The sequence below is a fragment of the Lemur catta genome, chromosome X (assembly GCF_020740605.2).
Source record: "Lemur catta isolate mLemCat1 chromosome X, mLemCat1.pri, whole genome shotgun sequence".
NCBI lineage: Eukaryota > Metazoa > Chordata > Mammalia > Primates > Lemuridae > Lemur > Lemur catta.
Window position 1 is genome coordinate 47,081,212 of NC_059155.1, and position 68,992 is coordinate 47,150,203.

Here is a 68,992-nt window from a genome sequence, read left to right on the forward strand (position 1 = left end):
GGTAAGCCAGCTGGGCTCTCTTCAGAAGCAGGGACCAGCGTGTCACACTGGGAATGTAGACTGTGAGCCAGCTGAGGTCCCAGGGTACGGAGGAATAAAAATGCCACAGTTCTTACACGGAATTCTTAAATTGCCCTTTTCCTGGTTAAGCATTTACCTGGTTGCTGTAAAGCTTAGTTAGTTTCCAGAATTCTAATAAAGTTGATTTTCATAGTTTGTGCTTGCTTGTTTGATGTTTTCATAGAGGGACTGATCATTGGAGATATGTGCTTCCCTATGTTTACAGATGTTGTTCATGCAAACAAAGCGCTCTGGTCCCTATGGTTTGGGGCCAGAGAGGCGGCCAAACACGGGGCGCGCCGGATGGTGGGGGCTGAGGGAAGCAAACCCATGAGAAGGCCGCGGCCTGCAGAAACCGGGTGTGGAGCACACTAGGAAGCCGCGCATTGTTGCGGGCCGTCTGCTGTGGCTCCTTAGGCAACGGCGTCCCCGTTGGCCTCTCTGCTGGTGAGGCGGGCGTGTGCGGGGCTCTCCTGGCTTCACAAGGGCTACCTGGTGCTCGGAACCCGGGCTGATCGTACCCGCGACATGAGTTCCTCGGATGAGGTGTGTGTTTCGGGATCCATTTTCAGACTGGAGGGTAAGGAGCGGGCCAGCGACCGCCCAGCTGGCCCCGAAGCCCCGGGGGGCCCCTGCCTAGGCCTTGATCTGGTGGCCTCACGGAGCAGCCAGGGCCAGGGCTGCGCTTGCAGACCCCGAGGGCTTCCAGGCCAAGGGGGAAGAGATCGAGGCGGGAGGGGCTGTGCTTTGGGATCTGGAAGGCGGGCCAAGCTCTCCGACCAAGGAAATGCGGGATGATCTGGACTACAAGATCGCCAATGGCTGAAGAGTCTGTGGCCCAGGAGCAGCCTCCCGAGAAACTCCGCTACACCCGCATCCGCAGACAACCATGCTGAGAAGGCTGGGACAACCAAGTGTCCACCGTGTGGCTTGACCTAGAAGCAGGTCCCACTGGTAGAGGCGCGCTGGCCCCGTCTACCGCCCCTCTCCCCCTCATCGTGCCCCGGAAAATCCGGGCCCGCGGGTACCCGAAAAGAGGTGCTAAAAGTAGGCCGAACGTGGGCGGCAGGGATCCCCAGCGGCCCTCGTGGAAGGCCTGGTCGAGCTGCCTTCCGACCCCGAGTCACCAGATGAGTTCAGACAGGTACCGATGAGGGTGAGCATTTACCCCAAAGGAAGAGACCAAGGAGAGCCGGCAGCCGCGAGCAACCTGAGGACACAGCCAGACACTGGAGTTTGCTTGTCAGGGAGAATACCCTTCCCATGCCAGGCCCTTTCTTGACCTCTGCTCCCCAGGACTCACTTCAGGCACGGAAAGGCAGGCCGTGGGAGAGCTGCACAGCTCTTCCTCTAAGCAAATGCAGGGCGTGGTGTGGGGTACGGAGGGAGCAGGCCCGGCATCTGAGGAGCTGCTGCTGCTGCTGCTGCTGCTGCTGTGAGCAGCCTGCCCCGGGCTGTTCCTAGGAAGAAGGTGGCCCAGGAGAAGATGGGCCCAGGGGCTGCCTCAAACTTGGCCCTCGAGGGAGCCTTTCCTCCGCGGGTGAGAGACGCTCAGCAGTTCCCTGGAGCCGGCCTCCTTCTCCCCAGTCGCTGGTGTTCCGCTGCTCGGGAGGTCCAAGACATATTCCTTGCTCTCATCTGGACCCAAACAGTGCAAGTACAGCAGCGTGGGAAGAAATCTGTGGCCAGGAAGGGAAAAGATTCCCAGCCTGTGGCCCGAGACGATAATGGCCCAAAAAGAGATCCAGTCCCAAAAGCCCAAGTGAGTGGGCCATCCTCCTCCTGCCTCCCCACACTTCCCCTCCCCGGCACAGGGATCTTTACTCTGTCGTGGGCCCTGGGCGAGTCCTTCGGTGTCCTGGGTCATTAGGAGGCCCAATCGGGGTCATCTTAGTAGGGACACACATTAAGAGAGCACTTGGTATGTGCCACGCACTGTTCCTGACACTTTGCCTGTTTCCTGGATTCTCCCCAGGGAAGAGCTGGGCTGGCACCTGATTTGGATCGGAAGACCCTTTAAAGTTTTTCTGCAAAGCTTGGGTGTGTAGACTCTTGAGCCTCCTGACTCCTCCTTCCTAGCTGTTCCCCAAGCCTTCCTGGCAGGGGGCCTGGACTGTCCCAGCATCCCCTGTTTTCCCTGGCTCAGGGCTGCCTGCCTGCCCGGCACTGAGGGAGGGAGAAAGTGGTAACAAGATTATAGCCTCCAAAAGCCCCTCTTTACTGGCCACCTCACCCCAGCCCCTGCACATACAAGCTCCCACCCACACGCCCTAGCCCAGCTCTGAGAAATATTTCATTCAGCTTCCAATGCCAAGGCCAGGGCCACCTTGCCTGCCCATGTGTCACGGAGAATTCAGCAGGGGCGGCCCTAAACCAGGGCCCACCAAGTTTCAGAAAACTCACAGGCCACGGCCTTGAGTCAGGGAGTTGTCAGGCCCAGAGGCCCTGCACCCTCCAGTGAGCCTTGTGGTTTTGGTAGGAGTGGAGGGGAGAGGGGTGGAGGAGGGCAGCCTCTGGCTCTGTCACTTCTCGGGGCTCAGCCTTGCTCCCAGGATTCCCTGGCTACCCAGGAAGTTCTACCACAGGAAATGGGGTGTTCATAGTGCTGGGGTATGATTTGTGGGATGGGGGTGATTTGTAGCACCACTCCAAACTCTGAGTCCAGAAGCACCCTGTCAGCAGAGCAGAGCAGAGCAGAGCCTTTTAACTTAACGCCTGTTCAATCCAATTGCTCTTCCCAGAGCTGGCTTTGGCTACATCTCTGCTAGCATCCAACCCAGAGCCACAATCCCAGGGGCCACAGGCTCAGAAGGGCTGACACTGGGGAACAGGAACAGGGAAGGCAGGCCCAGAGAGAAGGTGGCAGCTGCTGGGCCGAGCAGGAGCCAGTGGCCGCCAGGAGAGGGAGATGCTGCCTCACTTTAGAGCCAGCTGGGCCCATTGCACCTCCAGGCTGTGAGGCTTGGAAGCTGGATTCCGTGTTCTCTTTCAGGTGATCAGGAGCCCACTGTCCATGCCCCAAGACCGGAAAGGCAGCAGCACCCACCGGGAGCACAGGACTGTCCTCGGGTAATGCCTGGTCTGGCTCCTGGAAACCCAGGTCCTGATTAGATGGTGGGAACCGTGTCTGGGTTAAGCTGACTTCTGTGTCGTCCACTGCTTCCTTGCATCCCTCATCCCTCGCATCCCACGTCCCACCCAGTGGGGGCGACTCGTTTCCACTGAGGATTCCTTGGTGGTCTGGCCACTGGGCTGTGGGCGGTGGCGGATGTAAGGGCCACAGGCGAGAAGGAGGAAAAGGAGGGAGGAGCCCAGAATGTAGTGATCGTTTCTCTTTCTCCAGTGTCCGCTGGGCTAGTGTGCCGTGCTGCAGAGAGAGATCGACCACGTCAAACAGCGACTAGGTATGATGAACCCCTGGCTGGGGCTGGGGACAGGGACTGGGACAGACCACAGTATCTTCCTGCAGATGCTGGGGACACGGGGCAGGGATGGGCTGTAGGTAGTGGCGACATCAGTGTGACCGACATTCCCGTGGGGAGGAGAACCAAGCAGGCCTGGCCCTGGAGCCTTCTGTGCATTGACAGCCAGGGGTGAGCACAGATAAAAATGTATCGGCTGAGCTCTGTGTACACTTTGCCAAGGAATCCCACAGAGCTCCTTCTCTTAGCACGTTTAGCGCTACCTCGTGTATTTCCACCTTTCCCTGCTCGGTATGGATTGTACGGGTTTTGATGTTGTTTGTTTCTTTGTTTGCCCTTGGAACACGTTCTGAACGGTTCCGGGGTGCCCCAGCATGGTCGAAACACTGGTTGGTATATTTTGCTCCCGTTTAGAAGACATTCCCACGTGTAATTGAGGTGGTGGGTGGGTGGGTCGGTCCCAGGGCTGACTGGACAGGGGCTGCTGAGATTTCAGGTTGCAGGGCTAGGCGGGTCCCCCTGAGGACAGGGGGTTGGTTTCTGTATCCCTGTGTCTGCTGCGCCCGGTTATGTCTCTCTATTCCAGCGGCCGTGCAGTGCCTCTCTGACAACTTCCAGGACCTTTGAAATGAGTGAGTGTTACACATACCATACCTGTTCCCGCAAAGGTGGTGGCTTTGGGGGGCTGTGGCCCGACAGTGACTCTGCTCTGTTTGACAGGTGGAACCCAGCATCTTCCTACCAGACCAGCAGCTGGTATCTCTGGAGCCGGCGAGCTGTGACCAACCTGGTTCCCTTTGTTTCTTCTTCAGCGAAGGCTTCCTCTCGCCCCCTGTCTTGCCTTCACCTCACCCAAGTTTATGGCAAATTATCAAAATAAAATACCTCTTATATTCGCATATTCTGTGGTCTGCCGTCTTTCTTTGGGGAGGGGGGGATCACTGCAGACGGAAGGGGTGAGTTTGCTCCTCGGTTTTGGAGCATTTGAAGCCAGGTTACCTGGGACCCTGTGCTCTGCCCTGTCCCTGTGGCGCGTCCCGACCAGGATCTGGGTGGCAGCCCTGCATTCAGGCTCACCATAGCGCCCTGGGTCTAGGCTCCGTAGGGTCCCTGCCCGGCCACATTAGGAGGCCCTGTTCATGGTCCCAACCAATGTCGTCTGATTCTGGGGTCTCATGGCTCCCATGCTGCACCACTACCGGCCCCTCCCCTTTAACAGGACCTAATCGACCTCCTCCCAGAGTTCCCAGCCCTCTTTCCCTACCTCACTTGGTTCGCTGTCCTCGTTGGCCACTCTCGCCCTTCTTTTCGGTCAGCAGCATCCCTGGTCTCCTCCGTGGTTGATGCCCGGGGCCTTTCCCACGGGGTTATTGCAACAGGTGTTAAAGAGCAGAGGCTTTCACTTTGGGATTCTGCTACCTACAGAGTCTAGACGGAGCGTGCTACAGTGAGTCTGAGCACCGGGCTGCCACCCAGATCCTGGCCCAGGCGCTGCATGGTAAGCTGGTGGAGCACTGGGTGCTAGGGTACCGGGCTTCAAATGCTGGAAAATGGAGCAGGACCCCTACCCATCGCCTCCCCCGATACGACCCCTCGCCCCAGAATCCAGGCAGACCATGGAATATGATAATACGAGACCTACTTTAATCTGATAATTTGCTGTAAGTTGGGCTGAGGTGAGGGCAAGAGCAGAGAGCAAGAGGAATCGGTGGCAGAAGAAGAAACGGAGGGAACCACCTTAGTCTCAGTACCCGGACTCCAAAGGTACCAGCTGCTGGTCTGGTAGGAAGATTCTTGGTAGAACATGTCAAACAGAGCAGAGTCAGGGTCGGGCCACAGCCCCCCGAAGCCACCAGCTTTGCGGGAACAAGTATGGTATGTGTAACACTCACTCTCTCACTTCCAAGGGCCTGGAACTTGTCAACAAGGCACTCCACATACAGCAGACATAGGGACACAGAAACCCACACCGCTGTCCCTGGAGGGAACCTGCCGAGCCCTGCAACCTGAAACCTCAGCAGCCCCTGTCCACTCAGCCCTGGGACCAACCCACCCACCCCCCACCTGAATTACACGTGGGAGTGTCTTCTAAGTTGGCACAGAATATAGCAGTGTTTCGTCAATACTGGGGCACCCCAGAACCGTTCAGAAGGCATTTAAAGGACAAACAAGAAAAGAAACAAGAAGAAAACCCGCACAAGCCATACCAAGCAGGGAAAGGGGGAAATACAAGAGGTAGCGCTAAACGTGCTAAGAGAAGGAGCTCTGTGGGATTCCTTGGCAAAGTGTACACAGAGCTCAGCCGATATGTTTGTATCCCTGCTCACCCCTTGCTGTCAATGCACAGAAGGCTCCAGGGCCAGGCCTGCTTGGTCCTCCTCCCCACGGGAACGTCAGTCACACTGATGTCGCCACTACCTACAGCCCATCCCAGCCCCGTGTCCCCAGCATCTGCAGGAAGGTACTGTGGTCTGTCCCAGCCCCTGCCCCAGCCCGAGCCAGGGGTTCATCATACCTAGTCGCTGTTTCAGGTTGTCGATCTCTCTCTGCAGCACGGCACACTAGCCCAGCAGACACCGGAGAAAGAGAAACGGTCACTACATTCTGGGCTCCTCCCTCCTTTTCCTCCTTCTCGCCTGTGGCCCTTACATCCGCCACCCCCCACAGCCCAGTGGCCAGACCACCAAGGAATCCTCAGTGGAAACGAGTCGCCCCCACTGCGTGGGACGCGGGATGTGAGGGATGAGGGATGCAAGGAAGCAGTGGACGACACAGAAGTCAGCTTAACCCAGACACGGTTCCTATCATCTAGTCAGGACCTGGGTTTCCAGGAGCCAGACCAGGCATTACCCGAAGACAGCCCTGTGCTCCCTGTGGTTGCTGCTGCCTTTCCGGTCTTGGGGCATGGACAGGTGGTTCCTGATCACCTGAAAGAGAACACGGAATCCAGCTTCCAAGCCTCACAGCCTGGAGGTGCAATGGGCCCAGCTGGCTCTAAAGTGAGGCAGCATCACCCTCTGCTGGCGGCCACTGGCTCCTGCTTGGCCCAGCAGCTGCCAACTTCTCTCTGGGCCTGCCTTCCCTGTTCCTGTTCCCCAGTGTCACCCTATTTGAGCCTGTGGCCCCCTAGGATTGTGGCTCTGGGTTGGATGCTAGCACAGATGTAGCCAAAGCCAGCTCTGAGAGGAGCAATTGGATTGAACAGGCCTTAAGTTAAAAGACTCTGCTCTGCTCTGCTCTGCTGACAGGGTGCTTCTGGACTCAGAGTTTGGAGTGGTGCTACAAATCACCCCCATCCCACAAACCGCACCCCAGCACTATGAGCACCCCACTTCCTGTGGTAGAACTTCCTGGGTAGCCAGGGAATCCTGGGAGCAAGGCTGAGCCCCGAGAGTGACAGAGCCAGAGGCTGCCCTCCTCTACCTCTCTCCCCTCCACTCCTACCAAACCCACAAGGCTCACTGGAGGGTGCAGGGCCTCTGGGCCTGACAACTCCCTGACTCAAGGCCACGGCCTGTGAGTTTTCTGAAACTTGGTGGGCCCTGATTTAGGGTCACCCCTGCTCAATTCTCCATGATACATGGGCAGGCAAGGTGGCCCTGGCCTTGGCATTGGAAGCTGAATGAAATATTTCTCAGAGCTGGGCTAGGGCGTGTGGGTGTGAGCTTGTATGTGCAGGGGCTGGGGTGAGGTGGCCAGTAAAGAGGGGCTTTTGGAGGCTACAATCTTGTAAACACTTTCTCCGTCACTCAGCGCCAGGCAGTCAGGCAGCCCTGAGCCAGGGAAAACCGGGGATGCTGGGACAGTCCAGTCCCCCTGCCAGGAAGGCTTGGGGAACAGCTAGGAAGGAGGAGTCAGGAGGCAAAGAGTCTACACACCCAAGCTTTGCAGCCCAAACTTTAAAGGGTCTTTAGATCCAAATCAGGTGCCAGCCCAGCTCTTCCCTGGGGAGGATGCAGGAAACAGGCAAAGTGTGAGGAACAGTGCGTGGCACATACCAAATGCTCTCTTAATGTGTGTCCCTACTAAGATGACCCCGATTGGGCCTCTAATGACCCACGACACCCAAGGAATGGATCTGGGCCTGGGAGAGAGTAAAGATGCCTGTGCCGGGGAGGGGAAGTGTGGGGTGACAGGAGGAGGATGGCCCACTCACTTGGGCTTTTGGGACTGGATCTCTTTTGGGGCCATTATCATCTCGGGCCACAGGCTGGGACTTCTTTGCCTTCCCGGCAACAGATTTCTTCCCACGCTGCTGTACTTGCACTGTTTGGGTCCGGACCAGAGCAAGGAATATGTCTTGGACCTCCCGACCAGTGGAACACCAGCGACTGGGGAGAAGGAGGCCGGCTCCAGGGAACTGCTGAGCGTCTCTGACCCATGGAGGAAAGGCTCCCCCGAGGGCCAAGTTTCAGGCAGCCCCTGGGCACTTCTTCTCCTGGGCCACCTTCTTCCTAGGAACAGCCCGGGGCAGGCTGCTCACAGCAGGGGCAGCAGCAGCTCCTGAGATGCCGGGCCTGCTCCCTCCCTACCCCCACACCACGCCCTGCATTTGCTTGGAGGAAGAGCTGTGCAGCTCTCCCACGGCCTGCCTTTCCGTGCCTGAAGTGAGTCCTTCGGGAGCAGAGGTCACGAAAGGGCCTGGCATGGGAAGGGTATTCTCCCTGACAAGCAAAGTCCAGTGTCTGGCTGTGTCCATAGGGACCAGAGCACGTTGTTTGCATGAACAACATCTGTAAACATAGGGAAGCACATATCTCCAATGATCAGTCCCTCTATGAAAACATCTAAAAAAGCAAGCAAAAACTATGAAAATCAACTTTATTAGAATTCTGGAAACTAATTAAGCTTTACAGCAACCAGGTAAATGCTTAATCAGGAAAAGGACAATTTAAGAACTCTATATAAGAATTGTGGCATTTTTATTCCTCCATACCCTGGGACCCCAGCTGGCTCACAGTCTACATTCCCAGTGTGACACTCTGGTCCCTGCTTCTGAAGAGAGCCCAGCTGGCTTACCTGAAAGAATTTTGTCTGTCCCAATCTGTCCGGGGCTAGCCAAAGGGCTGATGCACCTTATTCAGAACTCACTCAGGAAGAAAAACAGGCACATATTCCTTTAAAACATTGTAAGGCAAACAGTCTGAAGCTTCTAGCAGCAAAACATTATAGTTAATTCATTCAGAAGAGTGCTCAAAGCTTAGGAGGAAAAGCTGGGGAGAGGGGGAAATTAGATCATTCAAAATTGTCCATGTTCACTGGGGAATTCAGAAAGCCATGTGCGTGTCCAGGGCTGGATGCATGCTTAGAGAGGTCCTGAAAAGGACCTAAACTTTCAAGTCTGGCTGCTCTCTCCTCTCAGCGCAAGCAAGAAGTGAAGGCTAACTCGGAGTTTTAAATGGCCTGGCTGAGCACTCACCAAATCTCTAAGTATAGAACAAATGTGCAAAGACTGCAAGAGGTTTTTGTTGTCCTTTTTGTTTCTGCTGGCTTCTCCTCCTTCTCTTGTTTCTCCTCCGCTTGCACCTCCCGTCCCCTCTGGCCCCCAGCATTCAAGGATGTTTGTCCAGAACACTAGCTTAACACGAACTAAAGGAACAAAGACTCAGAGATCAAACCTGACAATGAATACAAACTACAAAAATAGTTTAGAACACAAGAAATAAACAGCTACATCCCACACCAAGAAAGAAAAAAAACAACCCTGGAATATGATGCCCAGAGTTACCATATTACAATACCCAAAATGTCGTTTTTAACAACAAACTTAGCATGCAAAAAATAAAAAATAACCCCCCCCACGAGTATGCCTGATTCACGGAAGATATTAAGAGAAACTGTGCTTGAGGAAGCACAGACGTTGGACGTAGTAGACAAAGAGGTTAACTCGATTGTCTCAAATATGCTCAAAGAGCTAAATCAAACCAGAAGAATAATACATGATCACATAGACAATATCGATAAAAAGACACTAACTACACAAAGGAACCGAACCACAATTTTGGAGCTGAACGTGCAATAACTGAAATGAAAAACCGACCAAGGGGGCCAACTGTAGTTTTGAGTAGGCAAAGAATCAGTGAACTTCAAGAAGGGTCAACTGAAATTATCCAATCTGAGAAGCAGCAAGGGAATGTTTCAAAGACGTGGAAAAGAAAACCATAAAAGCTCCGATTACTGACTGTGGGCTTCCTCACGGGTGGCAAGTGTTGGGGAATAAAGCCCTGCAAATCCTCTCTGCGCTGGCTGCTTCACATCCACCAGTGACCCTCACAAACCCCTGAGCTAGGTGCTGTTATTTAGCCCACTTTACAGATGGGAAACTGAGGCTGAGACACGTGGCTCTCAGTGTGAAAGCAGATGCCCGACAGAGGGACAGCAAGAAAGAGCTGGGACGAGAGCCCGAGGCCAAGACCCTGTGAGCCAGCGGGCTTCCAAGGAGCCAAAGGACTGGCCTCGGGGCAAACCAAACGCCGCCGTCCCCTATTGGTTGGGACCCGAGAGACGGCCAAACAAGGGCTGCGCTGGTTAGCGGGGGCTGGGAGATGCGAACCAATGAGAAGGCAGCGGCGTTGAGCGGGCGCAGAAGCCAACCAATGAGAAGGCCGTGGGGTTGAGAAGGCGGGCGTTGAGCAAGGGCCGCGCTGTTGGAGGCCATCTCATGTGGCTCCTGAGGGGCAGGCACCTTCTTTGTCTTGGCTGCTCCCGAGGTGGGTGTGTCCGGGGCTCTCCTGCTGTGACAAGGGCAGCCCTCTGCCCACAAACTGGACTGATCGAAGCGGCGACATGAGTTCCTCCGATGAGGTGTCTGTTTCGGGGGCCGCTTTCGGCCTGGAGGGCGGGGAGCGGGCCAGCGTCTGCCCGGCCAGCCCCGGAGCGCGGGGCCCCGGCCTAGACCTCGATCTGGGGGCGCCGCGGGGCGGCGAGGGCCAGGGCGAGGGCGAGGGCGAGGGCGCCCTTGCAGACCCCGAGGGCTTCGAGGCTGAACGGGAAGTGATAGAGGGGGGAGGGGCCGAGCTCTGGGGCCGGGAAGGCCGGCCCGGCACCACGACTGACCAGATGTGGGAAGAACCGGACTACGAGTCCCTCCTGGCTGACGAGTCTGTGGCCATCGTGCAGCCGCTGAGCGACTGGGCTGTCCGGGGCGTCGGCACACACCCGTCCTCAGAAGGATGGGACGCCCAAGTGTCCACAGTGTGGCCGGACCTACAAGCAGGTCCCACTGGTAGAGGCGCGCTGGCCCCGTCTGCCGCCCCTCTCCCCCTCCTCGTGCCCCGGAAAGTCCGGGCCCGCGGGTACCCGAAAAGAGGCGCTAAAAGTAGGCCGACCGTGGGCGGCAGGGATCCCCAGCGGCCCTCCGAGCAAGGCCTGGTCGAGCTGCCTTCCGACCCCGAGTCACCAGATGAGTTCAGCGAGGTACCGATGAGGGTGAGCATTTACCCCAAAGGAGGAGACCATGGAGTGCCCGGCAGCCCCGAGCAACCTGGGGACACACTCAGACACTCGATTTTGCTTGTCAGGGAGGATTTCCTTCCCATGCCAGGCCCTTTCGTGACCTCTGCTCCCCAAGGACTCACTTCAGGCACGGAAAGGCAGGCCGTGGGAGAGCTGCACAGCTCTTCCTCTAAGCAAATGCAGGGCGTGGTGTGGGGGAAGGCAGGGAGCAGGCCCGGCATCCCAGGAGCTGCTGCTGCTGCTGCTGTGGGCAGCCTGCCCCGGGCTGTTCCTAGGAAGAAGGTGGCGCAGGAGAAGATGGGCCCAGGGGCTGCCTCAGACTTGGCCCTGGGGGGAGCCTTTCCTCCATGGGGGCGGAGACTCTCTGCAGTTGCCCTGGAACCGGCCACCTTTCCCCCAGTCGTGGGTGTTCCACTGCTTGGAACGGCCCAAAGATGTTCGTTGCTCTCATCTGGACCAAAACAGTCCAAGCCCAGCAGCACTGGGAAGAAATCTGTGCCTAGGAAGGCAAAGGAACCCCAGCCGGTGGCCAGAGATGCTGATGACCCAAATAGCGATCCAGTCCCAAAGGCCCAAGTGAGTAGGCCATCCTCCTCCTGTCTCCCCACACTTCCCCTCCCCGGCACACGCATCTTTACTCTGTCCCTTGCTCAAGGCCTGTCCTTGGGTGTCGTCGGTCATTAGGACACCCAATCGGGGTCATCTTAGTAGGGGCACACATTAAGAGAGCACTTGGTACATGCCACGCACTGTTCTTGACAGTTTGCACGTTTCCTGCCTCTTCCCCAGAGAGGAAGTGAGCTAGCAGCTGATTTCGATTGGACGACCCTTTAAAGTTTGGGCTGTGTAGACTCCTCAGCCTCCTGACTCCTCCTTCCTAGCTTTTCCCCAAGCCTGCCTGGCAGGGGACTTGGACTGTCACAGCCTCCCCCTGTTTTCCCTGACTCAGGGCTGCCTGCCGGCCTGGGGCTGACTGAGGGAGAAAGTGCTAATAAGACTGTAGCCTCCGAATTCCCCTCCTTACTGCCCACCCCACCCAAGCCCCTGCACATACATGCTCACACCCACACACTCTAGCTCAGCTCTGGGAAATTTTTCTTTCAGCTTCCAAGGCCCAGGTCAGGGCAGACTTCCCTGCACATGCATCGTGGAGAATTCAGCAGTGACGACCCCAACACCAGAGCCCCTCAAGCTCCAGGAAACTCACAGGCCACTGCCCTGAGCCAGGGAGGCGTCACGCCCAGAGGCCCTGCACCCTCCAGTGAGTCTTGTGGGTTTGGTGGAGTGGAGGGGAGAGGGGCGGAGGAGGGCAACTTCTAGCTCTGTCACTTCTGGGGGCTCAGCCTTGCTCCCAGGCTTCCCGGCCTAGCCAGGCAGCTCTTCCACGGGAAACGGGGTGTTGACAGTGCTGGGGTGGGATTTGTAGGTGGGGGTGATTTGTACCTCCACCCCAAACTCTGCCTCCAGAAGTACACTCTCAGCAGAGCAGAGCCTTTTATGTTAAGTCCTCTTCAACCACACTGTTCCTTCCAGGGGCTGGCTGTGTCTGCAGCCGGGCTAGCATCCAACCCAGAGCCACAATCCCAGGGGCCACAGGCTCAAGAGGGCTGACACTGGGGAACAGGAACAGGGAAGGCAGGCCCAGAGAGAAGGTGGCAGCTGCTGGGCCGAGCAGGAGCCAGTTGGCGCCAGCAGAGGGTGATGCTGCCTCACTTTAGAGCCAGCTGGGCCCTTTGCACCTCCAGGCTGTGAGGCTTGGAAGCTGGATCCCGTGTTCTCTTTCAGGTGATCAGGAGCCACCTGTCCATGCCCCAAGACCGGAAAGGCAGCAGGAACCACCGGGAGCACAGGACTGTCCTGAGGTAATGCCTGGTCTGGCTCCTGGAAACCCAGGTCCTGACTAGATGGTGGGAATTGTGTCCAGGTTAAACTGACTTGTGTCTTGTCCCCTCCTTTACCCGCATCCCACACCCCAGGGAGAGAGGGCACCTCCTTTCCACTGAGGATTCCTTGATGATCTGGCCACTGGATGTGGGCGGTGGGGGATGTAAGGGCCACGGGTGAGTGGGAGGACGAGGAGAGAGGAGGCCAGAATATGCTGATCATTTCTCTTCCTGTGGTGTCTGCTGCGCTAGTGTGCCGAGCTGGAGAGAGAGATAGACGACCTTAAAGAGCGACTAGGTATGATGAACCCCTGGCTCGGGCTGGGGCAGGGGCTGGGACAGACCTAGGTGTCTGCCTGTGGCTGCTGGAGACACGGGGCGGGGAAGGGCTCCAGGTGCCGCCGGCATCAGTGGGACTGATGTTCCCGAGGGGAGGAGAACCAAGCAGGCCTGGTCCTGGAGCCTCCTGTGCATTGACAGCTAGGGGTGAGCACGGATAGAAATATATCCGATGAGCTCTGTGTACACTTTGCCAAGGAATCCCACAGAGCTCCTTCTCTTAGCACGATTAGCGCTACCTCGTGTATTTCCCCCTTTCCCTGCCTGGTATGGATTTTACGGGTTTTGTTGTTGTTTTCTTGCTTCTTTGTCCTTTGAACACGTTCTGAACGGTTCTGGGGTGCCCCAGTGTTGGTGAAAGACTGGTGTATTTTGTTCCCCTTTAGAGGACATTCCCAAGTGTAATTCAGGTGGTGGGTGGGTGGGTGGGTCGGTCCCAGGGCTGACTGGACAGGGGCTGCTGAGGTTTCAGGTTGCAGGGCTAGGCAGGCTCCCCCTGGGACTGGGGGTGGGTTTCTGTATCCCTATGTCTGCTGTGCCCGGTTATGCCTCTCTGTTCCAGCGGCCATGGAGAGCATCCTTGAAAAGTTCCAGGCCATCTGAAGTGAGAGAGTGAGTGTTACACATACCATACCTCTTCCTGCAAAACTGGTGGCTTCGCGGCACTGTGGCCGACCCTGACTCTGCTCTATTTGACAGGCTGAACCCAGCATCTTTCTACCAGAGAAGCAGCTGGTACCTCTGGAGCCCCGGAGCTGCGGCCAAGCTGGATCCCTCCGTTCCTTCTTCACCCGCGGCTTCCTCTGTCCCCCTGCTCTTGCCCTCACCTCACCCGAGTTTACGGCAAATTATCAAATTAAATTAGCTCTCATATTCGCATATTCTGTGGTCTGCCCTCTTTCCTGGGAGAAGGGGCGTCACTGCAGAGGGAAGGGGTGAGATTGCTCCTCGATTTTGCAGGATTTGAAGCCAGGTTACCTGACACCCTGTGCTCTGCGCTGTCCCTGTGGGGCGTCCCGACCAGGATCTGGGTGGCAGCCCTGCGCTCAGGCTCACCGTAGCGCCCTGAGTCTAGGCTCCTCCCCGGCCACATTAGGAGGCCCTGTTCATGGTCCCAACTAATGTCGTCTGATTTTGGGGTCCCAAGGTTCCCATGCTGCACCACTACCGGACCCTTCCCTTTAGCAGGAGCTAATCGACCTCCTCCCAGAGTTCCCAGCCCTCTTTCCCTTCCTCACTTGGTTCGCTGTCCTCGTTGGCCACTCTCGCCCTTCTTTTCGGTCAGCAGCATCCCTGGTCTCCGCCGTGGTTGATGCCCGGGGCCTTTCCCACGGGGTTATTGCAACAGGTGTTAAAGAGCAGGGATGCGCTGAGCCTCCCCCTCCGGAGCACCCGCCTCCTTCTGGAGTCATTCTCTCCTTCTGGAGCCGCCACTCACACACACAGCTCGCCCGGAAACTGGCGCATCATCCTCACTTCCTCTTTAGCCCTCACCTTGGAAACTCAGTTACCAAATCCTGTCAGTTCTCCCCCGTTAGTTTCATTGGAGGGGTGGAGGGAGGAGCCACATCTTGGGGCATGGTGGAGCGAAAGGGGGGCTGCAGGGGACATGGAAGAAGAGAGCAGGTTGGTCTCTGGGCTGCAGGTGGGGGAACTGAGTCCCTTCTGGTGCCTCGGGGCCAAGCTGGGGGAGTCTGCCCGCTGGCAGCTTGGACAGATGGCCTAGGGATCAGACCTTCCACGTCCGTCCCTCACGTCCTAGATGGACAATCGCCCCTTCTCCAGCCCGATGGGCTCCGCGGGCTCGACTTGGGCAAGACCAGTTAGTTTCCAGGGCACCTGTGCATGCTAGGTCTGAATGTCCTTGGGCAGTCCCTGTCACATACCATCCGGGCACCCACATGCCACAGACTCTGCTGGACGTGATGTTTCCGTGTCCCAGCTAAATCTTCCAGACTGCCTCCCGAGGCCATATGAGGTCTGTCTGAGCTCCCTGTTCTGATGTCACCCTCACTGACAGCTGGGATCGCCTCCTTCCTTCAGCGAGGATCCCGGGCTGGGCGGGCCTGACATTCAGAGGGACAGACTCCTGTGTGGGTGAGGTGAGTGCAGGTTCCGCCAGCTCCCATCGCCCAGAGACTGGGTGGTCACCAGACAAAGAGGGCACAAGTGCAGAAACCATCCGGGGTTAGCGTGTGCAGGGAGGGATGGTCTGTCTGTGTGTCTGTCTGCGTGCCTGTGGATCTAATCGGGGATGATCTCCCTGGAGGGAGAAAGACCTGGTTCAGGGAGCGGGGGCAGTGTGGTCAAGGATCCGTAAGGGATGAAAACAGCCAAAGCAAGGGTGGGATGTCCCTTTCACAAGAGGTGTCCTTCAAGTCCGAAAAACACACAGGAGCGCACAGAGTGGGATGAGGTGGAAGGGGCCAAGCCCAGTGACGGGCACCAGGGCTCTGAGAGTGCTGCAGTCCCTGCAGCAGGCTCTTGATCCTGTGTGCGATGAATATGATGTCTCGAAAGTCCTGTGCGTGCGGGTGGCATGACAACATGAAGGCTGGCTACCTGGGAGTCGGTGGGACGTGCCTCCCCTGTGAAGCAAAGGGCTCCCGTGGGAGACTGCCACGTTGTGAGCTGACGGAGACACGGGTAGCATGGGCACGGTGAGGATGGAAACTAGGGAAGAGGGACTGCCCTGGGAAATCTACTCAGCCGTGGTACCAGCCCTCCCCCTATTCCCACTCTGCCTCCCTTCTGTGCCGGCTGGTACGAGCTCAGGGAGACGGCCCATCACAGGTGTGGTGGGACCATCACAGACCTCAGAGGCCGAAAGGAACATGAGTGGGGACTTAAACCATCCGCTTCAAACCCTCACTTGAGAGGGTGGGCTTGATTCCGCAGGCTGAACCTTTGACCCTGACCCCAGTGGTTCTTTCGTAGAAGGAGAACAGAGCGGGTTGGCGTCTGGGTGCAGACTCTGACATAGATTTTAACCTTGGGATCCTGACACCTAAAGAGTCTAGACGGAGCGTGCTACAGTGAGTCTCAGCACTGGGCTGCCACCCAGATCCTGGCCCAGGCGCTGCATGGTAAGCTGGTGGAGCACAGGGTGCTAGGGTACCGGGCTTCAAATGCTGGAAAGTGGAGCAGGACCCCTACCCATCACGTCCCCCGCAATGACCCCTCGCCCCAGAAACCAGGCAGACCACGGAATGTGATAATACAAGACCTACATTAATCTGTTAATTTGCTGTAAGTTGGGCTGAGGTGAGGGCAAGAGCAGACAGCAAGAGGAATTGGTGGCAGAAGAAGAAACAGAGGGAACCAGTTTGGTCGCAGCTCCTGGGCTCCAAAAGTACCAGCTGCTGGTCTGGTAGGAAGATGCTGGGTTCAACCCGTCAAACAGAGCAGAGTCAGGGTCAGGCCACAGCCCCCCAAAGCCACCACCTTTGCGGGAACAGGTATGGTATGTGTAACACTCACTCATTTCAAAGGTCCTGGAAGTTGTCAGAGAGGCACTGCACGGCCGCTGGAATAGAGAGACATAACCAGGCACAGCAGACATAGGGATACAGAAACCAACCCCCTGTCCTCAGGGGGACCCGCCTAGCCCTGCAACCTGAAGCCTCAGCAGCCCCTGTCCAGTCAGCCCTGGGACCGACCCACCCACCACCTCAACTACACGTGGGAATGTCTTCTAAACGGGAGCAAAATATACCTACCAGTGTTTCAACAATGGTGGGGCACCCCAGAACTGTTCAGAACGTGTTCCAAGGGCAAACAAGCAAAGAAATAAGAACAAAACCCGTACAATCCATACGAAGCAGGGAAAGGGGGAAATACACGAGGTAGCACTAAACGTGCTAAGAGAAGGAGCTCTGTGGGATTCCTTGCCAAAGTGTACAGGGAGCTCAGCCGATACATTTATATCCGTGCTCACCCCTGGCTGTCAATGCACAGAAGGCTCCAGGGCCAGGCCTGCTTGCTTCTTCTCCCCACGGGAACATCTGTCCCACTGGTGCCCCCGGCACCTGCAGCCCATACCTGCCCCGTGTGCCCAGCATCTGCAGGAAGACACGTAGGTCTGTCCCAGCCCCTGCCCCAGCCCGAGCCTGGGATTCATCTTACCTAATTGCTCTTTCAGGTCGTCTGTCTCTCTCTCCAGCTCGGCACACTAGCACAGCAGACACGAAAGGAAGAGAAATGATCACCATATTCTGGGCTCCAATCTCATCGTCCTCCCTTTTGCCTGTGGCCCTTACATCCCCAACCGCCCACAGCTCAGTGGCCAGATCATCAAGGAATCCACAGTGGAAAGCAGGTGCCCTCTCTCCGTGGGGTGCGGGATGCGGGTGAGGAGGGGCCAAAACACGTCAGTTTAACCTGGACACAGTTCCCACCATCTAGTCAGGACCTCCGTTTCCAGGAGCCAGACCAGGCATTACCCGAAGACAGCCCTGTGCTCCCAGTGGTTCCTGCTGCCTTTCCGGTCTTGGGGCATGGACAGGTGGCTCCTGGTCACCTGAAAGAGAACACGGAATCCAGCTTCCAAGCCTCACAGCCTGGAGGTGCAAAGGGCCCAGCTGGCTCTAAAGTGAGGCAGCATCACCATCTGCTGGTGGCCACTGGCTCCTGCTCAGTCCGGCGGCTCCCACCTTCTCTCTGGGCCTGCCTTCCCTGTTCCTGTTCCTCAGTATCAGCCCACCTGAACCTGTGGCTGCTGGCATTGTGGCTCTCGGTGGGATGCTAGCACAGCTGCAGCCACAGCCAGCCCCTGGGAGGAACAGTGCGGTTGAACAGGACTTAACATAAAAGGCTCGAGTGTACTTTTGGAGGCAGAGTTTGGGGTGGTGCTACAAATCACCCCCACCCCACAAATCGCACCCCAGCACTATGTGTAACCCGTTTCCTGTGGTAGAGCTTCCTGGGTAGCCAGGGAATCCTGGGAGCAAGGCTGAGCCCCGAGAAGTGACAGAGCCAGAGGCTGCCCTCCTCCACCCCTCTCCCCTCCACTCCTACCAAACCCACAAGGCTCACTGGAGGGTGCAAGGCCTCTGGGCCTGACACCTCCCTGACTCAAGGCCGTGGCCTCTGAGTTTTCTCAAACTTCGTGGGCCCTGGTTTCGGGTCGCCACTGCTGAATTCTCCATGATACATGGCATTGGCATTGGAAGCTGAAACAAATATTTCTCAGAGCTGAGTTAGGGTGTGTGGGTGTGAGCATTTATGTGTAGGGGCTGGGGTGAGGTGGGCAGGAAAGAGGGGAATTTGGCGGCTATAATCTTGTTAACACTTTCTCCCTCACTCAGCGCCAGGCAGGCAGGCAGCCCTGAGCCAGGGAAAACAGGGGATGCTGGGACAGTCCAGGCCCCCTGCCAGGAAGGCTTGGGGAACAGCTAGGAAGGAGGAGTCAGGACGCTCAAGAGTCTACACTCCCAAGCTTTGCAGACAAACTTTAAAGGGTCTTCCGATCCAAATCAGGTGCCAGCCCAGCTCTTCCCTGGGGAGTATGCAGGAAACCGGCAACGTGTCAGGAACAGTGCCTGGCATGTTCCAAGTGCTCTCTTAATGTGTGCCCTAACTAAGATGACGCCGATTCGGTGTCGTAATGACCGACGACTCCCCAGTACAGGCCTTGAGCAAGGCACAGAGTAAAGATGCCTGAGCCGGGGAGGGGAAGTGTGGGGAGACAGGAGGAGGATGGCCCACTCACTTGGGACTTTCGGACTGGATGGCTATTTGGGTCATTATCGTCTCTGCCCACAGGCTGGGACTGCTTTACCTTCCTGGCCACAGATTTCTTCCCCCGCTGCTGTGCTTGGACTGTTTGGAATGGCATGTGGTTGGAATCATATAGTGTTTAGCCTTCCCACATTGGCTTCTTTCACTTAATGATATGCATTTAAGTTTCCTCCATGTCTTTTCATAGCTTGATAGCTCACTTGTTTTTAGCACCAGATAACATTCCACTGTCTGGGGGTACTATAGTTCATTTATCCATTCACCTACCAAAGGACGTTGCCGTTCCTTCCCAGTGTCGGCAATTGTGAATAAAACTACCATAAACTTCCATATGCATATTTTTGGTGCATAGGTTTTCAGTTCACTTGGGTAAATTCTGAGGAACATACTTGCTGGATTGCATTGTAGGAGTATGTTTAGTGTCGTGAGAAACTGCCAAACTGTCTTCTAAAGCGGATTTTGCCTCGCCACCGGCAGTGAGTGCTGCTCTACATCCTCACCAGCGTTTAGCGTTGTCAGTGTTTTGGAATTTGGCCATTCTAATACGTGTGTTGTGATATCTCACTGTTGTTTTAACGTGCAATTCCCTGATGATATAGGATGTTGAACATATTTCCATATGCTTACTTGCCATGTATCTCTCTGAATAGGTGTCTCTTCAGGACTTTTGCCTATTTTTAAATCAGGTTGTTTGTTTCTTATTACTGAATTTTAAGTACTCTTTGTATATTTTGTATAGCAGTCCTTTATCAGATGTGTCTTTTGCAAATAGCTTCTCCTAGTCTGTGCCTTGTCTTCTCATTCTTTGACATTGTCTTTCACAGAGCAGAAGTTTTAATTTCAATGAAGTCCCATTCTTTCTTTCATGGATCATGCCTTTGGTGTTGTAATAAAAAGTCATCACCATACCCGAGGTCATAGAGGTTTTCTCCTATGATGTCCTCTAGAAGTTTTATAGTTTTGCAGTTTGCATTTGGCCTGTGGTCAGTTTTAAGTCAATTTTTGTGAATGGTGTAATGTCTATGGCTAGAACCACTTCTTTTGCATGTGGATGTCTAGATGTTCCATCACCATTTGTTGAAAAGACTATCTTTGCTCCATTGTGTTGCTTTTGCTCCTTTGTCAAAGCTATATTCACGTGAGCCTACTTCTCCCATCCAAGTACTAACTAGGCCCGACCCTGCTTAGCTCCCGAGATCAGATGAGATCCGGCGTGTTCAGTGTGGTGTGGCCGTAGACACATGTAAGCCTATTTCTGGGCTCTGTATTCTGTCCCATTGATCTATTCAACTACTCTTGCACCAGTACCACACTGTCTGAATTACTGTGGCTTTATAGTAATCACGGAGAAAAAACATTTAGTCTTTCACGAACAGTATGTCAGCTGTAGTCTTCACAGATATCCTAAATTAAAGAGGTTCTCCTTAATTCCCAGTTTTCTGAGAAGTGTTTATTTTTTAATCATAAATCATTGGTGAATTTCCTCAAAAGCTTTTTCTATATCTATTGAGGTGATCTTACAGCAGTTCTTCTTTAGTTTGTTAATAGGGTAAATTACATTCACTGAGACAAAGAGGTGATAAGAAAGAAGACAAATAGCAAAATGGTAGTTTTGAATCTACTTCAATAACTACTGTTAAAACCGGTTTCCCTCGGCCCCGGGAACAGAATGACAGAGTCACTGAGGCTACAATAAGGCAAAGGAGTTTTATTGACTAGCTCGAGCTAGGGTCCAAGCCCCGAGTACCAACGCAGTGGTCTCTTTCCATGGGCAGGGACCCCGTGCAGCGGGAGTACATGTCTTTTATATTCTTTCCTGGAATTCTTTACAGCCAGTTACTTTCGATAAGGGGACATACGCCCCTCACAAGCTTGTTCACGTATTGATCAGGCCTTGGCCCCCTTATCAGGAAGCTACTCGTGGTTGTTTTTTTTTTTCTTTTTTTTTTTTTAACTACATTGGAGCATGTTTTTAGCTCTCTGTCGCAACCAAGCGTTAAGCAAGCAAGCCTTGTATACAAAAGCGGACTTTGGCTGTTAGCTATAAGTTAAGCAAGGAAGCCTTGTATACAAAAGCGGACTTTGGCTGTTAGCTATAAGCAAAACAAGAATTAACTAAAATATTGTTTCAGTCCTGTTCTACACTGCATTCAATGCAAATTGTCTAAACACATCAATGAAAAGCCAGAATGTCAGATTACATAAAAAAAGAAACCAAACTCTCATCTGTCTATAGGAAATCTACTTGAAATATAATACCATATGTAGGCTACATGTTAAAGGATAGGAAAAGATACCCCATGCAAACACTAATCCAAAGAAAACCAAAGTGGCTACGGTGACAACTGAGAAAGTAGACTTCAGGAATATTGCCTGGCATAAAAAAGGATGTTACAAAAGACTAAAGGGGGCAAAATTCACCAACAAATTTTAAAATTCTAAATTAATATTCACCTAACAACAAAGCTTCAAAACGCTTGAAGCCAAAGTGGTACAACTCAAAGGAGTAATTATTCAATTTCACAAGTATACTTGGAGACTTGGACATTCTTCTATCAGTGATCAATAAGATGAGTACATGGAAAACCAGTACGGATATAGCAGATCCGAACGACACTATCAACCAACTTTACCTATTTGACAAGTATACAACTCTCAGATGAACAGCAGCAGAATAAGCATTCTTTTCAAGTACAGACGGGGCATTTACCAAGAGGGATCATGTCTGCACCACAAAACAAACCTCCAAAATTTAAAATAATTATAATCATGCAATCATATAATCTTTGACCAAAATAGTACCAAACTAGGAGTCAATAACAGAACAATATCTCGGACATCCCCAAATGTTTGTAAATTAAACAGCACACTTCTTTTTTAATGTCTATATTTGTTTTCTAATTTCAAAATATCAATGGGGTACAAAGGTATTTGTTACATGGATAGCTTTTGTACCGCTTGAGTCAGGGCTACAAGTGTGCCCATCACCCAAATAGTGTTCATTGTACCCATTAGGTAGGTTTTTGCCCCGCCCCTCCTCCCCCCTCCCCCCTGCCTGTTTTCCAATGACTTTTACTTTCCTCTCTGCACATGTGTGCCTGTCGGTTACTTCCAATTTATTACAGAGTACGTGTGGTGTTTGTTTTTCCATTCTTGAGGTACTTCACTCAGGATAATGAAACACCACCCTTCTAAATAAATAATGGGTAAAAGCAGATACAACAAGAAAAAATAGAAATTGTTTTTAATGAATGAAAATGCAAACACAAGGTATCAAAATTTGTGTGGTGCAGCTAAAGCAGTACTTAGGGGGAAATTTATAAAATTAAATGCTTATATTAAAAAAGAAGAAAAGTCTCCGATCAGTGATCTAAGTTTCTGCCTTCAGAAACTAGAAAAGGGAGAGCAAGTGAATCCAGGGTAAGCAGAAGGAAGTAAAAACTAAAGATAAAACCAGACACCAGTGAGAAATCAATAAAACAACAGTACAAAATCACTAATTATGGACGTTTATTTGAAAGAAAAAGATCAATAAAATTGCTGAATCTCCAGGCAGATGGATAAGGAAACAGAGAAAAGAAATGAAATAGCAACATCAGAATGAAAAGGGGAAGATCATGGCAGATTCTAAAGGCACTAAGAGTATAATAAGGAAACGTTCATGACTTTGTTTGATGTTAAGAAACCAGTAATAGAAAGGAATTTCCTTAAGCTGATAAAGGTATCTACAAAGAACTTACAGGAAACGTCGTATTTACTGGAGAAATGTTGAGAGGATTTAAGATCAGGAATAAACCAGGATGTGTCCTCTTACCACTTCTATTCATCATTGTACTAGAACACTTAGGCAGCATAGTATGGCAAGAAAAATAGATGGAAAGCAAAGAGTTTGAAAATAAGGGACTATAATCTCTGATTATTTGTGGGTGACTTGATTGTGTCCATAGAAAAGTCAAATGAATCAACAGATAATTCATGGGAATCAGTGAAAGTATTTAGCCAAGTTGCTGGACAGAGTCAATATACAGAAACCAAGTGTATGTCTAAATAGCATGAACACAGAGAAGATGAATTTTTAAAGTCCAGTTGATGATAATACCTAAAGTACTTAAAGTACATAAGAATAAATCTGATGAAAGATGTACATGACCTCTATGTGGAAAATAGTAAAACTTTATTGAAAGACCTAACTAAAAGGAGGGATATTCCATGTGCTCGCATTGGAAGAGTCAATTTTATAAAGATGTCAGAACTCACCAAACTGAGCTATGGATTCAGTGCAATCCCGATCAAAACACCAACAGGATATTTGTGGAACATGACAAACGGATTCTAAAATGTACATAGAAGTGCAAAGAGCCGAGCTCTAACACCCAAATGTCAAGAAGAGACGATAGAAGAATATCTTCATGACCTTGGGGTAGGGAAGGATTCCATAAACAAGACAGGAAAAGAACCCAACTATATGTTCAAAATTTTTTTTTAATTCTAGCACATTAAAATTAAGCACTAGGATGTCCTACATATACTTTGACATGCATGAAAAACGAGATGAATGGATGAATGAAGGATGGATGCACGGACGTGTGATAAACAAGTGTAATAAAATGTCACCAGTGGAACCCAGATGATGGGTACACAAAATGCTTACAACTTTTCTGTGTGTTTGGAGCTTTTCATTAAAAAATGCTGTGCAAGGCCGGGCGCGGTGGCTCACGCTTGTAATCCTAGCTCTGGGAGGCCGAGGCGGGTGGATCGCTCGAGGTCAGGAGTTCGAGACCAGCCTGAGCAAGAGTGAGACCCCGTCTCTACTAAAAATAGAAAGAAATTATCTGGCCAACTAAAAATATATATACAAAAAAATTAGCCGGGCATGGTGGCTCATGCCTGTAGTCCCAGCTACTCGGGAGGCTGAGGCAGTAGGATCGCTTAAGCCCAGGAGTCTGAGGTTGCTGTGAGCTAGGCTGACGCCACGGCACTCACTCTAGCCCGGGCAACAAAGTGAGACTCTGTCTCAAAAAAAAAAAAAAATGCTGTGCAAAACCTTTTAAAAGTGTATCTTCTCATTAAAACGTACAGTAACGGGAGCACAGGCAAGCTACCAACTAGAAAAAGATAATTCTCTATCACGAGAAAGCATCAAAGAATTAAAATATAGACTACAAGGAGAACTCCCACAAATGAGCAGGCAACTACCCCAAGGGGGAAATGAGCGAAACATAGTCAACAAACACCTCATAGAAAAGAAAACCGTAAAGGCCAATACATGTGAAGACATGCTCCGTCTCATTACTAATCAAGGGAATTACACATTAAAACCACAGTGAGATACCATTTCACATTCATCAGATAGACAAAAACTTTGTAGTTTCCTAACATCAAATGATGAGGAGGATGTAGAGAAACAATTAAACATCCTTCATACGAGTGTAACTTAGCACAGTCACTTTGTAAGAAATCTGGCACCATCTGGCAAGCTTGGAAATCTGCCTCCCCTGTGAGCCACCAAGTCCACTCCGAGGTATAAACACTGAAACAGGAGTCTGAGGTTGCAGTGAGCTATGATGATGCCACTGCACTCCAGTCTGGGTGACAGAGTGAAGGAAACAAAAAAGAAAAAAAAAAAAAGAAGAAGAAGAAGAGGATAAAGAAAGAAAAAGAGAGAGAGAGAGAGAAAAAAGAAGTGATGAAGACCAGTTCGGGGATAGAGGTTACCTCTGTGAAGGGTGAAGGCAATAGGATCAGGAGGGAGAACGCAGGGACCTGTAAGGTGATGCTACTGTGTGAAAACGCACTTCTGTAAATGCTCGCTGAGGGAATGAATGACGCCAAAATCTGTAACTCTAGCTCTGATCCCTCTCTGGAGCCACAGAAGCACATGACTGAGAGAATTCTGCATATCCTTCGCGAGCACCTCAAACTCGACGGGTGCAAACACCAGCCCCATCATTTCCCATCTAAACTTGCTCAACTTCCTATGTCCCTGTGAATCTTAGTTGTCCTTGACTCCCGCCTCCCTGTGCTGGCCAAGGAAACCCGCCCCTCAGATCTCCTGCTGCAGAGAGCACAGTTGATTGACAAGCCCCAACTGCCACTTCTCTGGGTCCCCCCCACTGACTCTGCACCAAGAGGACCCCTCTTCTGGGCAGCTGCCAGCCAGTGACCGAGCGTGGCAGGGGTACGTGGCTGTGGGAAGCTGAGCCTGGGGACTTGGCATCAGCCCGGCTGAAACTGTGTCAGAACTGAAGTGCATCTGAGATTCCTAGCTGACCCTCCTTCCCCGGTGTCTCTCTTCCAGGCATGAGATCTGCATCGCGCACTCGCAGGACTCTCCCCGCCTGCTCCTGCTCCTTCCCCCTTTATCCCTCAGGTGCAGGTTCCCCACAGTGATCTCCCACATCCAGTCACGTCTTGGCCTCTATACTTCTGGAGGACGCAGACTCACAAAAGTGGTCCCAGGAGTGTCTGGGGGCTGGCTCACCACCACCAGAACGACAAAGAGGATCCCATCCTGAGTGTTACGTGGGGCATGGATAATCTCTGGTCACAAAGTGACCTCCCGATGGCTTGAGGCTTCACACTTAGTTACCTGGGAAACACCCCAGTGCGGGGTCTCACCCTCGTCCATCCGTGAGATGATTCGGGCCTTTGAACAGTAGGGAGGGAAGAACGTCTACACGGATGGTGGGAGCAGCTGGTGACGGCTAAGTGGTGCCGACACCCTGCAGAGGGATAATGAGAAACTGAGGGACGTTACCACACGGTTAAGGGCTCAGTGTAAGAGCCAGAAGGCCTCCTGGCTGGCTTAGAGGGAGGCCCTTACCTCCTGCAGAAGAGGAGCAGACACAACTGAGGAGAGGAGCCCTGTATCGGCATGATTTGACAGCAAGAGATGCAGGACTCCAGAGACGTTTAGGTCTTCAACAGATGCAGGCCCTGGTCTGTGAAGGTCGGGGCCCTGTTTGGAAAAACCCAGGCTCCTGAACTATGCGACGGGGAAGGCTGGATGGAGAGTGCAGCCTTCCTCCCCTAGGGAGCGCCAGCGCGTGCGCTGCACTGGCAGACGCTACAGAGCCCTAGCCCCTACAGGGCCCCAGGCGCCGCCCTCAGGGGCTGCCCCATCTCCTCTCCATAACCTGGCTGGGGAATGCGCGCCTGAGGCTGAGGGAGAGAAGAGATTACACACCCAGGAAGCTGCGGGGAAGAGCTAGCCTGTGCTGGCGGGAGCCAGGGGAACTGCCCTGGGGCTGGGGCTGGGGGTTGAGGGCGCTGGATCAGGGGCCTGGAATGTAAGGCTGGATAAGCAAGTTTTACCCAGGGGGGTACTTGCTCCTGTCATAGGAGTTAGCACCCTGGCAAGGACTCCAGGAAAGGGAGGAAATCCACTGCCAGGCTGACCCCTAGAATCTTGGGGAAACTCATGGCCCCCGTGAACAGAAATGGAAATGCCTGCCTGGGAGTGGCAGACGGCAGAGGGAGGAATAAAAAGGTTGAAAGATGCAGCCGCCCGGGAGCGGATGGAAAATGGGAGGCCAGCGAGCCAGCCTGAGGGTTACGTTCCACGGTAGCGCCCAGGGGACACACCACTGGCCAAAGCCACAGGGAGTGTTCTGGTGAGAGGGCCCGGAGCACGACTAAGGAGGTCGGTGGTGGCCCTCCTCTGCAGGCCAGTGGGGACGGGGCAAGGAATGTGGTCCCAGGTCTGGGCTCATTACCACCATTCACGCAAGGTTGGGGCCCCGGCAGGATAGAAGGCAGGGCACGGCTCTTACCCAACCGACGCCAGGAGACTAGTCTGCAGTAACAACCGGCAGAGTCGGTGGGGGCAGTCACGAGTGCTTGACCCACAAGAAGCCAGCAAGATTGTTCACACACACGGCCCCCTAGGTGCAACTACAGCCAGAAAAAGGCAAGAATGCAGGAGCAGGAGGGTGGTCATCCGGGTAAGGAGCCACGAACCCCTGCTCAGTTCCTGGTCCTGGACAACTTTCAGACCAGCCCCATTGACTGAAGAGGCGGATGAGTCCCGAGGAGGAAGGACCTGGAAACAAGGCGGTGAGGATCTACTGTCACTGTGCCATGGTCCTTCCCTAAAGAGACAAGACTGCCGTCTCCTCGAGGTGACTGTACACTGGGGAAAAGGGGATAGCCAAGATTTCTAGGACTATTGGAAACAGGGCCTGAGATGACATAGATCCTGGTGGTCCAAGGTGTCACCATGGGGCCCTGGTAATAAAAGCAGTTCGGGATAGAGATGGGTTCACAGAGAGTCAACTGGCTCCCAGGACCTACACCGTGGTTCTTTCTCCTGTCCCCACATCAATGCTGGTAAGTGATACATTTGGCAATTGGAGCAATAACTCCCAGCCTGGGGCCCTGGCCAGCAAGGTGGGGAACGCCATAGGGAACCCCTGAAACCGGCCCCCGCCTCAGATCAAGAAATTAAGTCAAAACCAGTATCAGATCCTGGTGCAAGTCTGGGGGCCGACAGAGATTAGTGCCCCCACCAAAGATCTATAGGACTCAGGGCAAGAGGAAGTAACAGGGTCGCGGGGATGAAGAGAGTGGAGAAGAGTGAAAACGTTTTAGGATTCTCGGTACGGGAGAGGGAAGGAGCAAGGGAATGAAAACGAGGAGAGGTACACCAGAGGCTTCAACTGGTGTGATCGTGACGTTTCTTAAGACCGGTGGTGGGTACGGGAGATTTTGCTTTGGTTTTCGTTATCCTTTTTGACATGGCTGAAACAGTGCACCGTGTCTTCAAAAGTCATGGCAAGGAGTGTGAGAAGGAGTTGTGCAGACACAGGCAGGGATCGTGGAGGACCTGTCAGACGTGGACGTGGACGATGGCAGCTTTCTGGAAGACCCAATCGACCCTGCTCTGTAACCCCCAGCAGAGTAGGCTTCTCAGGTGTCGACTCAGAGAAACCAGGGACCTGACTTCCCACGGGCAAGAGTTCAGACACCCCAGGCCTCTACTGGAGACCAGTCAGAGTAGGACGTACAAGGCAGAGGTAACGGAAAAGACAGGTGAACGTGAGTGGGAAAGCGAGGAAGGAAGGCGTGAAAGGAATGAGTCTGAAGGAAAGGTATGAGAGGCTGCTGGAGTAGGCTTGGCTGGCGAGGAAAGGAAATTCTAACGCTCCAGGGCCTCAAGGAAACCAAGGAAGGGAGCACTCCCCACATATCAGGACTGCTCAGCTCAGGGAAGCTGGGGACCGGTAGCTCCAGGGGCAACATGACAGAAAATTGGCATGCCACCACCACCACCACCGTGAGGCCTTTGTCATGTGTCCTTTCAAGGCTTAAAAAGAAAACAAAAAAGACACGTCATTTTACCTACACCTGTATGTATTTCCAAATGACACACAGGATCGGTTTGGGTTTTTCAGTTTACAAATGTCCATGCAAATCTATGCATTCTTGTGCAACTTGCTGCATGCGACCATGAGAGTTTTTGAAGTCTGTTAACACAGCCTCATGTGTTGCTTTGGACCGCTGAGATTTAACCTACTGGACGCACATGCCCACGTTGCATCCGTCCACTCCTTTACTGATGGGAATTTAGAGCAATACCCGATTTTCCCTTCACCGACATCCTTCTGCATGTGTCCTTGTACACTACACCTACCAGCGTTTCTCCAGAAGGTGTACCCGGCAGGTCTGCCAGGTCATTGACGGAGTGGGTGTTTCGCAGTTTAAAGAGTCTCGGCTCACAGCACGGACTATGGAGCCTGACTGCCTGGTTTCCGTCCTGCCGCTGATACCGAATGACCTTGAGCAAGTCGCTGAACCTCTCTGTGCCTGTTTCCTTGCCTGTGCGAAGGTGGTAATAGTAGGTACTTTGACCTAGGACTGTCATGAGCATGAGTTAGTATTTATCTACAGTGCTTAGAAGAGAGCCGGGCACATAGTAAATGTTATATAACTTGCATTTCACAGACTCTGCCAAATTACCCTCCCAAATGGCTGCTCTCCCTCTTCCCCCCTGCCCCAGCAGTGAGCAAAAGCACTGGTTTGCTCATAACCTCTCCCTCCCTTGGAATGGCTAAGCTCTTTAATTGTTGCAAACCTGGCATGTGAAAATTGATCTGTGGCTTTAGTTTGCACCTTCAGGATCAGTGACGGTGAGCATCTTTTGGGGGGTCCTTGAGCCTTGGGATTCCCGCTTCCTTGAATAAACTCAGAGTGAGGGTGTGGGGGCCTGGGAGAGGTGGGAAAGCTCTGGCCTGCCAAACTGCCACGCCAGTAAAGTGTCATGGGCACACAGCCACGCGCCGATTTGATTACCTATTGTAAGAAAAAGAAGTGAAAGATAACCCAGATCAGAAAGTAAGAAGTTAAATGACCTCTGCTTGCAGATGACATGATCTCACATATAGAAAACCCCAAACAGTGCACCAAAAAGCTATTAAAACTAATAAAGAAATTCGGTAAAGTTGCAGGATAGAAAAGCAACATTCAGAAGTCACTTGTGTTTCTATACACTAACAACAAACTATTCACGTTTACCATAGCATGCAAGGAAAAAATACTTAGGAATAAATTTATCCAAGGAGGTGAAAGCTCTGCACACCAAAACTATAAAACACTGATGGGAGAAAAAACACGAATAAATGGAAAGATACCCCGTGCTCATTCAAGGATTGGAAGATTATTAAAATATCTACACTACGCAAAGTTATATACAGATTCAACGCAAGCCCTATCAAAACAACACAAGGGTACTTTTCATATTTTTCCACATGTAGACAAGACAACCCTAAAAGCTCTGATTACTGACCGTGGGCTTCCTTGCGCATCTTCCTATCGGGTGGGAGGTGTTGTGGAATAAAGCCCTGCAAATCCTCCCTGCGCTGGGCGCTTCGCATCCCTCATTCACCCTCAAGAGCCCCCGAGCTAGGTGCCGTCACTTAGTCCACTTTACAGATGGGAAACTGAGGCTCAGAGACGTGTCTCTCAGTGGAAAGCAGATGCCCGGCAGAGGGACGGCGAGAAAGAGGTGGGACGAGAGCACGAGGCCGGGAACCTGCGACCCAATGGGCTTCCCACCAGCCAAATGACTGGCTTCGGGCAAACCAACCGCCCTCGTCCCTATTGGTTGGGGCCGGAGAGGCTGCCAAACAAGGGGCACGCTGGTTGGTGGGAGCTGGAGAAGCGAACCAATTAGAAGGCCGCGGCGCGGGACTGCAGGGGAAGGGAAGCCGCGCGTTGTTTCAGGCCCTGTCATCTCGTGCTGCGTCCCAGGCAACCGCCCCCGTGCCGAGGGCGACCGTCTGCCATCACACCGGGCAGATCGAACCGGCGACATGAGTTCCTCCGATGAGGTGTCTGTTTCGGGGGCCGCTTTCGGCCTGGAGGGCGGGGAGCGGGCCAGCGACTGCCCGACCAGCCCCGGAGCGCGGGGCCCCGGCCTAGACCTCGATCTGGGGGCGCCACGGAGCAGCCAGGGCGAGGGCGCGCTTGCAGACCCCGAGGGCTTCCAGGCCCGGCAGGAAGTGATAGAGGCGGGAGGGGCCGTGCTTTGGGGCCCGAAAGGTGGGCCCCGCACCCTGAGTGAGGAGAAGGGAGACGATCTGGACTACCAGTACCACGTGCCTGAGGAGCCTGTGGCCATCGTGCAGCCGCCGAGTGACTGGGATGTCCGGGGCGTCCACAGACACCCATGCTCAGAAGGCCCCGACGCCCAAGTGTCCACCGTGTGGCCGGACCTAGAAGCAGGTCCCACCGGTAGAGGCGCGCTGACCACCTTTGGAAGCCCTCCCCCCGTCATCATGCCCCGGAAAGCCCGGGCCCGCGGGTACCCGAAAAGAGGCCCTAAAAGTAGGCTGAGCGTCGGCGGCAGGGATCCCCAGCGGCCCTCCGAGGAAGGCCTGGTCGAGCTGCCTTCCGACCCCGAGTCACCAGATGAGTTCGGGGAGGTACGAATGAGGGTGAGCATTTACCCCAAAGGAGGAGACCAAGGCCAACCCAGCAGCCCCGAGGAACCTGGGGACACACCTAGACACTCGAGTTTGCTTGTCAGGGAGAATACCCTTCCCATGCCCGGCCCTTTCGTGACCTCTGCTCCCAGAGGACTCACTTGATGCATGGAAAGGCAGGACGAGGGAGAGCTGCACAGCTCTTCCTCTAAGCAAATGCAGGGCGTGGTGTGGGGGAAGGCAGGGAGCAGGCCCGGCATCCCAGGAGCTGCTGCTGCTGCTGCTGTGGGCAGCCTGCCCCGGGCTGTTCCTAGGAAGAAGGTGGCCCAGGAGAAGAAGTGCCCAGGGGCTGCCTCAGACTTAGCCCTAGGGGGAGCCTTTTCTCCATGGGGGCAGAGACTCTCGGCAGTTCCCCTGGAACGAGCCACCTTCCCCCAAATCCTTGGGGTTCCACTGCTTGGGAGGTCCAAAAGATATTCCTTGCTCTCATCGGGACCCAAACAGTCCAAGCCCAGCAGGACTGGGAAGAAATCTGTGGCCAGGAAGGCAAAGCAGTCCCAGCCTGCGGGCAGAGACAATAATGACCCAAATAGAGATCCAGTCCCAAAGGCTCAAGTGGGTAGGCCATCCTCCTCCTGTCTCCCCACACTTCCCCTCCCCATCAGAGGCATCTTTACTCTGTCCCTTGCTCAGGGCCTGTCTTTGGCAGTCCTCAGTCCCTAGGACACCCAATCGGGGTCATCTTAGTAGGGGCACACATTAAGAGAGCACTTGGTACATGCCACGCACTGTTCTTGACAGTTTGCACGTTTCCTGCCTCTTCCCCAGAGAGGAAGTGGGCTAGCAGCTGATTTCGATCGGACGACCCTTTAAAGTTTGGGCTGCAAAGCTTGGGTGCGTAGACTCCTCAGCCTCCTGACTCCTCCTTCCTAGCTGTTCCCCAAGCCTGCCTGGCAGGGGGCCTGGACTCTCTCAGCATCCCCCTGTTTTCCCTGACTCAGGGCTGCCTGCTGGCCTGAGGCCCTGAGAGAGAAAGTGCTAATAAGATTATAGCCGCTAAATTTCCCCCCTTACTGCCCAAGTCACCCCAGCCCCTGCACATACATGCTCACACCCACACGTCCTAGACAAGCTCTGAGAAATTCTTGTTTCAGATTCCAATGCCAATGCCAGGGCCACCTTGCCTGCACATGCATCGTGGAGAATTCAGCAGTGGCGACCCCAACACCAGAGCCCCCCAAGCTCCAGGAATCTCACAGGCCTCGACCTTGACCGAGAGAGTCCTCAAGCCTAGAGGCCCTGCACCCTCCAGTGAGTCTTGTGGGATTGGTAAGAGTGAAGGGGTGAGGGGTGGAGGAGGGCAGCCTCTGGCTCTGTCAATTCTGAGGGCTCAGCCTTGCTCCCAGGCTTCCCGGCCTAACCAGGCACCCCTTGCACAGGAAACGGGGTGTACACAGGGCAGGGGTGGGATTTGTGGGGTGGGGGTGATTTGTACCACCACCCCAAACTCTGCCTCCAAAAGTACACTCGCAGCAGAGCAGAGCCTTTTATGTTAAGTCCTGTTCAACTGCACTGTTCCTCCCAGGGGCTGGCTGTGGCTGCAGCTGTGCTAGCATCCAACCGAGAGCCACAATCCCAGGGGCCACAGGCTCAGGGGGGCTGACACTGGGGAACAGGAACAGGGAAGGCAGGCCCAGAGAGAAGGTGGGAGCCGCCGGACTGAGCAGGAGCCAGTGGCTGCCAGCAGAGGGTGATGCTGCCTCACTTTAGAGCCAGCTGGGCCCTTTGCACCTCCAGGCTGTGAGGCTTGGAAGCTGGATTCCGTGTTCTCTTTTAGGTGACCAGGAGCCACCTGTCCATGCCCCAAGACCAGAAAGGCAACAGGAACCACTGGGAGCACAGGGCTGTCTTCGGGTAATGCCTGGTCTGGCTCCTGGAAACGGAGGTCCTGACTAGATGGTGGGAACTGTGTCCAGGTTAAACTGACGTGTTTTGTCCCCTCCTCACCCGCATCCCGCACCCCACGGAGAGAGGGCACCTGCTTTCCACTGTGGATTCCTTGATGATCTGGCCACTGGGGTGTGGGCGGTGGGGGATGTAAGGGCCACAGGCAAAAGGGAGGACGATGAGATTGGAGCCCAGAATATGGTGATCATTTCTCTTCCTTTGGTGTCTGCTGCGCTAGTGTGCCGAGCTGGAGAGAGAGATAGACGACCTGAAAGAGCGATTAGGTAAGATGAACCCCAGGCTCGGGCTGGGGCAGGGGCTGGGACAGACCTAGGTGTCTTCCTGCAGATGCTGGGCACACGGGGCAGGTATGGGCTGCAGGTGCCGGGGGCACCAGTGGGACAGATGTTCCCGTGGGGAGAAGAAGCAAGCAGGCCTGGCCCTGGAGCCTTCTATGCATTGACAGCCAGGGGTGAGCACGGATATAAATGTATCGGCTGAGCTCCCTGTACACTTTGGCAAGGAATCCCACAGAGCTCCTTCTCTTAGCACGTTTAGGGCTACCTCGTGTATTTCCCCCTTTCCCTGCTTGGTATGCCTTCTGTGCATTTTCTTATTGTTTCTTTGCCGGTTTGTCCTTTGAACACGTTCTGAACGGTTCTGGGGTGCCCCAGTGTTTAAGAAACACTGGTATATTTTGTTCCCGTTTAGAAGACATTCCCACGTGTAATTCAGGTGGTGGGTGGGTGAGTCGGTCCCAGGGCTGACTGGACAGGGGCTGCTGAGGTTTCAGGTTGCAGGGCTAGGCGGGTCCCCCGGACACAGGGGGTGGGTTTCTGTGTCCCTATGTCTGCTGTGCCCGGTTATGTCTCTCTATTCCAGCGGCCATGAAGTGCCTCCTCGACAAGTTCCAGGCGCAGTGAAGTGAGAGAGTGAGTGTTACACATACCATACCTGTTCCCGCAAGGTGGTGGCTTCGGGGCCCTGTGGCCCGACACTGACTCTTCCGCTTCACAGGTTGAACCCAGCATCTTCCTTCCAGACCGGCAGCTGGTACCTCTGGAGCCCAGGAGCTGCGACCAAGCTGGTTCCCTACGTTTCTTCTTCACCCGCAGCTTCCTCTTGCCCCCTGCTCTTGCCCTCACCTCACCCGAGTTTATGGGAAATTATCAAATTAAATTAGCTCTCATATTCGCATATTCTGTGCTCTGCCCTCTTTCCTGGGAGACGGGGCGTCACTGCAGAGGGAAGGGGTGGGGGTGCTCCTTGATTTTGGAGCATTTGAAGCCAGGTTACCTGGCACCCTGTGCTCTGCCCTGTCCCTGTGGGACGTCTCAACCAGGATCTGGGTGGCAGCCCTGCGCTCAGGCTCACCGTAGCGCCCTGGGTCTAGGCTCCGTAGGGTCCCTGCCCGGCCACATTAGGAGGCCCTGTTCATGGTCGCAACCAATGTCGTCTGATTTTGGGGTCCCAAGGTTCCCATGCTGCACCACTACCGGACCCTTCCCTTTAGCAGGAGCTAATCGACCTCCTCCCAGAGTTCCCAGCCCTCTTTCCCTTCCTCACTTGGTTCGCTGTCCTCGTTGGCCACTCTCGCCCTTCTTTTTTGTCAGCAGCATCCCTGGTCTCCTCCGTGGTTGATGCCCGGGGCCTTTCCCGCGGGGTTATTGCAACAGGTGTTAAAGAGCAGGATTGAGCTGAGCCTCCCCCTCCGGAGCCCCGGCCTCCTTCTGGAGTCATTCTCTCCCTCTGGAGCCGCCACTCACACGCACAGCTTGCCCGGAAACTGGCGCATCATCCTCACTTCCTCTTTAGCCCTCACCTTGGAAACTCAGTTACCAAATCCTGTCAGTTCTCCCCCGTTAGTTTCATTGGAGGGGTGGAGGCAGGAGCCACATCCTGCGGTATGGTGAAGCGAAAGGGGGGCTGCAGGGGACACAGAAGAATGGAGCAGTTTGGTCTGTGTGCTGCAGGTGGGGGAACTGAGTCCCTTCTGGCGCCTCGGGGCCAAGCCGGGGACACTGCCCACTGGCAGCTAGGACAGATGGCCTATGGATCAGACCTTCCACGTCCCTCAAGTCCTAGATGGACAATCGCCCCGTCTCCAGCCCGACGGGCTCCGCAGGCTCGACTTGAGCAAGACCAGTTAGTTTCCAGGGCACCTGTGCATGCTAGGTCTGAATGTCCTTGGACAGTCCCCGTCACATACCATCCGGCCACCCCCATGCCACAGACTCTGCTGGACGTGATGTTTCCGTGTCGCAGCTCAATCTTCCAGACTGCCTCCCGAGGCCTCATGAGGTCTGTTTGAGCTCCCTGTTCTGATGTCACCCTCACTGACAGCTGGGATCGCCTCCTTCCTTCAGCGAGGGTCCCGGGCTGGGCGGGCCTGACACTCAGAGGGACAGACTCCTGTGTGGGTGAGGTGAGTGCATGTTCCGCCAGCTCCCATCGCCCAGAGACTGGGTGTTCAGCAGACAAAGAGGGCACAAGTGCAGAAACCATCCGGGGTTAGCGTGTGCAGGGAGGGATGGTCTGTCTGTGTGTCTGCCTGCGTGCCTGTGGATCTAATCGGGGACGATCTCCCTGGAGGGAGAAAGAGCTGATTGAGGGAGCGGGGGCAGTGTGGTCAAGGATCCGTAAGGGATGAAAACAGCCAAAGCAAGGGTGGGATGTACCTTTCACAAGAGGTGTCCTTCAAGTCCGAAAAACACACAGGAGCGCACAGAGTGGGATGAGGTGGAAGGGGCCAAGCCCAGTGATGGGCGTCAGGGCTCTGAGAGTGCCGCAGTCCCCGCAGCAGGCTCCTGATCCTGTGTGTGATGAATATGATGTCTCGAAAGTCCTGTGTGTGTGGGTGGCATGACAACCTGAAGGCTGGCTACCTGGGAGTCGGTGGGACGTGCCTTCCCTGTGAAGCAAAGGGCTCCCGTGGGAGACTGCCACGTTGTGAGCTGACGGAGACACGGGTAGCATGGGCGCGGTGAGGATGGAAACTAGGGAAGAGGGACTGCCCTGGGAAATCTACTCAGCCGTGGTACCAGCCCTCCCCCTATTCCCACTCTGCCTCCCTTCTGTGCCGGCTGGTACGAGCTCAGGGAGACGGCCCATCACACGTGTGGTGGGACCATCACAGACCTCAGAGGCAGAAAAGAACATGAGTGGGGACTTAAACCATCTGCTTCAAACCCTCACTTGAGAGGGTGGGCTTGATTCCGCAGGCTGAACCTTTGACCCTGACCCCAGTGGTTCTTTCGTAGAAGGAGAACAGAGCGGGTTGGCGTCTGGGTGCAGACTCTGGCATAGATTTTCAACTTGGGATTTTGACACCCACAGAGTCTAGACGGAGCGTGCTACAGTGAGTCTGAGCACTGGGCTGCCACCCAGATCCTGGCCCAGGCGCTGCATGGTAAGCTGGTGGAGCACTGGGTGCTAGGGTACCGAGCTTCAAATGCTGAAAATGGAGCAGGACCCCTACCCATCGCCTCTCCGGAAACGACCCTGCCCCGAGAAACCAGGCCAACCACAGAATATAACAATATGAGACCTGCTTTTATTTGATAATTTGCTGTAAGCTGGGCTGAGGTGAGGGCAAGAGCAGACAGCAAGAGGAATCGGTGGCAGAAGAAACGGAGGGAACCACCTTGGTCGTAGCTCCGGGGCTCCAAAGGTACCAGCTGCTGCTCTGGTAGGAAGATTCTGGGTAGAACCAATCAAACAGAGCAGAGTCAGGGTCCAGCCACAGCCCCCCGAAGCCACCAGCTTTGCGGGAACAGGTATGTTATGTGTAACACTCACTCACTCATTTCCAAGGGCCTGGAACTTGTCAACGAGGCACTGCATGGTCGCTGGAATAGAGAGGCATAACCGGGCACAGCAGACATAGGGACACAGAAACCCACCCCCTGACCAAGGGGACCCGCCTAGCCCTGCAACCTGAAACGTCAGCAGCCCCTGTCCAGTCACCCAGACCCTGGGACCGACCGACCCACCCACCACCTCAATTACACGTGGGAGTGTCTTCAAAGTTTGAACAGAATATAGCAGTGTTTCGTCAATGCTGGGGCACCCCAGAACCATCCAGAAGGTTTTAAAAGGACAAATAAGGAAAGAAACAACAACAAAACCCGTACAAGCCATACCCAGCAGGGAAAGGGGGAAATACACGAGGTAGCGCTAAACGTGCTAAGAGAAGGAGCTCTGTGGGATTCCTTGGCAAAGTGTACACAGAGCGCAGCCGATACATTTGCATCCCTGCTCACCCCTGGCTGTCAATGCACAGAAGGCTCCAGGCCCAGGACTGCTTGGTTCTCCTCCCCACGGGAACGTCGGTCACACTGATGTTGCCAGTACCTACAAAACATCCCTGCCCCGTGTCCCCAGCATCTGCAGGAAGATACTGTGGTCTGTCCCAGCCCCTGCCCCAGCCCGAGCCAGGGGTTCATCATACCTAGTCGCTGTTTGAGGTTGTCGATCTCTCTCTGCAGCACGGCACACTAGCCCAGCAGACACCAGAGAAAGAGAAACGATCACTACATTCTGGGCTCCTCCCTCCTTTTCCTCCTTCTCGCCTGTGGCCCTTACATCCGCCACCGCCCACAGCCCAGTGGCCAGACCACCAAGGAATCCTCAGTGGAAACGAGTCGCCCCCACTGCGTGGGACGTGGGATGCGAGGGATGAGGGATGCAAGGAAGCAGTGGACGACACAGAAGTCAGCTTAACCCAGACACGGTTCCCACCATCTAATCAGGACCTGGGTTTCCAGGAGCCAGACCAGGCATTACCCGAGGACAGTCCTGTGCTCCCGGTGGGTGCTGCTGCCTTTCCGGTCTTGGGGCATGGACAGGTGGCTCCTGATCACCTGAAAGAGAACACGGAATCCAGCTTCCAAGCCTCACAGCCTGGAGGTGCCAAGGGCCCAGCTGGCCCTAAAGTGAGGCAGCATCACCCTCTGCTGGCGGCCACTGGCTCCTGCTCGGCCCAGCAGCTGCCACCTTCTCTCTGGGCCTGCCTTCCCTGTTCCTGTTCCCCAGTGTCAGCCCTTCTGAGCCTGTGGCCCCTGGGATTGTGGCTCTGGGTTGGATGCTAGCACAGCTGCAGCCACAGCCAGCCCTTGGGAGGATCACTGTGGTTGAAGAGGACTTAACATAAAAGGCTCTGCCCTGCTGAGAGTCTACTTCTAGAGTCAGAGTTTGGGGTGGTGGTATGAATCATCCCCATCCACAAGTCCCACCCCAGCCTTGTCTACACCCCGTTTCCTGTCGAACAGCTGCCTGGGTAGGCAGGGAATCCCTGGAGTAAGGCTGAGCCCCCAGAAGTGACAGAGGTAGAGGCTGCCCTCCTCCACCCCTCTCCCCTACACTCCTTCCAAACCCACAAGACTCACTGGAGGGTGCAGGGCCTCTGGGCATGACGCCTCCCTGGCTCAGGGCAGTGGTCTGTCAGTTTCCTGGAGCTTGAGGGGCAACGGTGTTGGGGTCATCACTGCTGAATTCTCCATGATGCATGTGCAGGCAGGTCTGCCCTGGACTGGGCCTTGGAAGCGGAAAGAAAATTTTCCCAGCGCTGGGCTAGGGCATGTGGGTGTGAGTATGTATGTACAGGGGCAAGGAGAGAGGAGGCCAGAATATGGTGATCATTTCTCTTCCTCCGGCGTCCACTGCGCTAGTGTGCCATGCTGCAGAGAGAGATAGACGATCTTAAAGAGCGACTAGGTATGATGAATCCCTGGCTCGGTCTGGAGCCGGGGCTGGGACAGACCACAGTGTCTTCCTGCAGATGCTGGGGACATGGAGCAGGGATGGGCTGTACGTACTGGTAACATCAGTGGGAGCAAGGTTCCCCTGGGGAGGAGAACCAAGAAGTCCTGTCCCTGGAGCCTTCTATGCATTGACAGCCAGGGGTGAGCACAGATAAAAATGTATCGGCTGAGCTCTGTGTGCACTTTGCCAAGGAATCCCACAGAGCTCCTTCTCTTAGCATGTTTAGCTCTACCTCATTTATTTCCCCCTTTCTCTGGTTGGTAGGGCTTGTACTGGTTTTGTTGTTCCCTTTCCTTGTTTGTCCTTTTAAGACCTTCTGAAGGGCTCTGGGGTGCCCCATCGTTGACGTAAAACTGGTATATTTTGTTCCCTTTTAGAAGACACTCCCACGTGTAATTCAGGTGGTGGGTGGGTGGGTCAGTCCCAGGGCTGACTGGACAGGGGCTGCTGAGGTTTCAGGTTGCAGGGCTAGGCGGGTCCCCTTGGTCAGGGGGTGGGTTTCTGTATCCCTATGTCTGCTGTGCCCGGTTATGCCTCTCTATTCCAGGGAACATGGAGTGCCTTGTTGACAAGTTCCAGGACCTTTGAAGTGAGGGTTACACATACCATACCTGTTCCCGCAAAGGTAGTCGCTTTGGGGGGCTGTGGCCCGACCCTGACTCTGCTCTGTTGGACAGGTTGAACCCAGCATCTTCCTACCAGACCAGCAGCTGGTACCTTTGGAGCCCAGGAGCTGCGACCAAGCTGGGTCCCTCTGTTTCTTCTTCTGCCACCGATTCCTCTTGCTCTCTGCTCTCGCCCTCACCTCAGCCCAGCTTACAGCAAATTATCACATTAAAGTAGGTCTGGTATTATCATATTCCGTGGTCTGCCTGGTTTCTGGGGGGAGGGGTCGTTGCGGGGGAGGCGATGTGTAGGGGTCCTGCTCCATTTTCGAGCAGTTGAAGCCCGGTTCCCTAGCACCCTGTGCTCCACCACCTTACCATGCAGCGCCTGGGCCGGGATCTGGGTGGCAGCCCTGGTGCTCAGACTCACTGCAGCACGCTCCGTCTAGGCTCTGTAGGTGTCAGAATCCCAAGTTGAAAGCCTCTGCTCTTTAACACCTGTTGCAATAACCCCGCGGGAAAGGCCCCGGGCTTCAACCACGGAGGAGACCAGGGATGCTGCTGACCGAAAAGAAGGGCGAGAGTGGCCAACGAGGACAGCGAACCAAGTGAGGAAGGGAAAGAGGGCTGGGAACTCTGGGAGGAGGTCGATTAGCTCCTGCTAAAGGGAAGGGGCCAGTAGCGGTGCAGCATGGGAAACTTGGGACCCCAGAATCAGACGACATTGGTTGGGACCATGAACAGGGCCTCCTAATGTGGCCGGGCAGGGACCCTACGGAGCCTAGACCCAGGGCGCTACGGTGAGCCTGAGCGCAGGGCTGCCACCCAGATCCTGGTCGAGACAACCCACAGGGACAGGGCATAGCACAGGGTGCCAGGTAACCTGGCTTCAAATGCTCCAAAATCGAGGAGCACCCCCACCCCTTCCCTCTGCAGTGACACTACCTCCCGCAAGAAAGAGGGCAGACCACAGGATATGCGAATATGAGAGGTATTTTATTTTGATAATTTCCTGTAAACTCGGGTGAGGTGAGGGCAAGAGCAGGGGGCTAGAAGAAGCCGTGGCTGAAGAAGAAACAAAGGGAACCAGGCTGGTCACAGCTCGCCGGCTCCAGAGGTACCAGCTGTCGGTCTCGTAGGAAGATGCTGGGTTCAACCTGTCAAACAGAGCAGAGTCAGGGTCGGGCCACAGCCCCCCAAACCCACCAGCTTTGCGGGAACAGGCATGGTATGTGTAACACTCACTCTCTCACTTCAAAGGGCGTGCAACTTTTTAAGGACGCTCTCCACGACCGCTGGAAAAGAGAGGCATAACCGGGCACAACACACATAGGGATACAGAAACCACCCCCTGTCCCCGGGAGGACCCTCCTAGCCCTGCAACCGGAAACCTCCGCAACCCCTGTCCTGTCAGCCCTGGGACCGACCCACCCACCCACCACCTGAATTACACGTGGGAGTGTCTTGTAAACGGGAACAAAATATACCAGTGTTTCTCAAATACTGGGGTCCACGAGAACTGTTCAGAATGTGTTCAAAGGACAAACAAGCAAAGAAACAACAACAAAACCCGTACAAGCCATACTAAGCAGAGAAATGGGGAAATAAATGAGGTAGCGCTAAATGTGCCATGTGAAGGAGCTCTGTAGTATGCCTAGGCAAAGTGTACACAGAGCTCAGCCGATACAAATCTATCCGTGCCCACCCTGGCTGTAAATGCACAGAAGGCTCCAGGGCCAGCACTGCTTGGTCCTCCTCCCCATGGGGACGTCGGTCCCACTGATGTCGCCAGTACCTACAGCACATCCGTGCCCCGTGTCCCCAGCATCTGCAGGAAGATACTGTGGTCTGTCCCAGCCCCTGTCCCCAGCCCCAGCCAGGGGTCCATCATACCTAGGCGCTCTTTAAGTTGGTCTCTGTCTCTCCGCAGCAGAGCACACTAGCCCAGTGAACACCGGAGGAAGAGAAACGGTGAGTATACTCTGCCCTCCTCTCTCCTTGTCCTCCCTCTCGCCCGGGGCCCTTACATCCCCCACCACCCACAGCCCAGTGGCCAGACCACCAAGGAATCCTCAGTGGAAACGCGTCGCCCCCACTGCGTGGGACGCGGGATGCGAGGGATGAGGGATGCAAGGAAGCAGTGGACGACACAGAAGTCAGCTTAACCCAGACACGGTTCCCACCATCTAGTCAGGACCTCCGTTTCCAGGAGACAGACCAGGCATTACCCGAGGACAGCCCTGTGCTCCCGGTGGTTGCTGCTGCCTTTCCGGTCTTGGGGCATGGACAGGTGGCTCCTGATCACCTGAAAGAGAACACGGAATCCAGCTTCCAAGCCTCACAGCCTGGAGGTGCCAAGGGCCCAGCTGGCTCTAAAGTGAGGCAGCATCACCCTCTGCTGGCGGCCACTGGCTCCTGTTCGGCCCAGCAGCTGCCACCTTCTCTCTGGGCCTGCCTTCCCTGTTCCTGTTCCCCAGTGTCAGCCCTTCTGAGCCTGTGGCCCCTGGGATTGTGGCTCTGGGTTGGATGCTAGCACAGCTGCAGCCACAGCCAGCCTCTCGGAGGAACAGTGTGGTTGAAGAGGACTTAACATAAAAGGCTCTGCTCTGCTGAGAGTTTACTTTTGGAGGCAGAGTTTGGGGTGGTGGTACAAATCACCCCCACCCCACATTCCCACCCCAGCACTGTCGACATTCGTTTCCTGTGGAAGAGGTGCCTGGCTAGCCCGGAAAGCCTAGGAGCAAAGCTGAGCCCCCAGAAGTGACAGAGCCAGAGGCTGCACTCCTCCACCCCTCTCCCCTCCACTCCACCAAACCCACAAGACTCACTGGAGGGTGCAGGGCCTCTGGGCGTGACGCCTCCCTGGCTCAAGGCCGTGGCCTGTGAGTTTCCTGGAACCTGGAAGCCTCTGGTATTGGGGTCGCCACTGCTGAATTCTCTACGATGTATGTGCAGGCATGGTGGCCCTGACCTGGGCGTTGGAAGCTGAAACAAAAATATCTCAGAGCTGGGCTGGGTCGTGTGGGTGTGAGCATGTATGTGCAGGGGCTCGGGTGAGGTAAGCAGCAAGGAGGGGAATTCGGAAGCCATAATCTTATTAGCACTTTCTCCCTCAGTCAGTCCCAGGCCAGCAGGCAGCGCTGAGCCAGGTAAAACAGGGGCATGCTAAGGCAGTCCAGGCCCCCTGCCAGGCAGGCTTGGGGAATGGCTAGGAATGATGAATCAGGAGGTTGATGAGTCTAGACTTCCAAGCTTTGCAGCCCAATCTTTAAAGGGTCATCCCATCAAGCCCAGCCCCTCTTTCGGAAAGAGGCAGGAAACATGCAAAGTGTCAAGTACACAGCCTGGCGCATACTAAGTGCTCTCTTAACCTTTGCCCCTGCTAAGATGACCCTGATTGGGCCTCCTAATGATCGTGGACTCCCAAGGACAGCTCCTGAGCAAGCGACAGAATATAGATGCCTGAGCCGGGGAGGGGAAGTGTGGGGAGACAGGAGGAGGATGGCCTACTCACATGGGCCTTTGAGCGTGGGTCTCTACTTGGGTCATGATCGTCTCTGGCCACAGGCTTGGAATCCTTTGCCTTCCTCGCCCCAGATTTCTTCCCAGTGCTGCTGTGCTTGGAGTGTTTGGGTCCGGACGAGACCAAGGAGTAGCTCTTGGATTTCCCGAGCAGCCCAACACCAGCGATTGGGGGCAGGGTGACTGGTTTCAGGGGAACTGCTGAGAGTCTCTGCCCCCATGGAGGAAAGGCTCTCCCCAGGGCCAATTTTGAGGCAGCCCCTGGGCACTTCTTCTCCTGGGCCACCTTCTTCCTGGAAACAGCCTGGGGCAGGCCGCCCACAGCAGCACTAGCAGCTCCTGGGAAGCTGGGCCTGCTGCCTGCCTTCCCCAACACCACACCCTGAATTGTCTTAGAGAAAGAGCCGTGCAGCTCTCCCACGGCCTGCCTTTCCCTGCCTGAAGCCAGTCCCCGGGGAGCAGAGGTCAAGAAAGAACCTGGCATGGGAAGTGTCTTCTTCCTCACAAGCAAACTTGAGTGTCTGGGTGTGTCCCCAGGTTGCTCGGGGCTGCCGGGCTCGCCTTGGACTCCTCGTTTGGCTTGGACTCCTCCTTTGGGGTAAATGCTCACCCTCATCGGTATCTCCCTGAACTCAGCTGGTGACTCGGGGTTGGAAGGCAGCTCGACCAGGCATTCCATGGAGGGCCGCTGGGGATCCCTGCCGCCCATGCTCAGCCTACTTTTAGGGCCTCTTTTCGGGTTCCCCCGGGCCCAGAATTTCCGGGGCACGATGGAGGTGGGACGGGAGGCAGACATGGTCAGCGCGGCTCTAACACTGAGCCCTGCCCCTAGGTCCGGCCAAAGAGTGGACATTTGGGCCTCGTGGCCTACTGATGATGGCTGTCTGCGGAAGGCCCGGATATCCAACTCGCTCAGCGGCTGCACGATGGCCACACATTCGTCAGCCTGGAGGGACTCGTAGTCCAGATCGTCCCACATCTGGTCAGTCGGGGTGCCGGGCCGGCCTTCCCGGCCCCAAAGCACGCTCCTTCCGTCCTCCTCATCGTCGTCCAAGCCCTCGGGGTCTGCAAGGGCGCCCTGGCCCTCGCCGCCCCGCGGCGCCCCCAGATCCAGGTCTAGGCCGGGGCCCCGCGCTCCGGGGCTGGCCGGGCAGACGCTGGCCCGCTCCCCGCCCTCCAGGCCGAAAGCGGCCCCCGAAACAGACACCTCATCGGAGGAACTCATGTCGCCGCTTCGATCAGTCCAGTTTGTGGGCAGAGGGCTGCCCTTGTCACAGCAGGAGAGCCCCGGACACACCCACCTCGGGTGCAGCCAAGACAAAGAACGTGTCTGCCCCTCAGGAGCCACAGGACATGGCCTCCAACAGCGCGGCCCTTGCTCAACGCCCGCCTTCTCAACCCCACGGCCTTCTCATTGGTTGGCTTCTGCGCCCGCTCAACGCCGCTGCCTTCTCATTGGTTCGCATCTCCCAGCCCCCGCTAACCAGCGCTGCCCTTGTTTGGCCGTCTCTCGGGTCCCAACCAATAGGGGACGGCGGCGTTTGGTTTGCCCCGAGGCCAGTCCTTTGGCTCCTTGGAAGCCCGCTGGCTCACAGGGTCTTGGCCTCGGGCTCTCGTCCCAGCTCTTTCTCGCTGTCCCTCTGTCGGGCATCTGCTTTCACACTGAGAGCCACGTGTCTCAGCCTCAGTTTCCCATCTGTAAAGTGGGCTAAATAACAGCACCTAGCTCAGGGGTTTGTGAGGGTCACTGGTGGATGTGAAGCAGCCAGCGCAGAGAGGATTTGCAGGGCTTTATTCCCCAACACTTGCCACCCGTGAGGAAGCCCGCAGTCAGTAATCGGAGCTTTTATGGTTTTCTTTTCCACGTCTTTGAAACATTCCCTTGCTGCTTCTCAGATTGGATAATTTCAGTTGACCCTTCTTGAAGTTCACTGATTCTTTGCCTACTCAAAACTACAGTTGGCCCCCTTGGTGGGTTTTTCATTTCAGTTATTGCACGTTCAGCTCCAAAATTGTGGTTCGGTTCCTTTGTGTAGTTAGTGTCTTTTTATCGATAGTGTCTATGTGGTCATGTAGTATTCTTCTGGTTTGATTTAGCTCTTTGAGCATATTTGAGACAATCGAGTTAACCTCTTTGTCTACTACGTCCAACATCTGTCCTTCCTCAAGCACAGTTTCTCTTAATATCTTCCGTGAATTAGGCATACTCGTGGGGGGGTATTTTTTATTTTTTGCATGCTAAGTTTGTTGTTAAAAACGACATTTTGGGTATTGTAATATGGTAACTCTGGGCATCATATTCCAGGGTTGTTTATTTTCTTTCCTGGTGTGGGATGTAGCTGTTTATTTGTTGTGTTCTAAACTATTTTTGTAATTTGTATTCTTTGTCAGGTTTGATATCTGAGGTGGGAAGGGAGGATGAAGAAGAGAAGGAGGAGAAGGAAGCAGAAAGAAGAACAACAAAAACCTCTTGCAGTCTTTGCACATTTGTTCTATGCTTAGAGATTTGGTGAGTGCTCAGCCAGGCCATTTAAAACTCCGAGTTAGCCTTCACTTCTTGCTTGCGCTGAGACAAGAGAGCAGCCAGACTTGAAAGTTTAGGTCCTTTTCAGGACCTCTCTAAGCATGCATCCAGCCCTGGACACGCACATGGCTTTCTGAATTCCCCAGTGAACATGGACAATTTTGAATGATCTAATTTCCCCCTCTCCCCAGCTTTTCCTCCTAAGCTTTGAGCACTCTTCTGAATGAATTAACTATAATTTTTTGCTGCTAGAAGCTTCAGACTGTTTGCCTTACAATGTTTTAAAGGAATATGTGCCAGTTTTTCTTCCTGAGTGAGTTCTGAATAAGGTGCATCAGCCCTTTGGCTAGCCCCGGACAGATTGGGACAGACAAAATTCTTTCAGGTAAGCCAGCTGGGCTCTCTTCAGAAGCAGGGACCAGAGTGTCACACTGGGAATGTAGACTGTGAGCCAGCTGAGGTCCCAGGGTACGGAGGAATAAAAATGCCACAATTCTTATATAGAGTTCTTAAATTGCCCCTTTCCTGGTTAAGCATTTACCTGGTTGCTGTAAAGCTTAATTAGTTTCCAGAATTCTAATAAAGTTGATTTTCATAGTTTTTGCTTGCTTGTTTGATGTTTTCATAGAGGGACTGATCATTGGAGATATGTGCTTCCCTATGTTTACAGATGTTGTTCATGCAAACAAAGCGCTCTGGTCCCTATGGTTTGGGGCCAGAGAGGCGGCCAAACACGGGGCGCGCCGGATGGTGGGGGCTGAGGGAAGCGAACCCATGAGAAGGCCGCGGCCTGCAGAAACCGGGTGTGGAGCACACTAGGAAGCCGCGCATTGTTGCGGGCCGTCTGCTGTGGCTCCTTAGGCAACGGCGCCCCCGTTGGCCTCTCTACTGGTGAGGCGGGCTTGTGCGGGGCTCTCCTGGCTTCACAAGGGCTACCTTGTACTCAGAACCCGGGCTGATCGTACCCGCGACATGAGTTCCTCGGATGAGGTGTGTGTTTCGGGATCCACTTTCAGACTGGAGGGTAGGGAGCGGGCCAGCGACCGCCCAGCTGGCCCTGAAGCCCCGGGGGGCCCCTGCCTAGGCCTTGATCTGGTGGTGCCACGGAGCAGCCAGGGCCAGGGCTGCGCTTGCAGACCCCGAGGGCTTCCAGGCCAAGGGGGAAGAGATCGAGGCGGGAGGGGCTGTGCTTTGGGATCTGGAAGGTGGGCCCGGCTGTCCGACCAAGGAAATGCGGGATGATCTGGACTACAAGATCTCCAATGGCTGAAGAGTCTGTGGCCCAGGAGCAGCCTCCCGAGAAACTCCGCTACACCCGCATCCGCAGACAACCATGCTGAGAAGGCTGGGACAACCAAGTGTCCACCGTGTGGCTTGACCTAGAAGCAGGTCCCACTGGTAGAGGCGCGCTGGCCCCGTCTACCGCCCCTCTCCCCCTCATCGTGCCCCGGAAAATCCGGGCCCGTGGGTACCCGAAAAGAGGTGCTAAAAGTAGGCCGAACGTGGGCGGCAGGGATCCCCAGCGGCCCTCGTGGAAGGCCTGGTCGAGCTGCCTTCCGACCCCGAGTCACCAGATGAGTTCAGCGAGGTACCGATGAGGGTGAGCATTTACCCCAAAGGAAGAGACCAAGGAGAGCCGGCAGCCGCGAGCAACCTGAGGACACAGCCAGACACTGGAGTTTGCTTGTCAGGGAGAATACCCTTCCCATGCCAGGCCCTTTCTGGACCTCTGCTCCCCAGGACTCACTTCAGGCACGGAAAGGCAGGCCGTGGGAGAGCTGCACAGCTCTTCCTCTAAGCAAATGCAGGGCGTGGTGTGGGGTACGGAGGGAGCAGGCCCGGCATCTGAGGAGCTGCTGCTGCTGCTGCTGCTGCTGTGAGCAGCCTGCCCCGGGCTGTTCCTAGGAAGAAGGTGGCCCAGGAGAAGATGGGCCCAGGGGCTGCCTCAAACTTGGCCCTCGGGGGAGCCTTTCCTCCACGGGTGAGAGACGCTCAGCAGTTCCCTGGAGCCGGCCTCCTTCTCCCCAGTCGCTGGTGTTCCGCTGCTCGAGAGGTCCAAGACATATTCCTTGCTCTCATCTGGACCCAAACAGTGCAAGTACAGCAGCGTGGGAAGAAATCTGTGGCCAGGAAGGGAAAAGATTCCCAGCCTGTGGCCCGAGACGATAATGGCCCAAAAAGAGATCCAGTCCCAAAAGCCCAAGTGAGTGGGCCATCCTCCTCCTGCCTCCCCACACTTCCCCTCCCCGGCACAGGGATCTTTACTCTGTCGTGGGCCCTGGGCGAGTCCTTCGGTGTCCTGGGTCATTAGGAGGCCCAATCGGGGTCATCTTAGTAGGGACACACATTAAGAGAGCACTTGGTATGTGCCACGCACTGTTCCTGACACTTTGCCTATTTCCTGGATTCTCTCCAGGGAAGAGCTGGGCTGGCACCTGATTTGGATCGGAAGACCCTTAAAAGTTTTTCTGCAAAGGTTGGGTGTGTAGACTCTTGAGCCTCCTGACTCCTCCTTCCTAGCTGTTCCCCAAGCCTTCCTGGCAGGGGGCCTGGACTGTCCCAGCATCCCCTGTTTTCCCTGGCTCAGGGCTGCCTGCCTGCCTGGCACTGAGGGAGGGAGAAAGTGGTAACAAGATTAAAGCCTCCAAAAGCCCCTCTTTACTGGCCACCTCACCCCAGCCCCTGCACATACATGCTCCCACCCACACGCCCTAGCGCAGCTCTGAGAAATATTTGATTCAGCTTCCAATGCCAAGGCCAGGGCCACCTTGGCTACCCATGTATAATCGAGAATTCAGCAGTGGCGGCCCTAAACCAGGGCCCACCAAGTTTCAGAAAACTCACAGGCCACGGCCTTGAGTCAGGGAGTTGTCAGGCCCAGAGGCCCTGCACCCTCCAGTGAGCCTTGTGGGTTTGGTAGGAGTGGAGGGGAGAGGGGTGGAGGAGGGCAGCCTCTGGCTCTGTCACTCTCGGGGCTCAGCCTTGCTCCCAGGATTCCCTGGCTACCCAGGAAGTTCTACCACAGGAAATGGGGTGTTCATAGTGCTGGGGTATGATTTGTGGGATGGGGGTGATTTGTAGCACCACTCCAAACTCTGAGTCCAGAAGCACCCTGTCAGCAGAGCAGAGCAGAGCAGAGCCTTTTAACTTAAGGCCTGTTCAATCCGATTGCTCCTCCCAAGGGCTGGCTGTGGCTGCAGCCGGGCTAGCATGCAACCCAGAGCCACAATCCCAGGGGCCACAGGCTCAGAAGGGCTGACACTGGGGAACAGGAACAGGGAAGGCAGGCCCAGAGAGAAGGTGGCAGCTGCTGGGCCGAGCAGGAGCCAGTGGCTGCCAGCAGAGGGAGATGCTGCCTCACTTTAGAGCCAGCTGGGCCCTTTGCACCTCCAGGCTGTGAGGCTTGGAAGCTGGATTCCGTGTTCTCTTTCAGGTGATCAGGAGCCACCTGTCCATGCCCCAAGACCGGAAAGGCAGCAGGAACCACCGGGAGCACAGGACTGTCCTGAGGTAATGCCTGGTCTGGCTCCCAGAAACCCAGGTCCTGACTAGATGGTGGGAACTGTGTCCAGGTTAAACTGACTTGTGTCTCGTCCCCTCCTCACCCGCATCCCACACCCCAGGGAGAGAGGGCACCTCCTTTCCACTGAGGATTCCTTGATGATCTGGCCACTGGATGTGGGCGGTGGGGGATTTAAGGGCCACGGGTGAGTGGGAGGACGAGGAGAGAGGAGGCCAGAATATGCTGATCATTTCTCTTCCTGTGGTGTCTGCTGCGCTAGTGTGCCGAGCTGGAGAGAGAGATAGACGACCTTAAAGAGCGACTAGGTATGATGAACCCCTGGCTCGGGCTGGGGCAGGGGCTGGGAAAGACCTAGGTGTCTGCCTGTGGCTGCTGGAGACACGGGGCGGGGAAGGGCTCCAGGTGCCGCCGGCATCAGTGGGACTGATGTTCCCGAGGGGAGGAGAACCAAGCAGGCCTGGTCCTGGAGCCTCCTGTGCATTGACAGCTAGGGGTGAGCACGGATAGAAATATATCCGATGAGCTCTGTGTACACTTTGCCAAGGAATCCCACAGAGCTCCTTCTCTTAGCACGATTAGCGCTACCTCGTGTATTTCCCCCTTTCCCTGCCTGGTATGGATTTTACGGGTTTTGTTGTTGTTTTCTTGCTTCTTTGTCCTTTGAACACGTTCTGAACGGTTCTGGGGTGCCCCAGTGTTGGTGAAAGACTGGTGTATTTTGTTCCCCTTTAGAGGACATTCCCAAGTGTAATTCAGGTGGTGGGTGGGTGGGTGGGTCGGTCCCAGGGCTGACTGGACAGGGGCTGCTGAGGTTTCAGGTTGCAGGGCTAGGCAGGCTCCCCCTGGGACTGGGGGTGGGTTTCTGTATCCCTATGTCTGCTGTGCCCGGTTATGCCTCTCTGTTCCAGCGGCCATGGAGAGCATCCTTGAAAAGTTCCAGGCCATCTGAAGTGAGAGAGTGAGTGTTACACATACCATACCTCTTCCTGCAAAACTGGTGGCTTCGCGGCACTGTGGCCGACCCTGACTCTGCTCTATTTGACAGGCTGAACCCAGCATCTTTCTACCAGAGAAGCAGCTGGTACCTCTGGAGCCCCGGAGCTGCGGCCAAGCTGGATCCCTCCGTTCCTTCTTCACCCGCGGCTTCCTCTGTCCCCCTGCTCTTGCCCTCACCTCACCCGAGTTTACGGCAAATTATCAAATTAAATTAGCTCTCATATTCGCATATTCTGTGGTCTGCCCTCTTTCCTGGGAGAAGGGGCGTCACTGCAGAGGGAAGGGGTGAGATTGCTCCTCGATTTTGCAGGATTTGAAGCCAGGTTACCTGACACCCTGTGCTCTGCGCTGTCCCTGTGGGGCGTCCCGACCAGGATCTGGGTGGCAGCCCTGCGCTCAGGCTCACCGTAGCGCCCTGGGTCTAGGCTCCGTAGGGTCCCTGCCCGGCCACATTAGGAGGCCCTGTTCATGGTCCCAACTAATGTCGTCTGATTTTGGGGTCCCAAGGTTCCCATGCTGCACCACTACCGGACCCTTCCCTTTAGCAGGAGCTAATCGACCTCCTCCCAGAGTTCCCAGCCCTCTTTCCCTTCCTCACTTGGTTCGCTGTCCTCGTTGGCCACTCTCGCCCTTCTTTTCGGTCAGCAGCATCCCTGGTCTCCGCCGTGGTTGATGCCCGGGGCCTTTCCGGCGGGGTTATTGCAACAGGTGTTAAAGAGCAGGGATGCGCTGAGCCTCCCCCTCCGGAGCCCCCGCCTCCTTCTGGAGTCATTCTCTCCCTTTGGAGCCGCCACTCACACGCACAGCTCGCCCGGAATCTGGCGCATCATCCTCACTTCCTCTTTAGCCCTCACCTTGGAAACTCAGTTACCAAATCCTGTCAGTTCTCCCCCGTTAGTTTCATTGGAGGGGTGGAGTGAGGAGCCACATCTTGGGGCATGGTGGAGCGAAAGGGGGGCTGCAGGGGACATGGAAGAAGAGAGCAGGTTGGTCTCTGGGCTGCAGGTGGGGGAACTGAGTCCCTTCTGGTGCCTCGGGGCCAAGCTGGGGGAGTCTGCCCGCTGGCAGCTTGGACAGATGGCCTAGGGATCAGACCTTCCACGTCCGTCCCTCAGGTCCTAGATGGACAATCGCCCCTTCTCCAGCCCGATGGGCTCCGCGGGCTCGACTTGGGCAAGACCAGTTAGTTTCCAGGGCACCTGTCCATGCTAGGTCTGAATGTCCTTGGACAGTCCCCGTCACATACCATCCGGGCACCCACATGCCACAGACTCTGCTGGACGTGATGTTTCCGTGTCCCAGCTAAATCTTCCAGACTGCCTCCCGAGGCCACATGAGGTCTGTCTGAGCACCCTGTTCTGATGTCACCCTCACTGACAGCTGGGATCGCCTCCTTCCTTCAGCGAGGGTCCCGGGCTGGGCGGGCCTGACACTCAGAGGGACAGACTCCTGTGTGGGTGAGGTCAGTGCATGTTCCGCCAGCTCCCATTGCCCAGAGACTGGGTGGTCACCAGACAAAGAGGGCACAAGTGCAGAAACCATCTGGGGTTAGCGTGTGCAGGGAGGGACGGTCTGTCTGTGTGTCTGTCTGCGTGCCTGTGGATCTAATCGGAGATGATCTCCCTGGAGGGAGAAAGACCTGGTTCAGGGAGCGGAGGCAGTGTGGTCAAGGATCCGTAAGGGATGAAAACAGCCAAAGCAAGGGTGGGATGTACCTTTCACAAGAGGTGTCCTTCAAGTCCGAAAAACACACAGGAGCGCACAGAGTGGGATGAGGTGGAAGGGGCCAAGCCCAGTGACGGGCGTCAGGGCTCTGAGAGTGCTGCAGTCCCCGCAGCAGGCTCTTGATCCTGTGTGCGATGAATATGATGTCTCGAAAGTCCTGTGCGTGTGGGTGGCATGACAACATGAAGGCTGGCTACCTGGGAGTCGGTGGGACGTGCCTCCCCTGTGAAGCAAAGGGCTCCCGTGGGAGACTGCCACGTTGTGAGCTGACGGAGACACGGGTAGCATGGGCGCGGTGAGGATGGAAACTAGGGAAGAGGGACTGCCCTGGGAAATCTACTCAGCCGTGGTACCAGCCTTCCCCCTATTCCCACTCTGCCTCCCTTCTGTGCCGGCTGGTACGAGCTCAGGGAGACGGCCCATCACACGTGTGGTGGGACCATCACAGACCTCAGAGGCCGAAAGGAACATGAGTGGGGACTTAAACCATCCGCTTCAAACCCTCACTTGAGAGGGTGGGCTTGATTCCGCAGGCTGAGCCTTTGACCCTGACCCCAGTGGTTCTTTCGTAGAAGGAGAACAGAGCGGGCTGGCGTCTCGGTGCAGACTCTGGCACAGATTTTCAGCTTGGGATTCTGACACCTACAGAGACTAGACGGAGCATGCTACAGTGACTCTGAGCACCGGGCTGCCACCCAGATCCTGGCCCAGGCGCTGCATGGTAAGCTGGTGGAGCACAGGGTGCTAGGGTACCGGGCTTCAAATGCTGGAAAGTGGAGCAGGACCCCTACCCATCACCTCCCCCGCAATGACCCCTCACCCCAGAAACCAGGCAGACCACGGAATGTGATAATACAAGACCTACATTAATCTGTTAATTTGCTGTAAGTTGGGCTGAGGTGAGGGCAAGAGCAGACAGCAAGAGGAATTGGTGGCAGAAGAAGAAACAGAGGGAACCAGTTTGGTCGCAGCTCCTGGGCTCCAAAAGTACCAGCTGCTGGTCTGGTAGGAAGATGCTGGGTTCAACCCATCAAACAGAGCAGAGTCAGGGTCAGGCCACAGCCCCCCAAAGCCACCACCTTTGCGGGAACAGGTATGGTATGTGTAACACTCACTCATTTCAAAGGTCCTGGAAGTTGTCAGAGAGGCACTGCACGGCCGCTGGAATAGAGAGACATAACCAGGCACAGCAGACATAGGGATACAGAAACCAACCCCCTGTCCTCAGGGGGACTCGCCTAGCCCTGCAACCTGAAGCCTCAGCAGCCCCTGTCCAGTCAGCCCTGGGACCGACCCACCCACCACCTCAACTACACGTGGGAATGTCTTCTAAACGGGAGCAAAATATACCAACCAGTGTTTCAACAATGGTGGGGCACCCCAGAACTGTTCAGAACGTGTTCCAAGGGCAAACAAGCAAAGAAATAAGAACAAAACCCGTACAATCCATACGAAGCAGGGAAAGGGGGAAATACACGAGGTAGCACTAAACGTGCTAAGAGAAGGAGCTCTGTGGGATTCTTCGGCAAAGTGCACACAGAGCACAGCCGATACATTTTTATCCGTGCTCACCCCTGGCTGTCAATGCATAGAAGGCTCCAGGGACAGGACTTCTTGGTTCTCCTCCCCAGGGGAACCTTGCTCCCGCTGATGTTACCAGTACGTACAGCCCATCCCTGCTCCATGTCCCTAGCATCTGCAGGAAGATACTGTGGTCTGTCCCAGCCCCGGCTCCAGACCGAGCCAGGGATTCATCATACCTAGTCGCTCTTTAAGATCGTCTATCTCTCTCTGCAGCATGGCACACTAGCGCAGTGGATGCCGGAGGAAGAGAAATGATCACCATATTCTGGCCTCCTCTCTCCTTGCCCCTGTACATACATACTCACACCCACATGCCCTAGCCCAGCGCTGGGAAAATTTTCTTTCCGCTTCCAAGGCCCAGTCCAGGGCAGACCTGCCTGCACATGCATCATGGAGAATTCAGCAGTGATGACCCCAACACCGTTGCCCCTCAAGCTCCAGGAAACTGACAGACCACTGCCCTGAGCCAGGGAGGCGTCATGCCCAGAGGCCCTGCACCCTCCAGTGAGTCTTGTGGGTTTGGAAGGAGTGTAGGGGACAGGGGTGGAGGAGGGCAGCCTCTACCTCTGTCACTTCTGGGGGCTCAGCCTTACTCCAGGGATTCCCTGCCTACCCAGGCAGCTGTTCGACAGGAAACGGGGTGTAGACAAGGCTGGGGTGGGACTTGTGGATGGGGATGATTCATACCACCACCCCAAACTCTGACTCTAGAAGTAGACTCTCAGCAGGGCAGAGCCTTTTCTGTTAAGTCCTCTTCAACCACAGTGATCCTCCCAGGGGCTGGCTGTGGCTGCAGCTGTGCTAGCATCCAACCCAGAGCCACAATCCCAGGGGCCACAGGCTCAAGAGGGCTGACACTGGGGAACAGGAACAGGGAAGGCAGGCCCAGAGAGAAGGTGGCAGCTGCTGGGCCGAGCAGGAGCCAGTGGCTGCCAGGAGGGGGTGATGCTGCCTCACTTTAGAGCCAGCTGGGCCCTTTGCACCTCCAGGCTGTGAGGCTTGGAAGCTGGATTCTGTGTTCTCTTTCAGGTGATCAGGAGCCACCTGTCCATGCCCCAAGACCGGAAAGGCAGCAGGAACCACAGGGAGCACAGGGCTGTCCTGAGGTAATGCCTGGTCTGGCTCCTGGAAACCCAGGTCCTGACTAGATGGTGGGAACCTTGTCCAGGTTAAACTGACTTGTGTCTCGTCCCCTCCTCACCCGCATCCCACACGCCACGGAGAGAGGGCACCTCCTTTCCACTGAGGATTCCTTGGTGGTCTGGCCACTGGATGTGGGCGGTGGGGGATGTAAGGGCCACGGGCGAGAGGGAGGACAAGGGGAGAGGAGGCCAGAATAGGGTGATCATTTTCTTCCTCCGGCATCCACTGGGCTAGTGTGCTCTGCTGCAGAGAGAGATCGACAACCTCAAACAGCGACTAGGTATGATGGACCCCTGCCTGGGGCTGAGGCAGGGGCTGGGACAGACCACAGTATCTTCCTGCAGATGCTGGGGACACGGGGCAGGGATGTGCTGTAGGTACTGGTGACATCAGTGGGACCGACGTCCCCATGGGGAGGAGAACCAAGCAGTGCTGGCCCTGGAGGCTTCTGTGCATTTACAGCCAGGGTGGGCACGGGTAGAATTGTATCGGCTGAACTCTGTGTACACTTTGCCGAAGAATCCCACAGAGCTCCTTCTCTTAGCACGTTTAGCGCTACCTCGTGTATTTCCCCCTTTCCCTACTCGGTATGGATTGTACGGGTTTTATTGTTGTTTCTTTCCTTGATTGTCCTTTGAACACGATCTGAACCGTTCTGGGGTGCCCCAGTGTTGACGAAACACTGGTTGGTATATTTTGCTCCCGTTTAGAAGACATTCCCACATGTAATTGAGGTGGTGGGTGGGTGGGTAGGTCCCAGGGCTGACTGGACAGAGGCTGCTGAATTTCAGGTTGCAGGGCTAGGCGGGTCCCCCTGAGGACAGGGGGTTGGTTTCTGTATCTCTATGTCTGCCGCGCCCGGTTATGTCTCTCTATTACAGTGGCCGTGCAGTGCCTCTCCGACAACTTCCAGGACCTTTGAAATGAGTGAGTGTTACACATACCATACCTGTTCCCGCAAAGGTAGTGGCTTGGGGGGGCTGTGGCCCGACCCTGACTGTGCACTGTTTGACGGGTTGAACCCAGGATCTTCCTACCAGACCAGCACCTGGTACCTTTGGAGCCCGGGAACAGCGACCAAGCTGGTTCCCTCCATTTCTTCCTCTGCCACCGATTCCTCTTGCTGTCTGCTCTTGCCCTCACCTCAGCCCAGCTTACAGCAAATTATCAGATTAAAGTAGGTCTCGTATTATCATATTCCGTGGTCTGCCTGGTTTCTGGGGTGAGGGGTCGTTGCGGGGGAGGCGATGGGTAGGGGTCCTGCTCCATTTTCCAGCATTTGAAGCCCGGTACCCCAGTACCCTGTGCACCTCCAGCTTACCACGCAGCGCCTGGGCCAGGATCTGGGTGGCAGCCCGGTGCTCCGAGTCACTGTAGCACGCTCCGTCTAGACTCTGTAGGTGTCAGAATCCCAAGTTGAAAATCTATGCCAGAATCTGTACCCAGACGCCAACCTGCTCTGTTCTCCTTCTACGAAACAACCACTGGGGTCAGGGTCAAAGGCTCAGCCTGCGGAATCAAGCCCACCCTCTCAAGTGAGGGTTTGAAGCGGATGGTGTAAGTCCCCACTCATGTTCCTTTCGGCCTCTGAGGTCTGTGATGGTCCCACCACACGTGTGATGGGCCGTCTCCCTGAGCTCGTACCAGCCGGCACAGAAGGGAGGCAGAGTGGGAATAGGGGGAGGGCTGGTACCACGGCTGAGTAGATTTCCCAGGGCAGTCCCTCTTCCCTAGTTTCCATCCTCACCGCGCCCATCCTACCCGTGTCTCCGTCAACTCACAACGTGGCAGTCTCCCACGGGAGCCCTTTGCTTCACAGGGGAGGCACGTCCCACCGACTCCCAGGTAGCCAGCCTTCACGTTGTCATGCCACCCACACGCACAGGACTTTCGAGACATCATATTCATCGCACACAGAATCAAGAGCCTGCTGCGGGGACTGCAGCACTCTCAGAGCCCTGGTGCCCGTCACTGGGCTTGGCCCCTTCCACCTCATCCCACTCTGTGCGCTCCTGTGTGTTTTTCGGACTTGAAGGACACCTCTTGTGAAAGGTACATCCCACCCTTGCTTTGGCTGTTTTCATCCCTTACGGGTCCTTGACCACACTGCCCCCGCTCCCTCAATCAGCTCTTTCTCCCTCCAGGGAGATCGTCCCCGATTAGATCCACAGGCACGCAGACACACAGACAGACCATCCCTCCCTGCACACGCTAACCCCGGATGGTTTCTGCACTTGTGCCCTCTTTGTCTGGTGACCACCCAGTCTCTGGGCGATGGGAGCTGGCGGAACCTGCACTCACCTCACCCACACAGGAGTCTGTCCCTCTGAGTGTCAGGCCCGCCCAGCCCGGGACCCTCGCTGAAGGAATGAGGCGATTCCAGCTGTCAGTGAGGGTGACATCAGAACAGGGAGCTCAGACAGACCTCATGTGGCCTCGGGAGGCAGTCTGGAAGATTGAGCTGCGACACGGAAACATCTCGTCCAGCAGAGTCTGTGGCATGGGGGTGGCCGGACGTTATCTCACGGGGACCGTCCAAGGACATTCAGACCTAGCATGCACAGGTGCCCTGGAAACTAACTGGCCTTGCCCAAGTCGAGCCCGCGGAGCCCTTGGGGCTGGAGAAGGGGCGATTGTCCATCTAGGACGTGAGGGACATGGAAGGTCTGATCCATAGGCCATGTGTCCTAGCTGCCAGTGGGGCTTGGCCCCGAAGCACCAGAAGGGACTCAGTTCCCCCACCTGCAGCCCAGAGACCAACCTGCTCTCTTCTTCCGTGTCCCCTGCAGCCCCCCTTTTCCTCCACCACGCCCCAGGATGTGGCTCCTGCCTCCACCCCTCCAATGAAACTAAGGCGGGAGATCTGACAGGATTTGGTAACTGAGTTTCCAAGGTGAGGGCTAAAGAGGAAGTGAGGATGATGCGCCAGTTTCCGGGCGAGCTGTGCGTGTGAGTGGCGGCTCCAAAGGGAGAGAATGACTCCAGAAGGAGGCCGGGGCTCCGGAGGGGGAGGCTCAGCTCAACTCTGCTCTTTAACACCTGTTGCAATAACCCCGCGGGAAAGGCCCCGGGCATCAACCACGGAGGAGACCAGGGATGCTGCTGACCGAAAAGAAGGGCGAGAGTGGCCAACGAGGACAGCGAACCAAGTGAGGAAGGGAAAGAGGGCTGGGAACTCTGGGAGGAAGTCGATTAGCTCCTATTAAAGGGGCGGGGCCGGTAGTGGTGCAGCATGGGAACCATGAGACCCCAAAATCAGACGACATTGGTTGGGACGATGAAAAGGGCCTCCTAATGTGGCCGGGCAGGGACCCTACGGAGCCTAGACCTAGGGCGCTACGGTGAGCCTGAGCACAGGGCTGCCACCCAGATCCTGGTCGGGACGTCCCACAGGGACAGCGCAGAGAACAGGGTGCCAGGTAACCTGGCTTCAAATGCTCGAAAATCAAGAAGCAACCTCACCCCTTCCCTCTGCAGTGACACCCCCTCTCCTAGGAAAGATGCGAATATGACAGCTAATTTAATTTGATAATTTGCCATGAACTCGGGTGAGGTGAGGGCAAGAGCAGGGGGCGAGAGGAAGCCGTGGCTGAGGAAGAAACGGAGGGAACAAGCTTGGTCGCAGCTCGCTGGCTCCAGAGGTACCAGCTGCCGGTCTGGTAGGAAGATGCTCGGTTCAACCTGTCAAACAGAGCAGAGTCAGGGTCGGGCCACAGCTCCCCGAAGCCACCAGCTTTGCGGGAACAGGTATGGTATGTGTAACACTCACTCACTCACTTCACTGCGCCTGGAACTTGTTGAGGGGCACTTCATGACCGCTGCAATAGAGAGACATAACCGGGCAGAGCAGATATAGGCATACAGATACCCACCCCCCTGTCCTCAGGGAGACCCGCCTAGCCCTGCAACTTGAAACCTCAGCAGCCCCTGTCCAGTCAGCCCTAGGACCGACCCACCCACCCACCACCTCAATTACACGTGGGAATATCTTCTAAACGGGAACAAAATATACCAACCAGTGTTTCGCCAATGCTGGGGCACCCCAGAACCGTTCAGAACATGTTCAAAGGACAAAGAAGCAAGGAAACTACAAAAAACCCCTACAAGCCATACAAAGCAGGGAAAGGGGGAAATAAATGAGGTAGCGCTAAACGTCCTAAGAGAAGGAGCTCTATGGGATTCCTTGGTAAAATGTACACAGAGCGCAGCCGATAGGTTTGTATCCGTGCTCACCCCTGGCTGTCAATGCACGCAAGGCTCCAGGACCAGGCCTGCTTGCTTCTTCTCCCCACGGGAACATCTGTCCCACTGGTGCCCCCGGCACCTGCAGCCGGGGTGTGAGCATTTATGTGCAGGGGCTGGGGTGAGGTGGGCAGGAAAGAGGGGAATTTGGCGGCTATAATCTTGTTAACACTTTCTCCCTCACTCAGCGCCAGGCAGGCAGGCAGGCAGCCCTGAGCCAGGGAAAACAGGGGATGCTGGGACAGTCCAGGCCCCCTGCCAGGAAGGCTTGGGGAACAGCTAGGAAGGAGGAGTCAGGAGGCTCAAGAGTCTACACTCCCAAGCTTTGCAGACAAACTTTAAAGGGTCTTCCGATCCAAATCAGGTGCCAGCCCAGCTCTTCCCTGGGGAGGATGCAGGAAACCGGCAAAGTGTCAGGAACAGTGCGTGGCACATACCAAGTGCTCTCTTAATGTGTGCCCTAACTAAGATGATGCCGATTCGGTGTCGTAATGACCGACGACTCCCCAGTACAGGCCTTGAGCAAGGCACAGAGTAAAGATGCCTGAGCCGGGGAGGGGAAGTGTGGGGAGACAGGAGGAGGATGGCCCACTCACTTGGGACTTTGGGACTGGATGGCTATTTGGGTCATTATCGTCTCTGCCCACAGGCTGGGACTGCTTTACCTTCCTGGCCACAGATTTCTTCCCCCGCTGCTGTGCTTAGACTGTTTGGAATGGCATGTGGTTGGAATCATACAGTGTTTAGCCTTCCCACATTGGCTTCTTTCACTTAATGATATGCATTTAAGTTTCCTCCATGTCTTTTCATAGCTTGATAGCTCACTTGTTTTTAGCACCAGATAACATTCCACTGTCTGGGGGTACTATAGTTCATTTATCCATTCACCTACCAAAGGACGTTGCCGTTCCTTCCCAGTGTCGGCAATTGTGAATAAAACTACCATAAACTTCCATATGCATATTTTTGGTGCATAGGTTTTCAGTTCACTTGGGTAAATTCTGAGGAACATATACTTGCTGGATTGCATTGTAGGAGTATGTTTAGTGCCGTGAGAAACTGCCAAACTGTCTTCTAAAGCGGATTTTGCCTCGCCACCGGCAGTGAGTGCTGCTCTACATCCTCACCAGCGTTTAGCGTTGTCAGTGTTTTGGAATTTGGCCATTCTAATACGTGTGTTGTGATATCTCACTGTTGTTTTAACGTGCAATTCCCTGATGACATAGGATGTTGAACATATTTCCATATGCTTACTTGCCATGTATCTCTCTGAATAGGTGTCTCTTCAGGACTTTTGCCTATTTTTAAATCAGGTTGTTTGTTTCTTATTACTGAATTTTAAGTACTCTTTGTATATGTTGTATAGCAGTCCTTTATCAGATGTGTCTTTTGCAAATAGCTTCTCCTAGTCTGTGCCTTGTCTTCTCATTCTTTGACATTGTCTTTCACAGAGCAGAAGTTTTAATTTCAATGAAGTCCCATTCTTTCTTTCATGGATCATGCCTTTGGTGTTGTAATAAAAAGTCATCACCATACCCAAGGTCATAGAGGTTTTCTCCTATGATGTCCTCTAGAAGTTTTATAGTTTTGCAGTTTGCATTTGGCGTGTGGTCAGTTTTAAGTCAATTTTTGTGAATGGTGTAATGTCTATGGCTAGAACCACTTCTTTTGCATGTGGATGTCTAGATGTTCCATCACCATTTGTTGAAAAGACTATCTTTGCTCCATTGTGTTGCTTTTGCTCCTTTGTCAAAGCTATATTCACGTGAGCCTACTTCTCCCATCCAAGTACTAACTAGGCCCGACCCTGCTTAGCTCCCAAGATCAGATGAGATCCGGCGTGTTCAGTGTGGTGTGGCCGTAGACACATGTAAGCCTATTTCTGGGCTCTGTATTCTGTCCCATTGATCTATTCAACTACTCTTGCACCAGTACCACACTGTCTGAATTACTGTGGCTTTATAGTAATCACGGAGAAAAAACATTTAGTCTTTCACGAACAGTATGTCAGCTGTAGTCTTCACAGATATCCTAAATTAAAGAGGTTCTCCTTAATTCCCAGTTTTCTGAGAAGTGTTTATTTTTTAATCATAAATCATTGGTGAATTTCCTCAAAAGCTTTTTCTATATCTATTGAGGTGATCTTACAGCAGTTCTTCTTTAGTTTGTTAATAGGGTAAATTACATTCACTGAGACAAAGAGGTGATAAGAAAGAAGACAAATAGCAAAATGGTAGTTTTGAATCTACTTCAATAACTACTGTTAAAACCGGTTTCCCTCGGCCCCGGGAACAGAATGACAGAGTCACTGAGGCTGCAATAAGGCAAAGGAGTTTTATTGACTAGCTCGAGCTAGGGTCCAAGCCCCGAGTACCAACGCAGTGGTCTCTTTCCATGGGCAGGGACCCCGCGCAGCGGGAGTACATGTCTTTTATATTCTTTCCTGGAATTCTTTACAGCCAGTTACTTTCGATAAGGGGACATACGCCCCTCACAAGCTTGTTCACGTATTGATCAGGCCGTGGCCCCCTTATCAGGAAGCTACTCGTGGTTGTTTTTTTTTTTCTTTTTTTTTTTTTAACTACATTGGAGTATGTTTTTAGCTCTCTGTCGCAACCAAGCGTTAAGCAAGCAAGCCTTGTATACAAAAGCGGACTTTGGCTGTTAGCTATAAGTTAAGCAAGGAAGCCTTGTATACAAAAGCGGACTTTGGCTGTTAGCTATAAGCAAAACAAGAATTAACTAAAATATTGTTTCAGTCCTGTTCTACACTGCATTCAATGCAAATTGTCTAAACACATCAATGAAAAGCCAGAATGTCAGATTACATAAAAAAAGAAACCAAACTCTCATCTGTCTATAGGAAATCTACTTGAAATATAATACCATATGTAGGCTACATGTTAAAGGATAGGAAAAGATACCCCATGCAAACACTAATCCAAAGAAAACCAAAGTGGCTACGGTGACAACTGAGAAAGTAGACTTCAGGAATATTGCCTGGCATAAAAAAGGATGTTACAAAAGACTAAAGGGGGCAAAATTCACCAACAAATTTTAAAATTCTAAATTAATATTCACCTAACAACAAAGCTTCAAAACGCTTGAAGCCAAAGTGGTACAACTCAAAGGAGTAATTATTCAATTTCACAAGTATACTTGGAGACTTGGACATTCTTCTATCAGTGATCAATAAGATGAGTACATGGAAAACCAGTACGGATATAGCAGATCCGAACGACACTATCAACCAACTTTACCTATTTGACAAGTATACAACTCTCAGATGAACAGCAGCAGAATAAGCATTCTTTTCAAGTACAGACGGGGCATTTACCAAGAGGGATCATGTCTGCACCACAAAACAAACCTCCAAAATTTAAAATAATTATAATCATGCAATCATATAATCTTTGACCAAAATAGTACCAAACTAGGAGTCAATAACAGAACAATATCTCGGACATCCCCAAATGTTTGTAAATTAAACAGCACACTTCTTTTTTAATGTCTATATTTGTTTTCTAATTTCAAAATATCAATGGGGTACAAAGGTATTTGTTACATGGATAGCTTTTGTACCGCTTGAGTCAGGGCTACAAGTGTGCCCATCACCCAAATAGTGTTCATTGTACCCATTAGGTAGGTTTTTGCCCCGCCCCTCCTCCCCCCTCCCCCCTGCCTGTTTTCCAATGACTTTTACTTTCCTCTCTGCACATGTGTGCCTGTCGGTTACTTCCAATTTATTACAGAGTACGTGTGGTGTTTGTTTTTCCATTCTTGAGGTACTTCACTCAGGATAATGAAACACCACCCTTCTAAATAAATAATGGGTAAAAGCAGATACAACAAGAAAAAATAGAAATTGTTTTTAATGAATGAAAATGCAAACACAAGGTATCAAAATTTGTGTGGTGCAGCTAAAGCAGTACTTAGGGGGAAATTTATAAAATTAAATGCTTATATTAAAAAAGAAGAAAAGTCTCCGATCAGTGATCTAAGTTTCTGCCTTCAGAAACTAGAAAAGGGAGAGCAAGTGAATCCAGGGTAAGCAGAAGGAAGTAAAAACTAAAGATAAAACCAGACACCAGTGAGAAATCAATAAAACAACAGTACAAAATCACTAATTATGGACGTTTATTTGAAAGAAAAAGATCAATAAAATTGCTGAATCTCCAGGCAGATGGATAAGGAAACAGAGAAAAGAAATGAAATAGCAACATCAGAATGAAAAGGGGAAGATCATGGCAGATTCTAAAGGCACTAAGAGTATAATAAGGAAACGTTCATGACTTTGTTTGATGTTAAGAAACCAGTAATAGAAAGGAATTTCCTTAAGCTGATAAAGGTATCTACAAAGAACTTACAGGAAACGTCGTATTTACTGGAGAAATGTTGAGAGGATTTAAGATCAGGAATAAACCAGGATGTGTCCTCTTACCACTTCTATTCATCATTGTACTAGAACACTTAGGCAGCATAGTATGGCAAGAAAAATAGATGGAAAGCAAAGAGTTTGAAAATAAGGGACTATAATCTCTGATTATTTGTGGGTGACTTGATTGTGTCCATAGAAAAGTCAAATGAATCAACAGATAATTCATGGGAATCAGTGAAAGTATTTAGCCAAGTTGCTGGACAGAGTCAATATACAGAAACCAAGTGTATGTCTAAATAGCATGAACACAGAGAAGATGAATTTTTAAAGTCCAGTTGATGATAATACCTAAAGTACTTAAAGTACATAAGAATAAATCTGATGAAAGATGTACATGACCTCTATGTGGAAAATAGTAAAACTTTATTGAAAGACCTAACTAAAAGGAGGGATATTCCATGTGCTCGCATTGGAAGAGTCAATTTTATAAAGATGTCAGAACTCACCAAACTGAGCTATGGATTCAGTGCAATCCCGATCAAAACACCAACAGGATATTTGTGGAACATGACAAACGGATTCTAAAATGTACATAGAAGTGCAAAGAGCCGAGCTCTAACACCCAAATGTCAAGAAGAGACGATAGAAGAATATCTTCATGACCTTGGGGTAGGGAAGGATTCCATAAACAAGACAGGAAAAGAACCCAACTATATGTTCAAAATTTTTTTTTAATTCTAGCACATTAAAATTAAGCACTAGGATGTCCTACATATACTTTGACATGCATGAAAAACGAGATGAATGGATGAATGAAGGATGGATGCACGGACGTGTGATAAACAAGTGTAATAAAATGTCACCAGTGGAACCCAGATGATGGGTACACAAAATGCTTACAACTTTTCTGTGTGTTTGGAGCTTTTCATTAAAAAATGCTGTGCAAGGCCGGGCGCGGTGGCTCACGCTTGTAATCCTAGCTCTGGGAGGCCGAGGCGGGTGGATCGCTCGAGGTCAGGAGTTCGAGACCAGCCTGAGCAAGAGTGAGACCCCGTCTCTACTAAAAATAGAAAGAAATTATCTGGCCAACTAAAAATATATATACAAAAAAATTAGCCGGGCATGGTGGCTCATGCCTGTAGTCCCAGCTACTCGGGAGGCTGAGGCAGTAGGATCGCTTAAGCCCAGGAGTCTGAGGTTGCTGTGAGCTAGGCTGACGCCACGGCACTTACTCTAGCCCGGGCAACAAAGTGAGACTCTGTCTCAAAAAAAAATGCTGTGCAAAACCTTTTAAAAGTGCATCTTCTCATTAAAACGTACAGTAACGGGAGCACAGGCAAGCTACCAACTAGAAAAAGATAATTCTCTATCACGAGAAAGCATCAAAGAATTAAAATATAGACTACAAGGAGAACTCCCACAAATGAGCAGGCAACTACCCCAAGGGGGAAATGAGCGAAACATAGTCAACAAACACCTCATAGAAAAGAAAACCGTAAAGGCCAATACATGTGAAGACATGCTCCGTCTCATTACTAATCAAGGGAATTACACATTAAAACCACAGTGAGATACCATTTCACATTCATCAGATAGACAAAAACTTTGTAGTTTCCTAACATCAAATGATGAGGAGGATGTAGAGAAACAATTAAACATCCTTCATACGAGTGTAACTTAGCACAGTCACTTTGTAAGAAATCTGGCACCATCTGGCAAGCTTGGAAATCTGCCTCCCCTGTGAGCCACCAAGTCCACTCCGAGGTATAAACACTGAAACAGGAGTCTGAGGTTGCAGTGAGCTATGATGATGCCACTGCACTCCAGTCTGGGTGACAGAGTGAAGGAAACAAAAAAGAAAAAAAAAAAAGAAGAAGAAGAAGAGGATAAAGAAAGAAAAAGAGAGAGAGAGAGAGAAAAAAGAAGTGATGAAGACCAGTTCGGGGATAGAGGTTACCTCTGTGAAGGGTGAAGGCAATAGGATCAGGAGGGAGAACGCAGGGACCTGTAAGGTGATGCTACTGTGTGAAAACGCACTTCTGTAAATGCTCGCTGAGGGAATGAATGACGCCAAAATCTGTAACTCTAGCTCTGATCCCTCTCTGGAGCCACAGAAGCACATGACTGAGAGAATTCTGCATATCCTTCGCGAGCACCTCAAACTCGACGGGTGCAAACACCAGCCCCATCATTTCCCATCTAAACTTGCTCAACTTCCTATGTCCCTGTGAATCTTAGTTGTCCTTGACTCCCGCCTCCCTGTGCTGGCCAAGGAAACCCGCCCCTCAGATCTCCTGCTGCAGAGAGCACAGTTGATTGACAAGCCCCAACTGCCACTTCTCTGGGTCCCCCCCACTGACTCTGCACCAAGAGGACCCCTCTTCTGGGCAGCTGCCAGCCAGTGACCGAGCGTGGCAGGGGTACGTGGCTGTGGGAAGCTGAGCCTGGGGACTTGGCATCAGCCCGGCTGAAACTGTGTCAGAACTGAAGTGCATCTGAGATTCCTAGCTGACCCTCCTTCCCCGGTGTCTCTCTTCCAGGCATGAGATCTGCATCGCGCACTCGCAGGACTCTCCCCGCCTGCTCCTGCTCCTTCCCCCTTTATCCCTCAGGTGCAGGTTCCCCACAGTGATCTCCCACATCCAGTCACGTCTTGGCCTCTATACTTCTGGAGGACGCAGACTCACAAAAGTGGTCCCAGGAGGGTCTGGGGGCTGGCTCACCACCACCAGAACGACAAAGAGGATCCCATCCTGAGTGTTACGTGGGGCATGGATAATCTCTGGTCACAAAGTGACCTCCCGATGGCTTGAGGCTTCACACTTAGTTACCTGGGAAACACCCCAGTGCGGGGTCTCACCCTCGTCCATCCGTGAGATGATTCGGGCCTTTGAACAGTAGGGAGGGAAGAACGTCTACACGGATGGTGGGAGCAGCTGGTGACGGCTAAGTGGTGCCGACACCCTGCAGAGGGATAATGAGAAACTGAGGGACGTTACCACACGGTTAAGGGCTCAGTGTAAGAGCCAGAAGGCCTCCTGGCTGGCTTGGAGGGAGGCCCTTACCTCCTGCAGAAGAGGAGCAGACACAACTGAGGAGAGGAGCCCTGTATCGGCATGATTTGACAGCAAGAGATGCAGGACTCCAGAGACGTTTAGGTCTTCAACAGATGCAGGCCCTGGTCTGTGAAGGTCGGGGCCCTGTTTGGAAAAACCCAGGCTCCTGAACTATGCGACGGGGAAGGCTGGATGGAGAGTGCAGCCTTCCTCCCCTAGGGAGCGCCAGCGCGTGCGCTGCACTGGCAGACGCTACAGAGCCCTAGCCCCTACAGGGCCCCAGGCGCCGCCCTCAGGGGCTGCCCCATCTCCTCTCCATAACCTGGCTGGGGAATGCGCGCCTGAGGCTGAGGGAGAGAAGAGATTACACACCCAGGAAGCTGCGGGGAAGAGCTAGCCTGTGCTGGCGGGAGCCAGGGGAACTGCCCTGGGGCTGGGGCTGGGGGTTGAGGGCGCTGGATCAGGGGCCTGGAATGTAAGGCTGGATAAGCAAGTTTTACCCAGGGGGGTACTTGCTCCTGTCATAGGAGTTAGCACCCTGGCAAGGACTCCAGGAAAGGGAGGAAATCCACTGCCAGGCTGACCCCTAGAATCTTGGGGAAACTCATGGCCCCCGTGAACAGAAATGGAAATGCCTGCCTGGGAGTGGCAGACGGCAGAGGGAGGAATAAAAAGGTTGAAAGATGCAGCCGCCCGGGAGCGGATGGAAAATGGGAGGCCAGCGAGCCAGCCTGAGGGTTACGTTCCACGGTAGCGCCCAGGGGACACACCACTGGCCAAAGCCACAGGGAGTGTTCTGGTGAGAGGGCCCGGAGCACGACTAAGGAGGTCGGTGGTGGCCCTCCTCTGCAGGCCAGTGGGGACGGGGCAAGGAATGTGGTCCCAGGTCTGGGCTCATTACCACCATTCACGCAAGGTTGGGGCCCCGGCAGGATAGAAGGCAGGGCACGGCTCTTACCCAACCGACGCCAGGAGACTAGTCTGCAGTAACAACCGGCAGAGTCGGTGGGGGCAGTCACGAGTGCTTGACCCACAAGAAGCCAGCAAGATTGTTCACACACACGGCCCCCTAGGTGCAACTACAGCCAGAAAAAGGCAAGAATGCAGGAGCAGGAGGGTGGTCATCCGGGTAAGGAGCCACGAACCCCTGCTCAGTTCCTGGTCCTGGACAACTTTCAGACCAGCCCCATTGACTGAAGAGGCGGATGAGTCCCGAGGAGGAAGGACCTGGAAACAAGGCGGTGAGGATCTACTGTCACTGTGCCATGGTCCTTCCCTAAAGAGACAAGACTGCCGTCTCCTCGAGGTGACTGTACACTGGGGAAAAGGGGATAGCCAAGATTTCTAGGACTATTGGAAACAGGGCCTGAGATGACATAGATCCTGGTGGTCCAAGGTGTCACCATGGGGCCCTGGTAATAAAAGCAGTTCGGGATAGAGATGGGTTCACAGAGAGTCAACTGGCTCCCAGGACCTACACCGTGGTTCTTTCTCCTGTCCCCACATCAATGCTGGTAAGTGATACATTTGGCAATTGGAGCAATAACTCCCAGCCTGGGGCCCTGGCCAGCAAGGTGGGGAACGCCATAGGGAACCCCTGAAACCGGCCCACGCCTCAGATCAAGAAATTAAGTCAAAACCAGTATCAGATCCTGGTGCAAGTCTGGGGGCCGACAGAGATTAGTGCCCCCACCAAAGATCTATAGGACTCAGGGCAAGAGGAAGTAACAGGGTCGCGGGGATGAAGAGAGTGGAGAAGAGTGAAAACGTTTTAGGATTCTCGGTACGGGAGAGGGAAGGAGCAAGGGAATGAAAACGAGGAGAGGTACACCAGAGGCTTCAACTGGTGTGATCGTGACGTTTCTTAAGACCGGTGGTGGGTACGGGAGATTTTGCTTTGGTTTTCGTTATCCTTTTTGACATGGCTGAAACAGTGCACCGTGTCTTCAAAAGTCATGGCAAGGAGTGTGAGAAGGAGTTGTGCAGACACAGGCAGGGATCGTGGAGGACCTGTCAGACGTGGACGTGGACGATGGCAGCTTTCTGGAAGACCCAATCGACCCTGCTCTGTAACCCCCAGCAGAGTAGGCTTCTCAGGTGTCGACTCAGAGAAACCAGGGACCTGACTTCCCACGGGCAAGAGTTCAGACACCCCAGGCCTCTACTGGAGACCAGTCAGAGTAGGACGTACAAGGCAGAGGTAACGGAAAAGACAGGTGAACGTGAGTGGGAAAGCGAGGAAGGAAGGCGTGAAAGGAATGAGTCTGAAGGAAAGGTATGAGAGGCTGCTGGAGTAGGCTTGGCTGGCGAGGAAAGGAAATTCTAACGCTCCAGGGCCTCAAGGAAACCAAGGAAGGGAGCACTCCCCACATATCAGGACTGCTCAGCTCAGGGAAGCTGGGGACCGGTAGCTCCAGGGGCAACATGACAGAAAATTGGCATGCCACCACCACCACCACCGTGAGGCCTTTGTCATGTGTCCTTTCAAGGCTTAAAAAGAAAACAAAAAAGACACGTCATTTTACCTACACCTGTATGTATTTCCAAATGACACACAGGATCGGTTTGGGTTTTTCAGTTTACAAATGTCCATGCAAATCTATGCATTCTTGTGCAACTTGCTGCATGCGACCATGAGAGTTTTTGAAGTCTGTTAACACAGCCTCATGTGTTGCTTTGGACCGCTGAGATTTAACCTACTGGACGCACATGCCCACGTTGCATCCGTCCACTCCTTTACTGATGGGAATTTAGAGCAATACCCGATTTTCCCTTCACCGACATCCTTCTGCATGTGTCCTTGTACACTACACCTACCAGCGTTTCTCCAGAAGGTGTACCCGGCAGGTCTGCCAGGTCATTGACGGAGTGGGTGTTTCGCAGTTTAAAGAGTCTCGGCTCACAGCACGGACTATGGAGCCTGACTGCCTGGTTTCCGTCCTGCCGCTGATACCGAATGACCTTGAGCAAGTCGCTGAACCTCTCTGTGCCTGTTTCCTTGCCTGTGCGAAGGTGGTAATAGTAGGTACTTTGACCTAGGACTGTCATGAGCATGAGTTAGTATTTATCTACAGTGCTTAGAAGAGAGCCGGGCACATAGTAAATGTTATATAACTTGCATTTCACAGACTCTGCCAAATTACCCTCCCAAATGGCTGCTCTCCC

The 68,992-nt window shown here is 53.8% G+C and overlaps 2 protein-coding genes and 2 long non-coding RNA genes across 6 annotated transcripts; 3 read left to right on the forward strand and 1 right to left on the reverse strand.

Annotated features, from left to right (window-relative positions):
• The first annotated feature begins 1,966 nt into the window (after nucleotides 1–1,966).
• LOC123628725 (uncharacterized protein CXorf49-like) lies at nucleotides 1,967–13,955 on the forward strand. Of its 3 annotated transcripts, none has more exons than XR_006731745.1 (5): nucleotides 1,967–2,100; nucleotides 12,723–12,799; nucleotides 13,073–13,118; nucleotides 13,722–13,771; nucleotides 13,859–13,955. XR_006731745.1 is itself a non-coding variant. In XM_045538630.1 (5 exons), exons 1-4 carry the CDS (start codon nucleotides 12,078–12,080, stop codon nucleotides 13,760–13,762), a joined length of 285 nt encoding a protein of 94 aa, XP_045394586.1. In that variant the 5' UTR covers nucleotides 12,052–12,077; the 3' UTR covers nucleotides 13,763–13,771; nucleotides 13,859–13,955. The 3 variants fall into 3 exon arrangements, 2 of the variants coding, with proteins under 2 accessions (XP_045394586.1, XP_045394584.1); XM_045538630.1 differs by lacking the exon at nucleotides 1,967–2,100 and adding an exon at nucleotides 12,052–12,198; XM_045538628.1 differs by lacking the exons at nucleotides 1,967–2,100; nucleotides 13,722–13,771; nucleotides 13,859–13,955 and adding an exon at nucleotides 12,052–12,198 and having other exon boundaries at nucleotides 13,073–13,243.
• Nucleotides 13,956–31,739: 17,784 nt separating this feature from the next.
• LOC123628724 (uncharacterized protein CXorf49-like) lies at nucleotides 31,740–33,906 on the forward strand. The gene is made up of 5 exons (XM_045538627.1): nucleotides 31,740–32,130; nucleotides 32,657–32,733; nucleotides 33,005–33,050; nucleotides 33,649–33,698; nucleotides 33,784–33,906. Exons 1-4 carry the CDS (start codon nucleotides 31,980–31,982, stop codon nucleotides 33,687–33,689), a joined length of 315 nt encoding a protein of 104 aa, XP_045394583.1. The 5' UTR covers nucleotides 31,740–31,979; the 3' UTR covers nucleotides 33,690–33,698; nucleotides 33,784–33,906.
• Nucleotides 33,907–40,154: 6,248 nt separating this feature from the next.
• Nucleotides 40,155–41,438, reverse strand: LOC123628726. Its single transcript, XR_006731746.1, has 4 exons — nucleotides 41,363–41,438; nucleotides 41,028–41,073; nucleotides 40,380–40,429; nucleotides 40,155–40,291 (listed from the first exon to the last, which is right to left on the reverse strand). It is a non-coding gene; the product is annotated as an uncharacterized LOC123628726 (long non-coding RNA).
• Nucleotides 41,439–48,065: 6,627 nt separating this feature from the next.
• On the forward strand, nucleotides 48,066–49,845 carry LOC123628727. The gene is made up of 5 exons (XR_006731747.1): nucleotides 48,066–48,078; nucleotides 48,614–48,690; nucleotides 48,963–49,008; nucleotides 49,612–49,661; nucleotides 49,749–49,845. It is a non-coding gene; the product is annotated as an uncharacterized LOC123628727 (long non-coding RNA).
• The last annotated feature ends 19,147 nt before the right edge of the window (nucleotides 49,846–68,992 follow it).

Excerpts from the sequence above, each read along its gene's own strand:
- LOC123628724 (XM_045538627.1), top strand. The coding sequence starts at position 31,980 with ATGCCAATGCCAGGGCCACCTTGCCTGCACATGCATCGTGGAGAATTC. Across the intron at positions 32,131-32,656 it reads TAGAGGCCCTGCACCCTCCA|GTGACCAGGAGCCACCTGTC; the intron begins GTGAGTCTTGTG and ends GTTCTCTTTTAG. Across the intron at positions 33,051-33,648 it reads CGACCTGAAAGAGCGATTAG|CGGCCATGAAGTGCCTCCTC; the intron begins GTAAGATGAACC and ends TCTCTATTCCAG.
- LOC123628725 (XM_045538628.1), top strand. The coding sequence starts at position 12,078 with ATGCATCGTGGAGAATTCAGCAGTGACGACCCCAACACCAGAGCCCCT. Across the intron at positions 12,199-12,722 it reads CAGAGGCCCTGCACCCTCCA|GTGATCAGGAGCCACCTGTC; the intron begins GTGAGTCTTGTG and ends GTTCTCTTTCAG. Across the intron at positions 12,800-13,072 it reads GAGCACAGGACTGTCCTGAG|TGTGCCGAGCTGGAGAGAGA; the intron begins GTAATGCCTGGT and ends CTGCTGCGCTAG.